The sequence below is a fragment of the Branchiostoma belcheri genome, unplaced genomic scaffold (assembly GCF_001625305.1).
Source record: "Branchiostoma belcheri isolate BF01 breed outbred unplaced genomic scaffold, Haploidv18h27 scaffold11, whole genome shotgun sequence".
In the NCBI taxonomy this organism is placed as follows: Eukaryota; Metazoa; Chordata; class Leptocardii; order Amphioxiformes; family Branchiostomatidae; genus Branchiostoma; species Branchiostoma belcheri.
This window is the reverse complement of record NW_017802491.1, coordinates 853,407-917,233: the sequence shown is the minus strand read 5'-3', so window position 1 is coordinate 917,233 and position 63,827 is coordinate 853,407. Positions and strand designations below refer to the sequence as shown.

Below are 63,827 nucleotides of genomic sequence, written 5' to 3'. Positions count from 1 at the left end.
AGCTTCCTTCCCCTGCCTGGTACGGCATGGCATCGCCGTTCTCCATGGAGGAAGAAGTTCTCCAGCTTCCAAATTCCATCTCCGTGTCGCTGAACTCCATTTCTTCATCGCTGTCGCGTATCGTCAGACGTGACAGGCAGATCAACTCACGCAGGTCCTTCACACTTCGAGCCATCTTTTATCTTATCTTCGAAATTAGCACACAAATACTGAAATAGTTCAATTTGTTTCAAATTCAAGCTTGGATATGATTAAAGGTCTTGCAAAAGCTACTTCTTCAAATTCCTGATCCTATAGAGTCCACAAGCAGTTCAGAAAAAAAATCACCAACTGTCTATACTCTCTTGAGACTTTTAATTATTGTTGTAGTCAAATTTTTCATGTTTTACAAAAAGACTGCTTGCTGGGTCAGATTTGCTAAGCAAAGGAAGAATCCAGTTGATTGGGGTCTTGTTTGTTAGCAGTGGTTGCAATTCCTTTTCTCGACAATAGCACACATGATAAGCATTTCAGGGATAGAGATTGGAATAAATTAGGAAGCCAAGTCTTTTCATACAGAAAAGTAGGAAGAATCACACAGCAAGGAATCAGGGTAGGAGGGGGATTTCTTCTTCTTCATCTGCCCGGCGCTCTACCGGTTCAGGTTGATTTCCAGTCGCAGGCGGATGTCGAAAGCGAGGAAGAGCGTTGTGAGGAACACCGGGAGGCGGAAGCGGCATTTCCAGGCAAAGTTGAAGAGGACGGCAAGGGTGTGGGATAGCGTACGGGCGAAGACGTCGTACGGAGGGAACATCGGAGCGGTGGGGACGGCTACAATCTGGGTAAGGTTTAACACACGATCAGCAACAATTCTGTGAACAGAGAACACAATTTATTACTAGAACTGACGCTGGTAGTGGTATAGGTCAATTTGTGCTATGTCTAGAACAAACATACATGTCAATTTTGAGTTGGGTTGTCAATGGGAATTTTGTATGAACAGAAAGCCACAAACTATACCTCCATGCTCAAACGACAAACTTTATTGCTGAAAAAAGTGAATTCGAATGTACGGGTTGGCCATCTGAAACACCATCATGCCTTCCATGGGGTACTAGTATTTCTATTTCTCTATCATATTCATAATGCTAATTGCTATATTGTACCTAGTTACTACCAAGTACCAACACTACCATAAAGGCATGTAAAATAAATAGACATTTCTGGCCTCAACATTGTAACACTGTTCCTAGAATAGAAATTCTAAATCGTCAATGTCTGCCTGAACTTCCTAAGCAGACGAAATGAAAAATGGTTATGATGTGTAAATGATTTTGATCGTCTAGATGAGTACATTGTAGTTATGTCTTTAGAGTGCTGGCAGCACAGTTTTCGTTGCTTGGCAACACCACAGCCTCACTAATCCCTTGGGAAATAAACCTGAAAGCTTGAGACGCCAACGAGTGTCCAGGTTCTGTAAAACAAATTACAGCAGCTACTGAAATGTATATCCGATGCGTCTGTTTAACAATTTTTTTTTTGGAGGGGGGGGGGGCTTGGACTTGGAGATAACCTACATTCAGACGGGTGTCATTTTTTGCTGCCTACGTAAAAATCAAACGTCCAAACATATATATACATATATCAGTTGCGTTTGGTAGTTTGTATTTTTGATTGCTCGCTTGCTTAACACCCCAAACGTTTCCAGATCGCGATGTAACTTCCAGTAGGTCTATGGGAAAGTTGGCAGTTACTAGTAGTTGAATTTTTTTTCACAAACTAAAAAGATTAGGTTTTAGACACTGCGTTCATCTAGTATCATAACTATCGACAGTTAGGATAAAGTGTGATAAATTCTACAACGTGTAGTTTACGAAAAACACGTAAGAAAGGTGTACTCACCTACATCACAACGAAAACAGCCGGAAAACGTAACAGGATCAAACCGAACAAACAAACGTCTCTAGACTCGTCTGTTCAGCCGCCATGTTCATGACGTCATTGTGTACTCTCCCGACATTGGACCGCACAGAAGCGCCGCACTGCGATTAGTACCCAAAGTGCAGCATTGTTATGTTCCAGCGAGGCTATCAATCAATCTGTTACATGAATGAACGATAAATTATATATGCAGAACAATTTTATGCAGAACAATTTTTTTAATCCAACACATTTTTAGGGAAAATAGCTACGATAGTCACAGGCAAAGGTGATGAAAAGTTTTCCCCTGCACTGCATGTGGGCATAATATAATTTTTGCAGATAGGTGTCGTATTGCACTATATTGTTCCCCAAGCGAAATCGATATAAACAGAACCCTGCACACCAAACGTGACAACAATCACGTCCGTGTAACTAAAAAAAAGTTGGTCACCATCGAAACTGTGACGCACCGGTCTGCACCCGGCACTAACAGGCTTTTGTCAAAAGTGAAAGTAGTTTTAACTTGCCACTCAGGAGTAGTCAAGGCTCCCTGCTGAGTTGAGCACCAACGCGCCGCCGCTCTACTAGTACTCTGCGTTGAAACTGCTGCTATAGTCTGAGATTGTGTTTGACTAATTGAAGAATGGCAGGTAAGACTGTTAGGTGAATTAATCCTTCCATTGAAAAAAAAAACACCTGCATATCATAATATGGCATATATAAACAGTACATGTTTAGACAGGGGGGTTTTAGTTATGTTATGGTCGACCTCTATATGATCAGTTTTGAGGATTAAATGTCTGTATCGTAGTGAGTAATCGCATTAGTAAAGACAGCATGTTAAAACACTGGTCTCCAAGAACATATGGCTTGTGGTGTGTGGCGTCGCGTCCACGGATAAGTACACGTACAGCAGAACGCCCAAAGCTCTACATAACTTTACGGTAACTGGTCCCGGGGCCCCATTGTCTTCTGTGTTGACATCCGAGTATCAATGTCAGCGTTCGAAGTTCAAGGCTCAACTCACAGTCACCCCCCCCCCCCACGACAGAGCTATCCCGCGGCAAAAACGTTAGTTAGCCTAGTACGGAAGCACCCCTGCCTCGGGAGGATGCTCACAGTGGGCTCAACTGATCCTCCCGCAAATCTGCTTGGCCCGGATTCGTAACGCGCGTATTTATTTATTTATTTATTTATTTATTTGGCTTACAAAGAAGCCAGGGTGTCCCAACTAGTCAGAGACTATTATTAAGGGACACCCTGGGGAGTAGGAAGAAACGTTATACATACATAAAATACATATTACAATCCAAATACAATAACAATAATATGTGCTTACATTTATGAAATACATATTGTTTGAGTGGTAGAGTCCAAGTATTTACAAAGTTGCCGACTCGGGGATAATATGTACAACTGTTAAGTCGGGAGGTGGCACAAATGTGATGTGTAGTTAAATAGAATATGGATCCCCGAAGGATTTCCATGCTTTAGCTTTAAAAGAAGACAGTGTTGGGGCCGATTGAATGTCAACTGAGAGGGAGTTCCATAAGAGGGTGGCTCTGTGGAGGAAGGCATTCTGTGTTCTGGAGCTTTTGGGGATTTGTACACAAAGATTATTTCCATTTCTGAGGGGGTATCTGGAGTGTATGGCGGATGTCCTGGTAACAGGTAATAAACTAGCTAGGTGGGGCGGGCAGTGACCATTCTTCAATTTGTACAGAGTGGTTACTGCGTGAACCTTACGACGGTAAGTAAGTGTAGGGAGGGCAAACTGAGAATAGAGAGATTTGTGAGAGGGATAAGGAATCCCGTGGTGTCCACTTATCACTCTGGCTGACCGGTATTGGACCGATTCGATGGTCTTTTGATCACGCATGGTGAGACCACCCCAGACGATATCAGCGTATTCTAGAACTGGTCTGACAATGATTTTGTACAGTTGTAGTAGTATGGTCTTGGGCACCTTTTTCCGAAGGGCGCAGAGCATTCCAGCAGTACGTCTTGCCTTGTTTGTCATGGCTTCGACGTGTGCAGACCAGGTGAGTTTACTGGTTAGGGTCACACCCAGGTGTTTGTGACTGTGGACAATCTGTAAGGTGGTACCGGCTAAGATGACCGGGGGGATCCTTTGTGGGAGGGGGCGGGTAGTGAGAAACATAACTTTACATTTGTCCCTATTAGCCTCTAGTTTCCAGTGTTGTAGCCACTCGGAAACTGTAGCCAGATCTGTGTTCAGTGAGTCTACAACTGTGTTGATGGAACGGTGAGCTACAGTAAGAGAGGTGTCATCTGCGAACAGATTCGCCTCACATGTTGTACATCTAGAAGGTAAGTCATTAATGTATAAGATAAAGAGTGTTGGGCCTAAGATAGAACCCTGGGTGACGCCAGCAAGGGGTGTCTTCCAGTCGGATGTTGCGCCGTTGACAACCACCCGCTGACGTCTATCTGTAAGGTAGCTGCAAAACCACTCTAGGAGGGACCCACGGATTCCGTAACCTGCTAGTTTGGCCAGAAGACCATGGTGCCAGACTTTGTCAAAAGCCTTTTGCAGATCCAGAAAGACGCAACCAACCACCTCTCCCTTGTCCATAGCTTTTGTCCATTCGTCCACAAGTCGGACCAGTTGGAGAGTAGTGTTGTCGTACGCTCGAAATCCGCTTTGGTGTTTTGTCAGCATTGGGCGAATGTGGTCATTTAAACGTTTGTTTACAAGGTTTTCCAATACTTTGGGGATACTGTTCAGAAGTGATATTGGCCTGTAGTTGTTGAGGGCATGACGACTACCTCCTTTGTGGATAGGTGTCACGTTTGCTTCCTTCCATCTGGAGGGGACTTGCCCGAGTGAGAGCGCGTATACGTAGTTTCACTCAAGACTTGACTGTTTTTGAAACAGGACGTTTAAAAGGAAACAGAAAAAAATGAAACCTAAGAGGAAGAAAACAGAAGGGCCGCCCTACAAAAACAACCTGTCGAACCTCTTTTATAACTCTTAAGATATATGGTGAGACCGATCGCGAGGACGGTTTACAAGCGTTGAAGCTTAGCAACAACTAAAGGGCCCACGTACTTAATGTATGTACATGGAGGAAATCTTTCTCAGCAATGTAATTCTGTTTTTGTTGTTGCTATCTCAAATCTCCAACCGGATGAGATCGATAGGTTAACGTTATTTGTCACCATTTTCGTGGCTGCTTATTTTTAGCATTACGCGAGAGAGCATGCGAAACGCAGATCTAGAGAATGGCAAAAAATGGCAACAAAATAGCCCCTGATCATGCGATGATTGCCTGTTTGGATATTGTTGTTCTTGCCCTGTTTGGACACACCTGGAGTACGTGGCGTAACGAACGTATTGGTACTGAACCGGAAGGTACGAAGTAAAGGTTCCGCACACAGGATAAACAGTGGTGGCAAATGATGGATCCACTGTCACGCGCGGGCGGATCGACGTTTAACGCTTCAACGTTAACAAATGGTCGACACTAGTACTGGAAAGAACTTTACGTTCTCAATCCTTGGCATTGAATTCACACCTTTGTAGCTAGCGCAGGAGGGTGGGAGCCACCTGGTACGTGTGCAGTAAAAAAGGGATGTTCCATGACTCAATTTTCGTTTAGACTGTCATGAAATATTCTCCACGTATCAAACTCCAGCAAACATAGAAAAAGCATTTAAATATTCACAGCAATTCAGCTTATACTACATGTAGACTAGGTCCCGCCAAAGCACTCCATTGCTTATATCTAGTTGGTCACGTACGCAGTACAGCCCAACCTGTAGACCTTCAGTTTTCAAAATGGGTTGGGGTGTGTCATCCAAAAAGAAAAAACAAAAGAAAAAGAGCCAAGATAGATATGTGACATATTGCACAGTGCCATACTCTCCTAGATAGTTCGCTGATGTACAAGAAAAGCATTTTCATCGGCGAGTGTTGTCGGCCCTTCTAAATTCGGAACGGTTGTACAGATCCTCTGGGGATGTGTATTAATTTTAAACCTCCTTGGTTTTGAGAACCTTGCGCATGGATTTAAATTTGCCAACCCCTTGCCTGAATGTACATGTGTATGGCCAGAATCGCCTCCATCCTTTCGGATTAAGCCAGCTTAAAGCCAGATTTAAGCCGGACCAATCCGGATTCGTGTAGCATTCAGTACGTGAAGATCGATCTAGGGATGATGACGTCATACTCCGGGTACGTGGGGTCACTGTTATTTTCATCCTTGGGACCGTGTGCAAAAGCAGCCTGCCGTACTCAGGCGAAAATACACGTACACGAACAACTAAAATTATTCAAAACTTCTGTTCTAACATATTTCTTCTATAATAGCGTCTCGTCTGTCTTTTAAAAGCTTTCTTTGTTTAAAATTAAGATAATTTATGATGGCCGCGTTGGAACCAATCTATGCAACCTGGTCGAAGCAGGAGGTGAAAGTGCTGATGTCCCTGTACGGGAGCCGGGAGATGCAGAACAAGCTCCGCGACACGTACCGTAACCAGGTGGTTTATGAAGACCTGGCCGCCTCGCTGGCAGCGCGCGGGTACTACAAGACAGCCGCCCAGTGCAGGAGCAAAATCAAGAACATGAAAGCCAAATATAGGAGAGCGAAGGCGTATAATGAACATGACAAGACAAGCGGGGATAGTACCCGCGCGTCTTGCCCTTTCTATAAGGAGCTGGACGCCATCCTTCAGGGTCAACCGTTATCTCCATCTCTGAGACATGAGGAGGAAGCGGACGCGATAGTCTTGGGCAGCAAAGGACCAGGTGGGGAGGGGGAATGTTGACGACTCCGAGTGTAATACAATCATGCCCGTTTCTCCCTCACCGAAACCAGTATATTATATATGCAATCCAGCAAGTAATCCGGATTGAATCCGGCTTGTTGCAATCCGGATATAATCCGTCTCAAGCCATCTTTTTCTGCCGCATTCGCCACCCTTGGAAGGGACATTTTTGCATTGGCCAACGCCCCAGGGACAGTGCTTACCAAGCGCTGTCTGTCTATCCTGGAACCGTTTTGCCATCCTTTCTGTTTCCCTTGTACCTTTTTGGCACCAAAGAGGCTATTAATTGATATTACTTTTTAACTATGTCTACCTTTGCAGCAGACACCCTTTGGTGTTACATTACATAATGCTGGTCACCATGTATATGAATGTTCAAGTTGTTCATGTTGGGGTAGACCATCCTCATGTACAGGTGAAGGTAAACATTTTGCATTTCAAATGTTACCTTTCTTGTACCTTTTTGTTATATTCTTCCTAATGACCACTTCTCATTATCAGGTACAGGCTTGGCAACAGTGACCTTGAAGGTTAAAAACGACCTTGACCCAGGGTTCCAGCCGTACGAGGCTTGTGTATCTGTCCCACCGCGGAGCTCCGTGTATACTCTGCTGCTCCAGGCATCAGCTAACGACCCCAACTTCACGTGAGTTTCTGTAAAATGAATATCATCCAACACGGATCTCTCTGAAGAATGAAACAGTAGTAGTACCCCATTATAATCCCAACACCATCATACTAATTTCCAAGATGTGGTTCTTGTATCTTGAGAATGCAAGTTCAGATAATTGAAAATAAGATGTGAAGCTTAACTAAACTAATATCTGTATACTTTTACATTGTACATGCAGAGGTTTCAAACCCGAGGTTAATGTATGAAGCTCCCACAACCAAAAAAAAAGAAACTAGATTGGTGCAACTTAAAGAATAGGGGGTGAACTACTTTTTTAGGACTCTCTGTGCTCCCGTCCAATCTGCAAAGTAGAATGGGTAAAACTTAAGGGGGTGAAGTCTGCCATCTCTGATTGCATTGTACCAAAGTGACCCATCCAGGTTCCAAGAATTTCCCTCTGTTTTCATGTTGACTTCTTGCTGAATTTTCATTTTGGAACTACAAGGACATGAATTGGTGTGATCTTTCCCCTGGCTAGATTCCAGGCAGAGTACTATGGATCTCTTTCATCCCACATGATTACATCCATCAACGGTGTGGCAGCCAGCGAGGAAGACAGGACCTTCTGGCGCTTTGAGAACAAGAAGAAAGTCAAGTTTGACCGTGGTAAGACAGAAGGCTGCAGTTCAACAATTATAAATCTTTTGCACCTCACTGTACAACAGAATCACTCAAACATGATAATCTGCACATGGATTTGTTCTTCTACAAAGCATATACATTGTACTAGTAGAATTTGCATTAGCACACTAAATAGCAACATACATGTAGTTGATAAAAACTTATACAATATAAAATGACCTAATAGTATACATTGTACATCAGTTCAGTTCTTTAGTGCCAATGGTAAATGTATCTTTAAGGATTACATTGTATTCTCATTTCACAGAAGAAAGTAAGGTGTTATTACCAGTACTACTTGAGGAGCCACAGTAATCAAATACACTGTATTACTGGTAGTTATACACACATTAGTTATACACATACTTTACATATCTCCAAACAAAGAGCCCCCCCCCCCCAACATGTAAACAAGTACTCCACAGTGACTGTTATGTATCATGTTTGTACATGATGTATATGTGTTGTCTACGTACTTTTAGGTTATTCCATAAAAATGCAGCAGTCAACCTCCTTTGATTCGTTCCCTGTGCCTCTCCCTGGCAGGTGTGGACCTGATTGGTGTGTTTAATGATGATGTCATCGTTTTCCGCTTCAAACACTGCGACCCGCCCAGCCCAGACGACCCGCCATCCGACTGTGACGACTAGAGGGTCTCCTCCAGCAGTTTTACAGATTCATGAGATTCTCTGTGAATACAGAAAATATGATACAATGTTTGAGATACATTATGTGGATACAATGTTACATTACATGTATGTAGACAAAGGGATGAGTTCAAGGAGGATTAAGCAAAGAAAGAAATACAGCAGGAGTTGGCCACACAAAATCTAGAGAACAAAGTGGCCTTACTAGATACATTTTGTACATGTACAAGTATAATTATAGCAAGAATCAGACACTGGAGCTAAACTTATTCTTTATTTCAGGCACCAAAGGCGCATATCCTTACATAACATTAAAAACAGAGAGACATACAAATGTATATACAGAGATAAATGGGTAAAAAACAGTGAGATAAGGTAGACTAAGAGTGAAAAGGAATTGGAGCAAGAAAAGTTGGGAACAACTTCCCCCCAGGTAACTTTTAAGAAAGAGAAGGATAAAAAAGACCAAAGCCAACTGGGAAGACAAAGAGGATGAAGACTAGGAAGAGACCATGTACAATCCAGGGATAGAAATGACAAAATATTAAATTTCAGACTCATATCTGATAAAGATGGTTTCTGATAAAGATGATTATTACCTTACTTTTAGTCCCTTTTAAAAGTTTGTACATTGCGATATATAATAAGGTCATTAAATATTCAATCCATTGTTTCATAATACAACCTGTAACTAGCTTTTTGTTAATCGGATACACATGCATTTATTGTGTTTGCTTCATACCAGAAAGAACCTTACAACATCTCGGCTAAATGTTCATTTGGATCCAAGTACCAAATTTCATTGTTACTGTCAGCTGTGTCCTGGAACCATCATCTCCTTCCTCCTTCATACACTAAAGGTTGGCCCTCCATGCCTTCTCGAACATCTGGAACAAACAAACAAATAACATGGCAATAAGGGTAAACAAATCAATAGCACACATCCCTGTATAAAAAAACTCACTTCCCTAGAATATACAACATAGTCATCTTACTCTTAGTATACCGGTATCTTATGATAGTATCTCTGGACATCAGTGTAACTGTAGCCTAGTCCATTCAACTACAGGCACATGTACTTTGAACTACACTAGCTCGCCATAATATAACATGCTGCATTGTAGGCAAGCACAATGACAATGACACAGCCATTGGTCTTCCTTGCTTTATATTCCTATTGTCACAGCTACTTTGAAATGCAGCTGTAATTTTACCATCGGAAGACCATGAAATACATTCCCTATACACAGGTACTAGCATGACAAACAGTCCCTTACATTCCATATGACTGCCCCTCTCCCTGCCATATGTCTGTTCTGTTCTGACTGGTGACCAGCGATGACTGGACAGAGTTGGGGAGCTGTGCGGTCTGTACAGAGCTGAGGATGATGGGATATCCGCAGACCTTCCTGTGGGAACTGTTTCCTGCCTCCTGCTGGTGAAGTGGTTCAGTATGCCATACAGTAGTGGGCTGGGGAGGGGGATACAAGACAGTCTTAATTTAAATGCAAATCAAATGTACATGGATGTACATGTGTAAATGTAAGACAGTGTAAGTGTGTGAATATTTCTGTATGGATTCATGTCTGGACTATAGGTCTGTGCATGTACTAGTATGGGTTTGTGTGTGTATGGGTTTGTGTGTGTATGGGTGTGTGTGTGCATGGATTTGTGCATGAATGGGTTTGTGTATGGTTTGGTGCATACATGTACCAGTACATTTGTGTGTGTATGGATTTGTGTGTACATGCATATGGGTGTGAACATACATGGGTGCTAGTTCTTGGGTCAAACAAAAACATGTACATAATGGAACCAAAGAAGGCAGTATTTTAAGTGTAGACAGATCATCAAACACAGGAATAAGTAACACTTACACAGAGGCAGTGTCTGGGTCCTCCCTGATGTTCAGCTCTGCAGCCAGGAAGTCTCGGCTGAGGGGAGTCCTGGGCTGGCCTGTCTCTGCAGGGAAACAACACTGGTCATCAGGAGTGAAGTTTAGAAGGAGTGCAATGGCACTGTATGATTAGACTATCACCCCAGTACTAGGTAAGATGACTGAAGTTCCACAATAAGCTAAGGCTTTGGGATAACTTCAAGTTGGTTCATGCTACTGTAAGGTTCAGACTTGACCACAACTTGAGAAAGACTGATTCATGGAAACATGGGTTCTAGATTTTTAATAATAATAGATCTTAACAGTATTTCACACCATTGTTTACACAAAAATCATGTCACTGAATACGATAAACAATGACCATATGTACCTGGTACTGGTAACAGTGTACTGGTAAAAGTAGTTGTTTTAAACATAGGTTGATCAATAGAAGCATGGAAGATCAGAGAGTAGGACTCAGGACTGTACACATTATACATGTAAGTTATTTACTAGTATATGGCAAGAAATTGTAAGAGTCTCAAGAAATCTGAACATTGCAATTGGCCAAATGTTGAGGTTACCAGCATATTTGCATTTATCATTTTTTATGTTCTCTTCATTTTAGATCTAAGAAGATCTTCTCCAGACCTGCCAGCAGTACAGACTGTGTGTAGTTGTACTTGTTGAACTCCAGGTATTCCCGGATCAGTTCGTTGATCAGCATGTTCTCATGGTTCAGACGAGGCTTCTCCTCAAGCGGGTCCTGCATGGACTTGAAGATTTCTGCTCGAACTCGTGCCTGTAGCTGTCCCATCACTCCACGGGCCTCTAGGGACTCCTTCAGCACTTCAGGGCACAGTAACAAGTAAGTACTGACACGGGGTTTAGTTCATGTGCAACACTTTTCATGTGCAAATTTTTTACAAACAAAATATAATTTGCATAAAATATTGTGATATAATTTTTAATCACTGTGTGGCCACATTAAGATCATGTATAACAAAACTTGTTAGTCTCTTAACGTTTTAAATTTAGTTAAGTTAGTGTTTAAAACTTTCTAAATTTGCAAATGAACAGAAAAGGCCAAGAAAAATAGTTACAGCCCTTCAAAAACTACACATCGCCCCCCTCCCCACATCACTCACTTTTTACACGACAGTTGTGGCAGCCATTAACTGGTTCAATCAACATGATTACAAAACAGTAACGAACTTCATATTGTTCTAGATTCTTGTAGTTGGGAGAAATGGAAAACAGCGAGTGAAAACTGGACGGCTAACGTTACCGTTTTTCAGCTCGTCCACCGTCGCTCTGCTTGTGGCTGCCATGTTTCAATCGCCCGCCCATGTGTGACGTCACGAACTCGCGCCACCTAGCGATTCTTACGATATTCGCAGAAAGTTAAAGACTAACTTTTCTTGCGCAAATGAAATTGGAAAATAATCATTACATTCTGTGTTTTTTTCCCTAGGTTTCTTTCTAATGTCTACGATATTAAGTTATAAAACAAATTGGCCTCCTTTTTAAGACTGAAGAACTTTATTGTACAGGATGCTCAAATCTGCATACGCGAAACCATCTGTTGCGACAAAGAGGTGTCAGGTATCTCTTTGATGTCAATAATCGGCAGGAAGAAGGTGGTGGGACCAAATGTATTCCCCAAACCGTAAAATTTAATGGCAATGTGTTTCGCATTTTGTTCGATTGTTTGCATTTCCTGGAACGCAAGTCGTAAAGTTCTGTATTCTCCACCAATCAGAACTCGGGAAATTGTTTATTTTCTCTGACGTCACCGATAAGAAATGATTTCAACCAATCAGCGGGCAGCAACATCGTGCGCGAAGCCCTCGCCTGTCAGGCTGTCACTTTTCAAAGAACTGACAGAGTGACGGTGCCAACAACTTGAAGGCCGTGTTTTTCTTGAAATTTCTACCCAAATTTCCAACTGTTAGGGCTTACTCTTGTAACTTACGTCTTCCTGACGCCACCGAGGATACAGGGTAAGGATTTATTTGTGGAATCGTTCGTTTTGGGCCGTAGTTTGATGAGAAAGTTTTTGACAAATTTTGGGGAGCAGCCAGCTAGCGGGACCAAAATCTGTCACAGAGTGCATAAGAAGCCACCTATCTATGAACCGTAACCTTGACATATCTCTACGGGGAAAACCAACCAATTGCAGAAATGTATAGCTTTTCAAGCCGACTTCTAGTCAGTGTTTTTGTTTTCTATTTCTTTCACACCAACTATATGCGTGCCACAGATGGTTTGGGGAGGGGGGCTGGAGGGGGATGCGACATTTGCATATTCTCATGTGTGAGCTAAGTGATTTATGAAGCTTTGCATTTTTTAACGCCATTGTGATATTTGCAATGAGTTTCTTTCAGTACAATTGTTTGCTCCTTTTTTAGGAAAAGCAAATTATAGAGGAAACGGAAAGTGATGCGTGGAGGCGTGGAGAAAACATCTTGCGGGGTTTATTTTGATTTCGTGTGTTCCATCTGGAGTTAATTTGTGCCCCAAAAGTGGTGGTTAGTTTCAAATTACAGTCTGGAATCCAATGAGTAGTATCCAAGTGAGAAACTTTTCGGCTTGAAATACATATGCATGTACTATCCATTTTAGTATTTTTACTAAATTTTTAGAGGAGAATACTTTGCCTGCACTAGTAGTATTCTCCTAGCTTGCAAGTGTTTTTTTGTGCAATTTTCATTCCCAAACATTTTGCAGAAAATGCCAAGAATTTATGAGTACATTCTAGCATATTGTGTCACCTCAGCGATTGGATGGTATTTTGAACTGTTTTCCATACACAATCATTGTATTTCTCATATCTGGCCATGTGAATATTATGTTGGAGAAAAGTCTCAGTTTTTCATGTTTTGTCACCTGTTTCTGCCACCTGCAGTTTTCAGCCATGACCAGCTACAGGAAGTATAGCACCATGGACGTGGTGGACCCCAACGAGCTGATCATTTGTCCCTATGACAAAGTACACCTGGTCCGAGCATCAAGAATGCCATATCATCTTATGAAGTGTCGCAGGGTAAGTAGAACTGTTTGCTGGGTCCACTTGGGCCAGCTTCTTGCCTCTATTACAAAGTAAACTAGTGCTACACACTTTTACTTCTAGCAACTGAGAAAAAATGTTTTTATTCTTATCTTATTGGCAGAATTATACCAGCAATGACATGCGGACCTGTCCCTTCAACGCGCGCCACGTTGTGACAATAGGAGAACATCGCCACCACATTTTGAACTGCCCTGACAGGAAAGTACTGGAGGATCATGCTAGCCATGGTATGTCCTATGTCTGTTTCGCATTACATTGTACCAGTAAACTGCCACTGTCTCTAGTCTATACCCAGTAGTAACTCACTAGTTAATTATCAAAAGCTGCGTAAGACTTGACTGTAAGGCTCAACTATGCCCTTAACAACTTATTGTTTTTCTAGCCACAGTATGGGTACCCCCCTACAGCTGGGTGGTGCCCCTGCCTATTGAGGAGCAGGGTCTCTGTAATTCATATCTTTCACTACCAGCAAATTTCACAAAACCAAGCAAACACCTCTTACACATCTTACAGATTCTGTGATGATATGTGTGAATTTGACTCCCCTACAGCTCAGAGTATGGATGATGGAGAGGAAGGGTCATACTTTAAAGGCTGCACAGCTGTCCCCGCCTACAACTCCTGGGAGGCTCCTCCTGCTGAGGAGGACTGGGAAGGGGGTGAGTCTTAAGGCAAGGTCAAGTGCCTGTGTTACTTAAAGTGAAGTTGTTGTTTTTAAGGGGCTATCATTATCAAGTCTTTTGAGATTATGTAGTCAAAACTAAAATGGCCAATTAGATTCTGCATGCAATTGAAGGTAGTTCCTAAATTCTATCCTTTAAAGTTCAATATACTACTACATGTACAGATAAAAAAGGCAAGGAACATCGTTTTCCAGGGGCAGAAATAAGGATGCTGCCAGCGTGACGATGCCATATACAGATTCAAACAAGCAGTTCAACTTGTACTTTGACTTAGTGACCCAAGCATTAAGGATCCTGTCTATATTGACCACCTTGTCTGATGTGACCATGTCCTTGATTGGTCAACATAAACAGACTCGACAACACCTGTAAAGTTGTGCTAACCATTTGATGATGTGTTTCACCTCTAAACCCCAGAGGCAGAACACCACAACACAGCAGCAGCAGCCCAGGCCCAGCAGGAGCAGGAGGGAGATCAGGAAGTCACTGCCAAGGACCTCGCCCTGTAAGTCTGACATCTCTTCCTCAAGCACACAAACCTACCCACACACCTACCCAGTCAGCACTGCAAACTTTTGTTTATTTATATGCAATTGTGCTATCCACTCTCCATTTCATGACATGGCATCTGGGGGAGAGACCAGTAAACAGGTAAAACCCCTTTAAAAACAAAAGTACATAAATGCAGCTACCGGTACCGGTACATAGTTTGCCAAAGGGTATTTCAAGACTTGAATAGACTGTTTAGAATCAGTTTTACATGTTACGCAGATTTTATGTTTTGATTCCTTGTGTTTCTTTACTTTCTTTAGGATGACTCCTGCTCAGAAGAAAAACTACAAGAGGAAGCTTAGGAAGGAGCAGGAGAGGAAAGCAGCAGAGAGGTGAGACAATTTGTAAATATTTGTCACTAATAATTGTAAGTTCATCTGTTATGTATCTGTACTATATGTTTATTAGGAAGAATTGCTATAATTCTATTTGAATTGTATGAAAGCTATTGGAGTAATAAAGCATCTAACTTATTGTAAGACAAACATCATTGCCTATATCGTGCACAGTGTAGCGTGTTGCATCTCAGTACTAGTTTGACATTTGCCAGCGCCACAATGTTGTCAGTTCAAATCCTTCATGTTATTCCAGCTAATCATCTAATACTAGATATACATGTGTAACCAAGAGACTGCTTGTGAATTGATCATATTTTACAGTGTAAAACTGCCAGTCTAGTAACTATTGTTATGCTGTACATTCTCACAGTGCAGCACTGGTGAATGGGGCAGCTGGTGCCAACTCCACCAAACTGCGAATCCCACAGAACTTTGGTGCTGCTGCCTGCCTCCTTCCGCAGCAGCCTACAGTCCAGCAAGGCATCCAGCCTGCACAGCCAAGTCAGTGGACCTTTGGATTATCTGTGTGTGTGTGTGTGTGCGTGTCACTGTTTTTGTTTGTATCTGTGTGTTTGTTAGTGTACCACTGTGTGTGTGCATGTGTGAATGTGTCTGCATGTGTGAGTGAGTTGTGTGCATGTGTGTATGTGTGTGTATGAAATTAATCATTCTCAGTCACTGACAAAAGCTTATAGATGTGATCTGAACTGTCTGACACCTGACAGAATCTGATGTATGTGTATTTTGTATTACATATTCAACCTCCAACTTTGTATTCTTCTTCAAGTGCGAAGTGACTGGTGTTAACCTTTTTTTTTGTCTGTTGTTTTTCCAGATAACCTGACGTACTCCCTGAACATGGGCGGGGTCGGGCGGGGTCTGCTGATGAGTCAGAGGTCAGCAGGGCCTCCACCAATCAAAAGGCCAGGTGGGTGATCCCATGACTTTGGATACCATAGTCATGACCTTGACAAAACAGCTTGAATCCTGTCAACATGCCAGTTTGGCATGGAAATCTGAAGGCTCAAAATCTTAAGTTTCCAAAAAATAGATAATTTGTTATAGGATGTTCATGTTTCTGTTTTTACAAGTGATCACCACTGCACAAGCACCACCCATCCATACTGACCACTTTTTGGTAGATTGACCCTGGAATAGCTAGCTTCCTATCTATACTGTACCCGCCTAGAAATAGTGTGTTTTTTATGGAAGATGTTTGACTGTGTTTTTGTTTTTCTCAGGGCCAAGGATTGCTGCCAACATCTTTGGGGATTCCGCAGCTGCACCAGCTCCACAACATCAGGCGATGAGCAACGGTTACAACAGCACAACCATGCAAAACCAGAGCCTTACCAACGGCCATGGTACCCCAACTGTAGAAGCAGCAGTGTCACACACCCAGGGTTTTACCAATGGTCACAGCATCACCCCAGCCACAGCACAGATGCCACAGAACCAGGCAGTTACCAACGGCCACAGTAACGGGGTGTCCGCTGCTGCCATGGCTCCCCCCAGCACCCGTCCGCTGTCCGACGCTGAGCTGCTGATGTGCCTGGGGCGTGGGAGGGGCCTGTCCGGGTACAGGCAGATGCTTCAGCCAACTGTGGGACAGGCTGTAGCCAGGAGCAGCTCCAATGGTAACGCAGGCTTTATTATTTTGTTTCGTCAAGTAGGTAGATCACAATGACATATTTTTTGCTACCTGCAACCTCAGTTGTTTATCAGCTACATTCCTACTGAATCCTACAGGTGAGAAGTAACTCAAGTGTCCTCAAGACAACATCTTTGCCAGACAGATTGATGTTTGAATTTCCTTTTAAGGGAAAAAAAACCTCCTAGATTTAGATGTACTTAACATAAGGGCTGGTAATATTTATGGCTCCCTTACTTTTCGGCATCAGGCCCTAAGTCGTTTCTTCATATAATCATAGCATAAGTTACGAGTTCTAAACAAAATTGATGTCCTTTTTCACGCTTGCAGGAAGCATTCCAGAACTGGAAGGCCTGACAAACGGCAACAGCAGTCCTTGCGGTGCAGCCGTTGCCTCCTCCCTCCCCCCTCCCCCTCCCTGCTTTGACTCCCCCTCTTCTTCTGCCTCCGACTCCCAGACTGAAGTGTCTGACGAGGTGATGAGTTATTAGTTTTTTTTTTAAGTACAGATATCAGCACACAAGTAGTTTAGTTTTTGTGCATTTCCAGCATGGGTAAAGAGGTGAAGTCTACCATCTCCTTTTGTTGTTGATGGATAAAAAAAGCATGTTTCCTGTAGTCTGTAAGTGATTCCAAAAAGCAGGTCTTTCATTTTTCCTGTACTATGGAGACTATGATAACAATAGACTATTGTTCCTTTACAGAAGGTAGGTGATTCTAAGAAGAAGAGGCTTTACAAGCTTCAGAAGAAGTTGGCTCAGATCGCAGCTCTGGAGGCTAACACTGGTCAGGGGAGGCAGCTGAGCGAGAAGGAGGTACGTTTGTCAATGAACAATTTGTCAGTGGTTGATACAGTTTCTAAACCATACGGTCACCATTACAGGTGATACCAGACATTTGTTTGCAGACTTCTCAGTTAGGCCCCCTTCCCAGTCAATAAAAGTTGAGAACTACTACAGTACTAGGGAGTATTACCAGTCTGTGTAGAAACTCTAACACAAGAAAATAGCTACTCGATCAATACGATAGATTTTGAAAACTGACGGTTTAAGTACCTTTATACTCACTGACGAAAAGCAGCGGAGACTACTTGAAACATCTGACAGTTTTCAGAACCTCAGTTGCTTGCGTAACAATTTCCTTGCATATTTTATGACGTGAATGTCTAACCTTCATGGACACATGTATAAGTTGTTGTTTCCTCCCTACAGAAGGCGAAGGTCCAGACAAAGGCAGCTCTGCAGGCAGAGCTGATGGAGCTGGAGTGGCAGCTGCACGACCTGGGGCTGGGGTGAGCTCAACTTTGGTCCTTGTTTTGTAGCACTAGGATCTGCCTGTGCTTGATTTTCTTCAAAAGCTGTATAATTTTGAGCTGGTATCTGTCTTGTACCACCCACAGTATAATGCACCAGCTTCTGTATCTGTATAGCTGATCTAACCACTCTCAGTGTAGCGAATTTGGTAAAAAATTCCAATTTCTTTGAGTTTAATTCTCTTTTGAAATTTACCAACTTAGATGAAATTTCAAGCTATAAGCGTCTGTATCTGTATAGCTGGTATAACTGCTTTTGGTGTAAAACCACAGCTGAAAATGTACTCTTTGTTGATTTACCTAAGCACTTCTTCCCATGGTCTTTTTTATAGGGAGAAGTGAGTTAAGAAGGGAGAGGACAGCTGTGGCCAAAGAGACTGGTATGAAAGTGAGATGGTTCCTGGAGACACAAAGACTCCCGGTGACTGAACTATTATTTACAGAGGTTCAGTTTGTTTGGATGTTACTTTCACCTTAGTACAAGTGGAGGAGGATGTAGAGGGACGTGTGAAGAAGCCTCAAGAAATAGATTTGTTTGTTGGTAAAGTTTGTTGTTCTTGTTTTTAACCATATTCAGTATTTCATCAGCGCACACCAATTTCTTTCTGTGGATCGCAATACATTTTTGCAGGGAAAATGATAAGAAGGAAACACCCATGCAAAGATAACGTGTTAAAGTGCATTTACTTGGCTTCTTTTGGGTTGAAACGACCACACATTTTTGTTGCTGTTTTTCTCATAATCTCATCTTGAATCTCAGAAAAGGAAAGAAATCTGGTGTAGCTTTTTAATTGTGTTCTTTGTGCTCTGTATCTACATGCACACCAAACTACATACTTGCAAAGATGTGAACATGTATGTGTGTGTGTAAGACCATTATAACTAAACATCCAAATCATTGACCAGATTTTGTACTGAGATAAAGTGAAGATCTCTTGTTTATTAAGGAAACAGACACTTGGAGATGGATTGAGATGATAACATTCCATGATAACATTGTAAGCACCTCAACTTTTTCTGGAAAAAAGGAACAAAGCCAAGATTGGTAGTTTGTATTTCCCAAAATACCAACACACATAAAAAAAAAGTTCTGTTAACGATTGGTTCTCATTATATAACATTTTTTTTACTGATGTCCAATTCCAAACCCACCCACATACAACGTATGATAAGATAAAAAGTTCAGGTACTAGTAGACAGTTTTGGGAAATACCATGGTACTTGATCAATTTTGCAAGCCTCAACTTACCCTGGGAAACAAACTCGAGAGGCTGTGTGCAGAGAGCTTGCGCACTTGCAGGAAAACAACTGAGGCAAGCGAATCTATGGGCCTGGCAGATAGTGGGAGGGGGGTCCGAGTTGGGGACAGGGTATCACTCTTGACACGCTGCCTCACAGAGTTCTCAGGGTAGGTTCAACTGGATTACCTCTTCATGTTGGAAACAGGGTCATTGTGTACTTTTGTACTGCAAGTTATGAGTCTTGCTATGTTACTCTCTTGTTTTGTAAATAAACATCGGGAAAACCTATCTATAGTACTGTTTGTATTTCTCTCTAGATAGCTTGAATTATAATGTTGTCTTGCCGACTAAATAAGGTAGCCAAAGATTTCATTATACAACATGTACATTATATTATGTTCAATCAGTATGAGGTAGAATCGGCAAACATCTAAAATGTTATGAGGTAGTAACAATTTTCACTTCAAGTGGTATCTACTCTTAGGTTGCTCTTAAAACCTGAGAAAAAAGTAGTCTCCAACAAACTAGCAATGTAACGTAATTTGCAGACTTCTGAGAGTTGCGCCCCGAAAAAAATTAATGCAGCCGCCTCAGGAGTCTGCTAAGGAATGTAGGTCCAGGGAGAACAATTTGTCAGGGGAGTTTCACAGCCACCAGAGTTCATTGTTGACTATTTTTGCCAAATTTTATGGAAAGGCCTGGCAGATCTTGGCTTCGCAGTGGCTATAGGCACAGACAATGACAACTTTCCATCCACAGTTGCTACATAGGGCAAATGTATGACAATAACAAGGCAATAGCATTGGTTGTGACTTCCTTTGCTGGGTGCAGTTGTGGGACTGAATGATGGCAGGCGGACATGTCCCAAATGTCTAAGAAAGCCACGTTAAGCCCTGCCATGATTTCCTTAAGCCTTCTCCACATGTCGTAAGCTAGCCAGTCACTGCTCATTAAGACCTTAGACAGGTAGAGTTGGTCTCTCACATTTGGGCTTTTGAAGATGACCAATGTCTGTGGAGCGCGTCTGTGCAGCTTCTCGATTGCTGCTCGGATGGCCCACAGGCGGGCCTCAAACTGCTCCAAAGGGTCGTCCGTGAAGTGGGCCCAGAGTGACAGCAGGACAACTGCATTTTCACCTGGATGGATGGTGTTTAGCTTGTAAACAATTGTGCGCAGGTTTGCCAGCTCCACCTGACTCCCTGTGGGGAATGAATATATGTGTGATGAAGGTTGGACACATAATAAGAGATCTAAATTATAGTGACGTACATGAAGGATGTCACTGTGACGTCTTACCTGCGCGAACCGGGAAGTGGTGGAAGCGGAACTGCAGCACCACCTTCTTGTCCAGTTTTTGGCAAACCGCGATTGGGCCAGTCCACACGTACAGCCTCAGGGACTCCGGGTACCGACCTTCCACCTGTAGATGTAGCAAGCACAACAGCTGGTATCAGGTAAAGTCTTCTACGTTTTGTGCTGTTCTATGCTGTTGCTCTGTAGTGTTTTATTTTGAGAGTAGGTCAAGATTTTATTATTCTGGATTGGTAATAGGCAATAGTTTTATATGTAAAGTTGACATGTTTTTTACGTGTTTGGGTAAAGAAGGGCACTTGTAACCTTGATCTGAATGTGCACAATGAAGATTGACTAAGGACAGGTGTGGAAACTTAGATCTGAACAAACACCTCTTCCTTGTAGTCCTGACAGCGGTAGTGGTCCCTGGCTCCCAGCAGTGTCTCCAGCTCCCCCGCCAGCTGCCTGACGGTGGAGTCACCCTGCAGTAGGACCGTCCTGTTCCGCAGACATGTCTCCACATAAGGCCTGGTCAGCCAGCTGGCAGCCCGGCAGGCTGTGGAGTACCACACGTCCTGGTAGAAGTACCCCTCAGACTGTGAGACCGGGAGGTTCGGGCCACACGGCGGCAGGCCTGGTGGTGGTCCGTGTTGGTGGAGGAACGTCTGTGGTACATCTGGGGACATGGTATGTTAAAATGTTCTTACAATTTCAATTTTAAGGTATCATACTGCAAACCATAAAGTTCAGCTTGGTACTTGGTACTAGTAAGGATTTACAAGTCATCAATTTTGAAAAAAATTCTTCTCAACATTTTTCTCTAACACACTACAGGGATGCATGGCCACTACATGTTGGAAGTTAAGTCCAAATGCCTGAAATGTCTAATAAAAAATTAAATCTATGGATGAATTGAATGGCTTGCTTCATGTATAGTGGGCTTAGGTTTGATGAACAGTGACATTGGTAACCTACGTACAATTATCCCGGAACTGTGAAGCCTGGTCACACCCCAGGAGTTCCATGCGCAGCCGAGGCAGATCTGAAGCTGCAGCAAAGATCCTGAAGAACCTGGTGACTACTGGAGGGGCGAGCGCCTCCTCTGTAATACTGATGCCATCCTCAGTCCCATCAAATGTCTGGAGAAAAATAGACCCATATTCATCATACATGTATTACGAACCTGCTAGTTGTTAGCCTTGCAGGTCTTCACATCATCTGGAGCATACAACTTGTTTTATTCATTTGTGGATTTTACCACAGTGGTAAAATCCACAAATCAATATATATATATAAAACACAAGTTGTATGCATGAAGTTGACATTTCAATCTTTATCATGTAAAAAGCAAAGTCACTTTGCTTTTTACATGATAAAGATTGAAATGTCAACGTTACTTCACCCCACAGTGCTATTTTGATGAACCCATATAAGATGGTAGCCTCCTTCGCAGTCTTGTTGGGCGTCGGCGTTATTTTTTCTCTGAGCGACGCGAGTAATATGTGGCCGCGAGGGACGATTTGCAGGGTAATAAGATGGTACATCACATAGCATAATCATACACTTTGTGATGTACATGTACATGTTGTTTGTACATCTTGAATGGGTCCATCAAAATAGCACTGTAGGCTGAAGTTTACATTTTAATCTTAATCATGTAAAAAGCAGAGTTGTAAAATTATGGTGAAGCCTTATACCATTACTCCCTGCCCATCTGCCCATGACTTTATAATATGCTAATATATCAACACGTCAAACACTATATATGGTGTAACGTTACCTAATAATATCAATGAAGGTCATGAGACCCATTGATCAGGAGCTTTGGCCAGTTTCGTGATGTTCTGTACCTACCTCACTACCCTTGGTCCATGTCTGACCGTCATCAGACACCATTAGGTGATAGGCTGGCACCATCCCTCCCCACAAGCCCTGAGTCTGGATACCCGTGATCACCTGGAATGACAAATGTTACAGGGGTCAGATTCGCAGTATATCTATGATCCACGATACATGAGTAAGTTGGTATAGATGAAGGACCAATCATCAGGCAATACCATCATTCCTCAATACAGGTGGAAGAGAGGAAAACGTCACAATACGTTGTATTGAGTTCGTAGCGTAGCAAATGACTTAGACCAATGCTGCAAGCTATGTACATTAATGTTGATGTTCGTGGGATGAAATTCGGCGGCACGCTGTCTCCCTCATTCTCTCCTTTCTCGTTGAATATCCTGGTATCTGATGGCTGACATTTGGAAACTTCTTTCATCTCACCTGTTACACAACCTCAAGGACTTACCTTTGGCACCTTGAGGTCTATCTGCAGCCACTGAGAAGTGTTCTTACTGGCGGGTTCCCATGCCCGCTGGCCGTGCAGGCGCGCACGGTGCGCCTCATACCCGGGCACCGCCGAGGAGGCGGACAGCTGGGCGTCTCGGATAGACCCGCTAGTCAAGCCGAGAGGTTTGGCGCAGCTGACCAGTTCTGTTCGTGGGACAAATGATACAAATCGTTCATCTGGCTGAAACGAGGTGGCTTTATGAAAAGATTGATTTGTTTGCGCTAATCCAGAATGGAATTACTTTGACAAATACTGTAATCTCTTAAAATACAGTAAGAAAGTTTTGTTTCTTACCTTTTTGTACAACAATTACTTCATTCATTCCGTCCTCTGCAGCTATCTCAACTTGAAAATACTGTCTGCAGGAAAAAGGAATTAATGATACTATAGTTTGTCTCCAGGATAGGAATACAAAAGGAAGATTACGAGAACTATTGTACCACATGTATCTATGGAAAACTGTCAGCAATTTATACAATTACAATAGATGGGAAATGAGATGGGTAAAGAAATCATTGGCAAGATATTTTAAATAGACTGTATTTACGCAGATTAATTTGAAGTAGAAATAAACTGTTGTACCCTTTTCTGAAGTACAACCACTCCTCCTCATTGAGAAGTTTGCCGTTGGCCTCGTCATATTTGTCCTTGCTGGCCAAGTCTGAGACCACGAACGCGAGCTGTTCGCAGCCGACGTTCTTCTTTTTCGGTCTCCTGCACCAGAAGGAAACGTTCGCCTTGGGTTTGGTGTATGAACAGTAGTCTTCTTCATTATCAAACCCGTCTTCGTAGCTACTGTAACATTTCTGTTCGTCTAGAACTTCCTTGTGGTCGTAGAACGTCCCGTTGAAGAGATATCCTGTGTTTGGGGTCTCTCGTACTTTCCTGAGTCCCTGTAACGCCTCCCGTGGGTGCACTAGCGTCACCGATAAGAACGCACGTCCCGTCCAGCCCAGCAGGAAGCTGATACTGTAGGTGCCGTTCTGGTGGTCTACAATCTTTCCTGCGGTGCTGGCGTTCAGTTTCGGAGAGAAGAGCTTCGCCTGGAAGAAGTCCCCACCGCACGTGCGAGGAGAACCCGTCCTGTTCCTGGTCGTTAGCTTTAAGTGCAGGAGAGAGCCGAGCACGTGTCTGTCCTGCTTGTTTAGTATGGTGTAGGTGGTAACGGCTGAGTCCAATGGTTGGCAGGGCCGGTTGGACCCATAGTGGTTTCCGTTTGCGCGCGGATTCAGGTTGTGAATGGTGGGGTTGGTTTGAGAAGTCAGATGCCGTGAGAAGGACTGTCGGTAGTCGTTCTTGCGAAGCATTTGATTCTGAAAGCAGTACAAGATGAAAGTCAATTTAATAGTGGCCTTTATGTTAACAAAGTGCTAGTAGTGTCGTGAAGTTTTATATTTACTATATTAACGATTTGCAATTTGAGCTGAGTAGTGAACAGAATCTTAAGAATAACTTAAAGATAAATTTAGTCAATAAATGGAACTGTACCGGTGGCCGTCCATCAACATTATCAGTAATATCAATATGGAAACGGCTACGTATATATTTTTGCATTTCTAGGTGTTAATCTTGTCATAAAAGTATATAACGTTACGTATGTTCTGCTATATCATCAGTCTATACCCCTGAGGTCATCATTCGATGTATTGTCTGCACGACCTGTGAACGTATTATGTGTAAATGATTTACAAGACTTGTTATTACGGTGCACAAAAACAAATGAGTGCAAATGTTGAGTCCAAACATTGCATGCTCTCACCACTTCTTCATAGTGTAAACGTTATCAACGTGCACGTATGATAAAATTGGCAACCCTGCTTAAAGTAAGACAGGCCAGTCTGCTGTATTACGTCAGGGCCTACATTCTAATTACATGAAATTGCCACATTGATGTCGTGAACGAACGCACCTGTATGCTGGTGACACAGGCGCTGAAGGTGTAGCAGGTTAAGACGAACAGTCCTGCCAGGAATAACGTGAATATCTTCCACCTCCTGTTCTTGCACTCGGCCATTTTTCTGCGGATTACGTACGTTGCCCCTTGCATACCCCTATGCGTACCCCGCCCCTTTAATGGCCCTGTCGTGTCCGTCGTGCGACGGGCTTACCACAACAACTCCAGTCCATTCGTGGGACGTCGTGGCTGTGAGGTGACGTAGAAGGTTGTCTCAGACGACCGATTGTGTCAGGGACACGCTGAAAAACCTACGACAAAACAAAATAGTTGGACGGGACGTGTGCTCCGATCAGGATACCCACAGACTGCACCCGCACAACCGGTTGTATCGGCCAGAATTACAGCGCGAGACCTTAAAACGCCCGAGGGTTGAAACTTTAAAAACGCACAGTACAGGTAGGCCGTTCCTGATCGAACACGCCGAACTCACTGTTCTATTTCGAACACCTATATCAAAATCAGAACCGAAAGAACCACCGCTCCCAGAATGGTGGTTTTCCCGTCAGAAAGGTGAGTGACATTTGGAGTTTTTAAATATCTGCGACATGGGCGGGAGTTTCAGTCTATTTGCCGTGTTGCGGTTCGTAAGGTGTCCGCTCCGTGTTAACTTAAAGGTGAACACACAGTGAGTTCATGAGAAATCTGCCATCTGTCATATCATTCATACCCGGGTCGCGATAACTTTCGATAACGAATTTGAACAAGTTGATATTGGAACGAGCTCTGTCTGTCGATATGGTAAATGTCACATGTTAGTATCAGACTGGAGACGTGTTTGAAAGTTTTTTTTTATCATGAATGTACCGACGAAAATTAATCTATTCATTTTATAACGTTGAAGATGAGGAAAGTACTTCATGAAATCTTTCCCAGACCGGCACTACGTATGACGCAAACATCATGGTCCCAACCATCCTTCTTAGCTGCTCCATCCCTTTTGCTCCCACCTGTGTGAGTCATTACATCCTCTATTCATTGATAGAGTACCGTGATGGTTAAGGACTTGGCGACGGATCAAAAAAGCTTTCAACTCCAGCGGCATCGGACCTCCTGGAATCTACACATGCACATGAAGAGACCGACTGAGACTGGCGTCTTTACGCAATGATGTGATTATGTGACTGCAGGCCGATGCTCAAGCTTCCTGTGAAGGCTCGTTACGTTTAGGCCTGGGAGTCAATCTAAGCGGTTTGTGTATCAGTAGTATGTCGTATGAAAGAGTAGACCTATTACGTCGGAATCTCTGAATTAAGAAGAAAGACCTACGAACTTTAGAATCATGTATTGGACGATAAGATAACCCGCGAAGATAATTACACACCTGAGCTCATTTACCTGCCTGACGTCGTTAATGCGGTACATCAATTAAAATATATCTGGATTGAGAAGATCGACAGAGAGGAGAATTAAGAACGACGTAGGCACAAAAGGAGGATTGGGGTACCCTACGTGACGTGCGTCAAAAGGGGCTGACATAAATAACATGAGGCTTTCCACTAAGCCTTCATAATCCCATAAGTCAGCATGCGTACGCACCGGGAATAGCTGGTCTCTAATGGAGCTATCATGTATGATTGGAGACTTAGTGGAGTTCTCTAGCTTCATCCCGCTCTTTTGTGGCTTTTACAGTCGTGCGTCTCCCAAGATAAGAAATGCGGTTCCCCAGCATTAACTCTGCTAATGTGTAATTTGCATGTACTTTAAGAGGTTGTACTCGTTTAGTTCGCGATGCAGTTAAGAACCCCCTATTATGTCGGAATCTCTTAAGAAGAAAGACGTAAGAAATTACCACATCACAGTAATTTTTACCTAGCCGTGTTGGTCTGATAACAGGACTTAATATGTGTTGCCACACATCTAATGATAAGAAAACTTCATATTTGGCAGAAGACGAACGGGCAGCTATTCAACTGACGCTTCTTTAAATGTCTAAAGGCCACCACTTCGTCATTTCCCGCAGTGGGTTAATTTGTGTGATCGTGGAGCAGAAACAAACATGGTGCACCTCAATCTGACCGACATTCTTCAACGTCCTCCGTACACTATCAGTACCTGGAACATGTGGATGATTCTATTAGTTCCAATGGCTGTAGAATGGCAGTGTCAATGCGTCATTTCTCCCTTAAAATGCCACCCGAGCCAGGGAAAAGGCATAACGACCTATCTGGCGTGGCTTAATTGTCGCAAACTCCGACTTTAATGTCATTAAGTCTGATGCCTTATATCACCAGGAGACGTTTCTTCAGTCTTTGCGACATCACACTTCATGGACAGTCACACTATTATTGAGACTTTGACATTAGATAAGCTGCTACATGGAGTTTGTATGGGTTGTTTTAACGTATTTTTACAGTATGCCATTTTTAGAATCTCTACTATATGTTTATAGTTGTGAAGGACATACTTCAAGTATTTGTGTTTTCCTAACTTTTGTCTATAATCTGGTAGTGGAGACAAGTGTCAAGACGTCTGTCGGCACCTTGGCGTATGTATACCCCCAAACTTACAAGACTTCCTTTTGGGACAGAAGCACTTACCAGGACACAATGCATAAGTAAAGGTACACCTCCCCTCTCACTGATACCCGTGACTGCCCAAAGAAAGCCAACATGTTTCTATTTCCTTTGTAGCAAAGAGGATCGAATTGACATGAAGCATGACAAAGATTGGCTTTTTCAAGATTTATTTTATAGCAGTCTTCATACAAGCAAGCCTTTAGCATCCAGTTTACGTGTTTGACCCCAAATATGAACGTTGCTTTTATATAAATATGTAATTTATGTATTTAAACTTTTGATTTGTTTACAAAACAGAAACTTTGCAGATAACATTAACATTCAATTTTCTTGATTTTACGTCGTGTGAATGACACACCCTGATCCGTTTCCACAAATTTCATGTATTAATATTGTTCAATCCTCTAATAAGAAATCTTGCTGTTGTTTTTTTTATTTCTATACCTTAAAATGTCGCAGCGTTGAATACTGTGGCCAGTATCTTAACCACATTCTCCTAAAACAAGACTTGAATAGACTTGGTCTTAACTATGGCGCAGCAATAGACTTATGTATGCAATGGAACTTAAGATTTCAATAGGAATAGAACACTGATAAGATCACTCTCGTTAGCATGCAAAAATATCAACATTGATAAACAATATTTACATTGTAGTCTCCGCAATAAGTCAAGAACATCCCTTGTTAAATTCGGTTAGTTAATTCAGTGGTGATAACTGCTTCTTTTGAAAAATTCAAATGCCAATCAGTCTTTACATCAGATATGTCGTTGATTGTTTCGGTTTCCAGTGCATTTAAAGCCAGACATTTGTTCTACATCTATAAGAAATCAATAATCCGTGGATAGTGGACGATAAAATTAAAAAGGTATTGCATGAATGCAAACTTACTATACTAGTATATACACAGTGTCATGCTTTGTACCTTTACCTAGCACATCAAAGGTGTCAATAGCATTGTACAGCCGTACAATGTATGTGTTAATGAATTATTAACAAGTGATCTCAAACCAGCCCGACATCGGGCTCAGTAAAGTCAGTCTAATTAACAAAATCTCATGACCTCCTTTTCCCGATTACAAAGGCCAATACCAGTATTGTACAGCCGTACAATCTACGCAAGATACGCCTTAGTCACAAGTTATGTGTTGACCAACCTTCTCATTCAAACTTTTTCGAGAGTCATCTGCGTGAACCTGTACAAAACATGGTCTAGTCTCAATTAATGGTGAACAATACTATTGTACAGCCGAACAAAGGTTCATCACAAGTGGTCTTGAATCCATTCTGATCTAGACTTGGGTCTCAGCTGTATGGGCCTGACCAAAATACTCGTTACCCTCATCGCAGTTGCAATAGTGCAGTGTGTTACGCGCTGGAGCCGCGGCGACCCTGGCCTCGCGAGCGGCCTTGGCACGCCTGTTCTTCCGCTGCTGTGCCGCCGCGATCTTGCCCCGCCCCTTCTCCCCCATCATGGCGGAGGTAGCGCTGACGAACACGCCTGCCGTGAAGCTGAGCATCAGGTACATGATCGTGAAGCCGGACGCGAAGAGGAACAGCGGTCCCACCAACTCGCTCGGCGTGGCGAGCACGTCATAGCTCACCTCTCCCCAAGGCAGGAACGTCAGGCCGACTGTGGCGGCGGACAGGGACCGGAAGGTCTCCACGTACGGGCAAAACAGGAGATAGCCTGTGAAGACAAAAAATGGGAGAGAGTGACCAAGTGTCCGCTAGCAACGGATCGAATGCTGGCATGTACATGTATGTATATCTCATCCGGTAGTAGGAATACAATGCAGCCGGAAAAAATCTGAAGGTGACACTGTTGCGTAAAGCTAAGAATAGAATGAAAAAGAAAATGTGTTGTCTTGTCATGCTTTATTTGTAGTGATACGTATAGACCACCAACTCACCTAGCATACTGAAGCCCGTGACGGTGAGGACAAAGATGGCCAGGCTGCCCAGCAGCTGCATGCGGATGTTGATGAGGGTATCTGGAAAAGGGACAAATACAAATAAGACATAGGTGCCCACCGAGGCCCACTGACATCATTGCGGCCGCTAAGAATACGTGACTGCCAGCGCCCTATCAGTACTAACCTAGATATGTGCGAACCCGGGCGCTGACCCTCAACAGGCTGCAGATTTTCACCAGGTTCAGCCAGATCACCATGGCGACGGCGGCGATGAACTGGTCAGTCCAGAAGGCCACATCGGTCAGGTCCACGAAACTGCGTTGTTCTGAAAATGAAAATAATTAGCCAGGTCAAGATATTATTTAAAAGATTGCCTCTTCAAACAACATTCCAATAATAATTAAAGCAGAAATATGTATAGAATGTAGACGGCAAACTACGCACCCTTATGCAGTTCTTGGCTGATGAGTGACTTTGCTTTGCCCGCGAACGCGTCCTTCGACGCCATCGCCCCGATGACGTAGAGTGACGTCGCGACCGACGCGACTTCCACGATGGTCCAGACCTGGAGGATGAAGGACCTTCCTTCCTTACGTGCGTTCTTCACCAGCCGGATGATGACGTACAGGAGGCAGGCGACGAACACTGCCTTGGCCACGAAAAGAATGGTGGGGGCCATGCCCTGCGCGGTCAGCGGGAATGTGGACACTTTGAGGGTCGCGATGGCACCCGCTGACGGCGGGAACTCAAAAAGCAGGGACACCGTGCTGAACAGGTTGGCGTTGACGTGGTACAGGGTCAGGTCCAGCACGAGAGTAGCCGTGTACGGGTCGATCCACCGGTTTGCCTTCAGGATCCTCAGCGCTTGCATCATCTCTGCTTCCATCTCGCCGAGGTTGACGCGGTAGCCGGGTCCGCCGTACGAGCCCATCGTCCCGTGGAGAACGTGACTGAATGTCGCGGGCGTCGACTCCGGGAAGGACGCGGCTGCCTCACCTGATATCCCGCTGACGTATGGCATCACGCACGTCTTGTTGGAGTGGAGAGCCGGCAGTGGAACGTCGCACCTGCCTGAGAAAGAAAAAGCTAAATTACTAACAAAACTAAACTTATACTTCTTTTGATTTCTAATTCATAGATTATTGCACCCATTGACTGAAAAGAAAGTGTTAATTGGTTTTCAGACGTGTTGGTTGTACCTGTGCGAGCCCTGATCTGCCCGAGGCGGACCGGTCCCACACGGTAGGCAGGCATGCCGCTGATGAACATACTGTCCCTCCAGTCCAGCGCGTCGCCGTTGTACTGCTGTGTCGGGTACAGCTTACGCGCGAAGGCACCTTCAAGCCAGGGCAGCACATCCTTCTGTGTCTTGACCTGGAACAAAAGTGATTCGTTGGTGCAGAAAATGCTTTCTGAAGAAAACATGAAAAAAGTCTGCCTTAGAAAGTTATCAAGGCTATATGAAGATGTAGAGGAGACTCCATTAGAGCCAATACGGGGAAGGAAATACACGCGATCTTACCAAGTTGGTGCCGTTGGAGAACCCAGCTTTGAGCCCTTGGTTGATGGTAGGAGCGGAAGGACTCCACACCTCGTGGACCATCAGGATGGCAGCAGTGATGATGATGATACCCAAAATGCAGTGCCTGCCGTTGTTGGTCAGCTGCAGCCAGTGCTTTCCGTCAGCGCGCTGCTGCTTCAGCTGCTCTGTCTCCTCCAGCTCTGACCAGGCGGTCAGCGGCTCGTCGGGGAGGGTCTCTGCAAAAGAATGTGATCAAAACGTTAAACAAACCTGTGACACTTTATCTCTTTATTTTTTTCTTTGCGCGTGACGCCACCGCCGCCATGCTGGTTGGCTGATCCTGGAAGAGTCAGACTTGTGTCAGTGTAGGAGAGTCACACCTTGAGCATGTAGCTAGTAAGGGCGAGACGACCTAAGAGGAATGTGACCATTCAGACCCTACCACACCTATCAATAAGAGTTGGGGGTACATGTCCATCCAGTGTGCAAGAGGGCAAGCTACTAGTGGGAATGGGTACATATTACAATGTGTAATACTTGCCATCGACAGGCTGACGTTTTCCTGCCTCAACGTCCTCATCCTTGTCCTTGTCGTCGGTGTCGCTCTTCTTCGCGCGACAAGCACAGAGGATTGAGGTCCCGAAGGCCAAGATAATAGCCTTCAGCAAAATTAGAAACAAACAAATAAAACAAACAAACTTAATGAAACTAAGACCATTGAAAGTCTCTAAGATAAGGTGTGCTTAGAGCAAACTAAAGTATATAACTAAAGTAATAATATTGAACAAAAACACAGTTCTCCCTGTGTTTGGTGTTTGTGATAACAAAGATAAACAAGAGTTCCGAGATCTCATACCTCCATGAAATATGGGCTTGATATGTAAATGTAAATTTCTTCTTTAATTACGCAAATGACCTCTGCATTAACATAATATATGCATCGGGATGTTAACTTTTGATTAACTTAAAGATGTCCCAAGTATGGCATTCCCATCATTCACCATTGAGAAATCATAGATTTTTTGCATTAATTATGCAAATTAGTTAATCATTTGCATAATTAGTATCTGTTGATGTTCCATCTGCCATAGGTTACATACATTACATGTATGAAAGTTCTATAATGTAAAACACTGTAATTATAGAATTTCCTCCTTAATTATGCCAATTAAGTCCTCATTTGCATAATTTGCATTTAATCATGTACAACTCTCTGTCAGATACCTACACACTAAAAATGATGAAAATACGTTGTTCCAATCTGGAGTTATTGGCTTTTAAAGTTTTTACCAGAAACTAACCTGCAGTTCCAGAATAAGCTGCTAGGGGGACCAAACTTACGCCACTTATTCCTGACAGGATAAGCTATCTGTCACCAAAAATTCAAGACCATAGCTTGTTCAGGACAAAAGATACCAAAACCGGAAGTTCTGCTGCAGTACCAAGGTCAGCCACCAGGAGGCCCATACTTGACCTTGACCTTTGTCTTTCCAAGACTTACCAGCATACCAAATATCATGGTAATCCCTAAAGGCGTTCTGAAGTTATGCTGACTACAAAGTTGCGGAAACACAGACAGACACACACACAGACACACATACAGACAGATGCCGCCAAAAACAATACCTCCATTTTTCATGGAGGTAAAAAGTAGTGATTAAGCATGTTCACCTCTGCTGGTTGGACCACCACCATGGACTGTAGGAAAGACAGTCCGAACGATGTGAGCCACTGGATGGACTTGTCCCTGCCCCACTCCAGACTGTACAGCAGCAGGAAGAACCCCGAGGCCAGGGTGGTCAGGACCAGCAGCGCCCAGCCCACGTACACGGACCAGTAGGGCAGCTGCAGGCCGGAAGACTTTGGCACGCCCTGGTGTGAAACAAGACGTGATAAAGTTTATATTAATGTATACATGGCCACTTCTTCAGCATGTGTCCTTTCCGATCGCCCAGTCTTGGAGAACACGATGGGTGTCTAGTTAAAGAAAGAATCTCTTCCTTCTTCCATCTATATGTATCTTTCCATCTATGTATGTTTGTGTGTATGTATGTATGTATAGTTCTATCTATCACACATTTCAATGGCATGTTTGCCGATCAGACAGTGAGATTGGGACTTCACCTTTGGGCGGCAGCGGCGGAAAATCTGCACAATGATGAAGTTGACGGGGAACACCTGGAGCGTGGTCCAGAGGCTCACCAACAGCGTCTCCGCAGTCAACTGTGCAAAAAATGCAAATACTATAACCACCTACCATATTCGGATCTTCGGGGCTCGCCATTGAGCTTCACCTAGTTGAGAACTTGGGAGGATACCGACATCCAACAACACTGATTTGAAATGTTAGTTACGTCATGCGTCTGTGTTCACGTGTTCCGACCAATATTTTCAGACTCGAAGATTCAGTCAACATTCGCTATGCTTGAATTCACGTACACGTACCTCGACGGATCCGATGGTGAGCACGACGCTGGATGCCCCCTGCCCGGCCCCCCTGAACCACATGGCGCTGGTAATCATCTTACAGAACAGGAGGCAAAGGCAGCACGACAGGCGCTACAATATTGGGAAATACAATAATTAATTTACATGACTAATAGTATACAACTATATATATAAGGTGCAGTGATGATAATAGTATAATTGAAGCCCCCAAGCAGTGTTGGGGTAAGATTTGTCAGGTGCAAAATAAATGGCATGACACCGGCCCCACCTGCACGCGGGAGAAGTAGCTCTTGGGACGGGACGTCACCACAGAGAGCCAGACGTGCCCGTCCTTGAACTTCTCCCTCAGCTTGAGGCTGAAGCGCTGACCCAGGGAGACGTCCGTCTCCGCTGTGGGGGGCAGGGTCCTCTTGAGACAGCCGTCTCCGTGCTCCACCCCCAGCCAGTCGTTACACACGAACTGGATTCTGCGGAAAACAATACAAAGGGTCTCTTAGCAGCCAAAGTGCCGGTGACAATCGCCCAAATTATGGTTGACAGATTAGATTTTTACGGACGTCGACACGGCGTGTCGGTAGCTACTTTCAAAACCTCTTCATGATAGAGGCGACAAGCATGTACAATTTATTACATGGACAAGAAAGATAATACCGACACAAATCAATGCAGAATGTCTCTCGCATACATCAAGCCGGATGTACCTACGATCATTTTTTGGCGACAATATATCACCTTACGTCGTATGTTTCAGAAGAGACAGGTTCAATACTTCATGGAAAGAAGCAATGCTCTTTGTGCCTCACCAGGGATGAAGAAGTAAATAAATAAAGAGGTACTTCTTGTTTGTCTGCAGGTCTGTGACCTCCACCCTCTCCAGGAACCAGGAGGCATGGCGACCCTCCCCCGAGTTGTCGTGCCACACCGTCAGGCTGGTCAGACCGCCCAGCTTCTGCGGGGTCGTCAGGAGGAACGTGTTCACGCCTCCGGTTTGGAGGGTCTGCAGAACAGAATGTGATGTAATGAATTTTACACGTCATTCATGAAAAGCCTAGATTTAACAAGTCGTTCGTTGTATTATATATATAGCCAGCTGCCGCCGCGCCGCGTACCTGCGAAGCTGGTCTACAGGTGTGTTACGCCGAAAGGCGCGCGCGCGGTATACCGTACCGGCTATACAGTACAGGTGCAAGGTCTGCAAAATGAATGCGATGTAATCAATATTACACATCATTCATTGAGTTAGGACATCCTATATGATAGAAATGGAGTATTGGTTTTACATGTTTACATGAAATCATGTAAACCATAGCAATTCTCGGGAAAAGACCGTTGTTTAGCTTTCGGAAGAGAGAGACACAGGGAGAAAGAGAAAGAAAGGGGAGAGAGGGGGGGCACAGAGATCTAGAGAGAAAGATAGGTGTTACTAACCATGTCGTCCTGCTGAAACGACCTCGGGCCCGTGCTGCCCTTATCTCCTGTCAGGACGAAGACGACCTTGGATCTAGTCCCGGCTCCCCAGTCGTGCCCGGTGTCCACCCGCACTAGGAACCGGCTGCGATGGCGTCGGCGGTTGCCGTGCGCGTTCTTGATACTCCACTGAGAAAACAGAGACATCGGTCTTAGATCAAGCACGCTAGGATGTCAATTACTACCATGACGTCTCGTCTTTAAGGATGGAGAGACTAAACTTAGTTCGTGTGGCCTGTTTTGGATACATGCTGAAGATATATCAGAACATGTAGCCATAGAATTTTCTATACTAGGGTCAAAGCTCATAAAGAGCACGTGCACACACTTTTACTCAGTCTATAGAAAACTGACATCAAAGACAAAGGACCAATTTTCCAAGGGAGCAAAAGATGATAAAAAAGGAGTAAGGCATGATGAAGCGATGAATAAACTGATTGCAGATATAGAATGGTACTTCTATATATATGATAAAAGAGCAAAAGAATCTGTGACAATCAATGCAGACACCACACCTTCTGCTCGTCTGCCTTGTCCTTCCTGCGAGCGGGATATATCATGACGAAGTACATCCCCATCACCACCACCATGGTGGTCCACACGGCGTAGTTGTTGACCAGGTCCTGGAACTTGGAGAAGACGGTCTTGAAGTTGATCCTGTTGGGTTCGGTCCCCCGGAGGTACCGAACCCCGTCAGGTGGTTACACAGGCAGACCGTGTGGGCCAGGGTGGAGGCGGGGCTCACCTGGAAAATAGTGTTAATAGTCGCAACGATATCTTCAGTTTACAAGGTATACCTTCAGGAGTTTTCTAACTTCCTCCATGCACCCAAAATGGTGGAAAGACAAGATCTTGAAAGACACTGGTGTTCGTTTAAAGGCTGCAGAGTCTAGGGCCATCATCATCCGTCGTCCCTGTCGGGAAGGGTATTGCTGCACTACCGTACTCCACAGTGATCTGTCCGCCATGGTTAGGGCCATGGACCGTGTAACATAGAGGAACGTACCGGAAGGAAACAAAGGACCAGATCTTGGCCTAGGTACGTAGGTAGGTGGGAAGGTACTAGAACTTTTAAAAAGCCCAAAGTGGATGGAAGGTTTACATTTCCAGGAAAGGTACACTTTCGTTTCATGCCAGTTGTTTTCCTTACCCGACAGCCGTCTCTCTTCCATGAGCCCAGCTCTGCGTCTATCCCGGGATCCCAGAACACGCAGTCCAGCCGCGTGATATCCACCGATAGGGGCATCCCTCAGGTGGACAGCCTGGACAGATAAGGAAACGGGATACAACGGGTATAGCCGTGAAAAATCACCTGGTGCAACATTCACACATTCTATCCTGTAGGATTCTTAATGAAAAATCTGCACCCGGGGGTAAAAATATCAGTAATTGCTGCAATTCGTATTATCATGATATGTAACTTTTGGGTAAACTCATCAACATTTCCTGCACCGACACATAAGATGCAATATATGTTTTCAAAACCCCGGCTCGCATTAGTGTCACATATTTTACACGTACAGTTGTCATTTTCACAACTCGTTCCCATTGCAGCATTCACAGAATCCATGACGCCACTTACCGTCCACCCGTAGCCCTATGGTGTACTCCTCTGTACCATTGTCCACTGCCGTGTCCGGCTGCAGTACCGTGTAGGTGATGTGGACATCGCCGTGGGGCGGAACAGTCTTAGCGATGAAGTCATCCCAGCTGAACTCCTTCCTGTACGTTAAGGGATAGATCTTTTATTATAAATTATAGGCACGTGGCCAGTATCGTTTTAATATCTTATGTATAAGCTGTCACTTTTGTATCTAATATAACATAATGAGCTACGTAGCAAGACATGGCATCATTCAAAATGGTATACATTCCAGGCGACTTCACATATTCGGCGATTTCACAAAAGCATTGAAAGATGTCCATTGAGTATTACAAATTTTGAAGGATTTCAACTGTCAATCAGTGATATCCAACGTCTTACAATGATACATGATCTCCTCATCATGCTTTAATGATCTGAATCGTTTTTAGTGTCGCACATCAGCTGACAAAAGATCTCCATCCTCTGAAATGTAGCCTGGGAGCCATATATCCTCCGTAGTTTCCGCCTTCTCCCTAAAGTCGCTGGCTACCGGCGGAAACTACGGAGGATGGCACCCAGGCTAATGAAAATGGGACCTTACTTGAACTCATAGTCCGTCTCGTTGGGAAAGTCTCCCAACTTCCCGTACATGACGGCGCCCGGGTAAGGGGCCACCAGACTGACCAACACTCCGTACGTCTGGTTCCTCCTAGTGCTGAAGGTCCGGAACACCATGGTGTCGTTAGGGAACGGGGAGTACTTCACCAGGCGTGGGGCGGGGAACATGTCAGGGGCGTTCTTCAACACCACAGTGATGTCCTCCGACAGGTCCTGCAGTAAAGCATAATGACTACTATTATTACCTCCATCCAAGTGCTTTTTCATTTCTTCTATTTGTTGAAAGATTGCCTTGTGGACGGAATAATTCGGGCACATGTTTTATGTAAGACATCACTGAAATTACCGGGACGCGCATCCAGCCGCGCGAAGCCATCCGCGTTCACTTCCCGATCGTAAGCGCCCATGGTGTCCGGCATTAGTGCGCCTACCGTTGGCATTATCTGCAGTACTAGTTGTTCGTTCATTCTGTTTAAACATGATGTCTCGATTGGAGGTTATTTGGGATACTTGTATACGTAGGTTGCGGAGATGTATATGTGATGGTGATTCATATTTCTAGACCTTACATACGTTTTCCTGTCTGACAAAAGGTACTTGTTTCAATCATGTTCAAAGAACGCCACCTTGACTTTGAGGGTTCCTCTCCCCGGTTGCTTCAGCTCGATGTCCACGACCGACGACTTGATGTCCCATGCGGACTCATCCCACACATACGGGTTCCGGTCATATCCAACGACCTAGAATAAATCAAACCCCATATTATTATCAAAACAACAGGCTAGTTAGGATTTCCCGAATTTTGTTCACTGTGTCAAAATGATCACACAAACATAATTACAGCAGTCACACAAACATAATTACAGCAGATGATCGTCAAGGTCAATTGATGAGCATCCATTCTTCCTTCCCCTTAACACATTACTTCAAAATATAAAATGATCTTATGTCAAAGGATAAACTATTTTTCAATGCAAGAATAATAGTTTAACCATTACCACAATGCCGCATACCGACATATGCTCTTATAATGACACCTTTTACATAATAATTGTAATTGTAGCAGTCACACACAAAATAACAAGCATCTGCATTATTTTACAGTGAGGACATCTTTCTAAAGCATATGAAAACTACAAGTTCATTACGCAGTTCAAAATACTTGCCTTCATGGCTGCATCTTCAGCAACCCCTCCTTTGTTCAGGGCGTGTGGACCCGGGAACGTCACTCCTCCTGCATGTGCAGAGACAGCTGCCCCTCCCAGTCGTCCTCCTGAAGTCTTCTCAAGGACCATCTGGACAGCTTTGGAGCCGAGCTCCACGCGCCCAGCACCGCCTTTGCTGTCCAGTAGAGCATCGGCGATGCTGTCCAGGTTCCTCTGCAATTCCCGGGTCACTTCTCGTTGCTGCGTGCAAAACACAACATGACTTAGTTAGGACGTTACGGAATAAGAAAACAAAAAGCAAGAACATCAAGGCACTCTAGAAAGACAAGCATCAGAAAACAGATTTTTTTCATAGTTGAATACTCATCTGTAGAAAAAAAAAGAAAATGATCAGAATGTTCATGACAACAATCTGGTCATCAAAATCTAAGATATCAGGTTGTTGGATATCTATGTATGTTGCCTCTAAAGAGAGACTTACATATGCCCACTGCCGCTCCTGTTTCTCTCGGAGTTTCTTCTTCATCTTCTGGCGGAACTCCTCCCGTTTACGCGGAGGAAGCCTGCGCAGAGCTGCGACGTCCTCCTCATCATCTGAAACTGCCTCCACTCCTCCCGACTTCATCAGGGATGCCACGGTGTCCACCACAGCTGGAGGAAAACACAAACATGTCAGTGCCTCCTCCTCTTTTTTAACGTTTCAACGTTTCATTCCTTTAAGCTTTACTTGCGTTGCAGGGCACACTAGATATAGGCAAGAGTGTCGGAAAAAAAGAAAGTCGGGGATACCTGCAGCCGTGGGAGCGAGTTCCTCCATACTGGCTCCTCCAAGTGCATTTCGCTTGATGGAGTCTGCCATGGCTCCCACCACGTAACCTCCCTCAGCCTGTTCAACAATGACAATATCTATGGTTAATGGAATGTAAGTAATGACAATACAGGCATGGCTATTTTTTTCATGTGAGAAGTTGAGTAGGGAAGTGCACCAAACCTACAGAGATCGCGGGGAAGAGTCCAGAACTAGCTGATGATGATGACATCTGCAAAGTGTTGAAAATTCAAAAGTTAATTTCTATCGGATGAACCGGAGGAATAAGGATGACATTGGTGATTACCTGCGCATCTAACGGCAGTGTCCCACACAGGGCGATGACGTCCCTTGTTATCATTGCCATTGTCTCTGTGGAATCTTCAGCTGAAGATGCGCGAGACAGTCTAGCCAGGGCTGCCATGGCGTCGGTGCAGGTTGTCGAGTCGACCTGAACAAACGAAAAAGCAGCCGAGACGTTTTAGAGTCTCCCAGACAACAAGAGAACACTCGCGGAGTGCAAAGAAACAAAACAGCCAAGTATGTTGCAAATGATGCGAACAAAGTCTGTACATGTACATGTAGGTTAGAAAGGACCAAGTCTGAAACTAAACAAAACTGGTCGATTTTCTCGACGTTCTGTGTCTCACCTTTCTGTCCTCAGTGGAAGAACCTTTGTTGCCCTTATACGGAATGAGCTGATCCAGTATGCTCCCAGGATCGTCCTTGTCGTACTGCAGGTCAGCGATGGTGTTAATGGTTCTGGCTTGCAGGGGGCTGCTCTCAGTTGGTTCCAGTGGCTCCTGCAGATAGACGAAGACTTTTAGAAGTGGTTTTGTTCTGATTATTATCTACCCTAATTGATAATAAGTTGCAAACTATCAAAAGCCAATAGAACTTCCTTTGCAAACATAGTAGATGACTTTACTTACGTGTGAAACGAAGGTCACAATTGGTGTAGTGAGCCGACTCGTGGTGGTCTCATCTGAGTCTGAAAGAGAAACTCAACATCTTCAATCCCATTGTCTGCATGGGTGCACCTTACAAAGTAGTTCCTTTACTATGACAAAAATCAGTTACAGAACTACCTAATTTCTGCCAGAGGCTGGATATTTGGATGCTTGATACTTTGTTTTCGTAACAGTTGCACGTTTGCTTAAGATGCAATTTTAATCATTGCATCGTTGTGAGAAAGAAAAAAACATAACGACGAAATCATAATTTACCCATGGCATCGCCCTTTGTTGTAGTGGCCTTAAGGAAAGTACTGGTGGTGGAAGGAGCAGCAGACGGCGTGGACGTTTCAGTGCTGACAGTAGAAGTAGTCGCCGGGGTGGTGTACTCTGCCGCGGTTGTAGCCGTCGTGCTCTTCACCTTTGTAGTAGGGCTTGCAGGTGTAGTGGTTGGCACTACCTCTGCAGTAAGGTGTATTTGTACATGTCGTTAGACAATGCGGTACATTAAGTAAGGAAAAGTTAAGGAACAATCCAAATATAACAACAAAATAACCTGGCCCTTGGCTACACACGCAAGTTGTTGCTTAGCTAATACTAGTATGGCGCTCTAACATGACGTAATTGGTTATAGTTATAATGGTTGCCGACACCATGTTGGTGGTTGCATAGATCCAAGATGGCGGTGGAAAGTATGTTAGTCATATGGCCTGGTGCACACTGAATATGTGAAGCTCTAGAGCAGGTACATTGTCACAGAACGTTTCTCACATATTAACTTCGTAAGAGCCTTGAAGCGTCTGCCATTCGGTGGGCGTAACGAAGTCAAGTGAGTTCAAACACTACTATAATGATAAAGAAATCATTCTGTTATCATGTGTGTTATCATGTAGAATATTGAGGTTCGGCAGCGTTACCTGTGCATGTTGTTCCGTTCCCTGTAAACCCGTCCTGGCACACACAGTAGTACGACCCTAGTTGGTTCACGCAGAAGGCGTTCTCTGGACAGGTGTGCTCACCGGAACATTCATCCACATCTGGAGACAGGACGGAAAGGAACAAAGGTCAATGTTATACTTCCGGATGTCTCTTAAGCTTAATAAATGGCATTTAACTTATTTTTCATACAAGAAGATACAGGATGTCGCATATTAGGCTATTCTTGTATGTGGTCGTCGTGTAAACTGCTGCTTCATTGGCAAAAAAATCTGAATTAACCCAGTAATTGAACGTATCACGTTTCATGGCAATCTGGGGACGTGTACAGATAGTGTAGACATAAGACGTCTGGCGATTATTGTTTCTCTTATCAGTTACAAAGATGAAGTTACTTTTAATTAGAGACATTGCTGTAAGTGCCGTAACTTCGTGTTGGTTTCTCACCTTCACATCCTGCTCCCATGTTGAAGCCTGGGAAACATTTGCAGTCATGGCTTCCGTTCAAGTTGACGCATTCAGCTGTACTTCCGCAAATTCCTGGGTTCACTTCGCACTCGTTTACATCTGTGGAAACAGTTCAATTAAAAAGGTCTAGACATGTTGCATGCGTGCCTTTGTTGTGTTATTGCCTGCTGATATTTTTCAGTTACTGTGTACTTTTTTCCTGTTGCACTTTTCTCATAGTTGGTGTTGATCTGTATTCTTGGCGGTGTATGTCATATATGCACCATCCATTGACAGTAAGGTAGTATTATCATTAGATATTACTCGTTCCCTGGACATACTACATGTATACATGTAGGGTGCAAGATCAAGGGTCTAAACACAAATAAGATTAACCCTTCTGTCATATCAATGAGTAATCCAGGCTATCTTGGTTGGTGCGGGCTCTCTTCGGGACTCTAGTAGTTTTCGCCCTGCGCAGCTCAACTGGCAGCAAAATCTACCGGAGAACCTAGTTGAGTCGGGCGGCGAAGAGCTCCTGCGGCCCCGAAGAGAGACCGACCTAACCGCGATAGACTGCACACCAGGCAGGTCAATGAGAAAAACGTTGGTATCACTCACCGTCACAAGCCAGACCATCCGGGTTCAGTGTGTAGCCGTGCTGACAGGAACACAGGGATCCACCGGGAGTTTTGGTGCAGGTCTGCTCACATCCACCATTAGAACGCGCGCACGCGTCTATGTCTGTCGTCAACAAGAATGCAATTAGCTTGGCAGGCATGTACAATGTAGACATCATACGGTCTAATACGTGCGCAATGTAACTCTCATGATACATATGAAAAGGCTAACTTGTGGCAAAGAAACAGACTGTACTGACCCATGGTGCTTTACTTAGGAGGATAAGTTACAAATCTTGGGTACATCTAGATTTCCGTAATTAGATAACTGAATTAACTCCAACCGCCTCTCACCTTCACAGCCATGCTTGTCTGTCTTCAACACGTAGCCCTGTCGGCAGGAACAGTTGTAACTTCCATGGAGGTTGGTGCAGTTGTGGGCACACCCACCATTGCCTGTTGCACATTCGTCAGTGTCTGTAAAGGGTACAGCAGCAAATGCAACCAGTAGGTTAAGCGCTGACATTATAATATTTTGTTCCCTTTACACAGGAGTCTAGAAAATACCAGACTGACAGAGTGTAAGCCTATTAGTAAGGAGATAATTACAGAGCAACAGTTTCTTACCTTCACAGCCATGAACGTCCGCCATCAATGTGAAGCCCCGTGGACAGATACACCTGTAGCTGTTCCGAGTGTGGATACAGGCATGGGCACATCCAACGTTTCCTGTTGCACATGCATCATTGCCTACAGACAGTACAGTGCACAGTTAAGACATGTACTTTATCTAGTATAAAACGTTTAAGTATCTGGTACATCCCTTTTTATCCCGGCTAGTTTTTTATCCAGCATAAAGGCAGGAACATTCTGTGGAAACAAATGATCTAGTATCTTTGTGATAATAAAGTACTTTGTTAAATCTAAGTTTTTATTATACAAAGATTTATTTGATAGATAAACAATGCCAGATACTTACCAGCTGAGCCTGCGCACACGGTGTACACGATCCTGTCTCCGCTCTCGTCTGAACGAATGGCTGCAGAAATGTTGTACAGACTCCGATGACTCTCGCGTATCCCACGTTGGCAGTAGCTGGTGTCACAGTTCAGAAAGCCGAAACTCCTGCCCCATGTAGCCCAGGCTGAGAAAGCCCGGTTCGCCACCGCAGCTACACGCCAGGCCGGACCACAGCTGAGCACGTTGTTGATGTACGGGTCAGATTTGTACTCAGTCACGCACCTGGAAACACAACATTGTGCACTATATTACGCCACGCGTCACTAAATTCCTCATGCCAGGGATAATCAATTCAGGATGCTCCCATGCTGGTCCTTCTTTGATGGCTGTTACCATTCCTTGGTATAAAGGACTTTTTCTTAAGATTTTGACATACAATTACATGTTTATCCTCCTAAGAAGTAACTCTGAAGAGTTCCTGGTGTCTGTGATAACTGCTCTTAAAATAACACTATATATAGATAGGGTCGAGAATTAAAACAGGACAACTTGTACAGTATTAAGCATTTCAATCTTGAATATTCCCCATGGGATCGATCACAGATGCAGACTTTGAAAATTTGACTAGTAGAGGTGCATGCCCTCACAAATGTCATGATTTACCGCCATCACGCATTATGACTGTTCTATATGTCACAGATCCTACCGGATACGGCCGGGGTTGCTGTAGCTCCCACCCTCGACTGCCCCGATCTCTCCACAGCCCGTTGGCCTCAGTCCGTACTGTCCGCAGAGTTTCCGGTAATCTTTGCACCAATCTGAACTGGCAGACCGACCGTCAGCCGGCAGCTTCGCCTCGATGACGAAGAAGTCGACTTCTCTATACGTCTGGTATGCAGTGCGAAGGACCTCAAAGGCGTGTTCTCCTGATTTGAGATAAAACAAATCAAATGGAATTCAAGTTTGGTATGAGACGAATGCTGAGTTAGTAACAGTTGACGCATGCACGCCCGTGTTCAGTATAACAGGGAGGACCTGTTTAAATAATGATCCCCATAAACCTTTAGTGTCTCAATTATTCACGACGTTCTAATTACCGTATGTTCAATGATTCTGGAAAAGGAGACGCAGAGCTGAAAATGTCATCAGTAGATTGTAATGACTGTTACATTGTAGATTTGTGGCTTTCTGGAATAACATGTGGACTAGTCTGAAACTGGAAAACCGTTATCATCGAATGACAACAAACTTATATTAAAACATTCTGTTAGTATGTCAATGATATACCTTTATTTCAAGTGTGTTAGATACAACACAAAGTTGGAGAAACGGAGACGTGAACATTTCACTGTGTGTGTCAACATAGCGTTAAGAACATTAACATATGGTTTCTGACATAATTCTCCTGTGTGTACGTGAACTGTTACAAAGGGACAGGTTCTATACCGCTGTGCTGTGTCTGTGGAAAGACAAAACTCAACATCAGTAGATGTTTCTACAAAAGACGTACGCAAACTGTACATGTCTTACGTGTGCATGTTGGAACAGGACCACTCCAAGTTCGGTCCGCCCGGCACCTCACACTAGATGCTCCGTCCAGCTCGTACCCCAGGTTACAGGTGAACGTCACCACGTCATTGTAGGAGTTCGCTTCCCCTGGGCTTAGCGCTCCATTATCTGGCGGCATCAGCGTTGGACACTGGGTAGCTAAAATGACAAACAAATGTCGATTAGGCTCATTTTGAAGGTTACATCTGCTGTGATGAAACATGCATGTGGTGGAGAATTGGGAAGATGAGATACTCTGTTGTTTCAGTATCTTTTTAATTTCAAAGTTAACCACTCTTCTGAGACGGTAAAGTCAATGCTACAACACAGGCCGGGCACACAGGCATACAACAATGGATGTTCAGAAAAAGTTCGAATAGGACAGCCATATATCAATAATCCATCTTTTCCCCGTGAACAATGGCAGAATATTGATGATATTTAGGAACGCGTATTTGATGTGGTCAAGTCAAAGGAAGACAACAGTATTCTAACGCATTTTGTAAACGATTTACGAAAATACTTATAGTTACCAGCTGAGCCTGCGCACACGGTGTACACGATCCTGTTTCCGCTCCCATCTGAACCAAAGGCTGCTTCTGTGTTGTACAGACCGTAATGACTCTCGCGTATCCCACGTTGGCAGCGGCTGGTGTCACAGTTCCGAAAGCCGAAACTCCTGTCCCGTGTAGCCCCGGCGGAGAAAGCCAAGTTGGCCACCTCAGCTACACGCTCGGCCGGGGGACAGCCGAGCACGTTGTTGATGTACGGGTCAGAGTTGTACTCAGACACGCACCTGAAAACACACCATTGTGCACTATATTACGCCACGTGTCACTAAATTCCTCATGCCAGGGATCATCAATTCAGGATACTCCAATGCCGATCCTTCTTTGTTGGCTGTTACCGTTCCCTGGTATAAAGGACTTTTTCTTAAAGTTTTGACATACAAAAGTCTTACATGTTTATCCTTCCTAATTAGTAACTCTGAAGAGTTTCTGGTGTCTGTGTAGGCTGCACGTCTTAAAATAACACTAAATATAGATAGGATAGAGAATTAATACAGGACATATATGCATTTCAATCTAGAATATTCCCCATGGGATCGATCACAGATGCAGACTTTGAAAATTTGACTTGTAGAGGCTGCATGCCCTCACAAATGACATGATTTACGTATATCGCCATCACGCATTATGACTGTTCTATATGTCACAGATCCTACCGGATACGGCCCTTGCTGTAGGTCCCACCCTCGACGAGCCCGTTCTCTCCACAGCCCGTTGGTCTCAGTCCGTACTGTCCGCAGAGTTTGTGATAGTCTCTACACCAATCTGAACTGGGAGACAGACCGTTAGCCGGCAGCCTCGCCTTGATGGCGAAGAAGTCGACTCCTTCATACGTCTGGTTTGCGGTGCGAAGGACCTCAAAGGCGTGTATTCCTGATGGGATAAAAATCCAGAATATGATCAGGATCGGGATGAAATTAATGCCTTCATTTTACGTGGTTACGAACTTAAGGCCACACCGTCTTAATTTTATGGATGACATCCACGCGCGCATTGATTTTCGCCTGTTGTCATAAAAAAAAGATCACGTCCCCCGAGGCTCTGGCCTGGCTCTATGCCTGGGTAGTCCATGGTAGTTATCGACAATACGGAGCCGGTGGTACCTCTAGAGGATGGCACCCGGGCTACCGAAGCTCCACAACTCAAGAAGTTAGTACATACGTACAGTATAGATTCATAAATTCCGCAAAAATTTAAGTCAGCGAATGCCGGCTTGTTGCATACGTGGCTTTGTACTGCCGCAAATTCACAATACCAGCTTTGTATTCCTGTGGTTTAGTAGCATTTTTATTTTGGGCCGGAATATTTTTATTCGTCCGTGCGCACTAGTTTGGGGGTCTTCAGAGGATGTCATCCATAAAATTAAGTCGGTGTGGCCTAATATGAAAAAAATGAAATTTAATAAGGCGATCGCGCGAAGTTTTCTGTGTGTACGAATGAAAGCACGCGTGTTCGAGGACCTGCTGAAATCATTTATGTATTCTTATGTATTCGAAATCTTATAGTGAAGCTTATACAAACTATAAAGAAAACTACCCTCTTTATAGAGCCACAGAAACTAAACCCAAGAAATCTCGATTTTGTCACACACTATCAGAAATAGGGTGAGTAATTTTCTCGTAACAATATTGTGTCTTCTCTGAGTGTATGCACTTTTAAGTAGCCTTCGGACGATTTAACGGTGCACACCCCAGTTCTTGTGATAGTCCGTTGTAAAAAAGTGACGAAGGGGTTTTGAGGGCCCAAGTTTGATGTGACATTTCTCATAAACTGCCACGAAGTATCATTAAACATTAACATGGTTGAAGAGTGTAAGAAATGGTGATTTTGGGGTGAAAATTTCTTTTGGCTCCGAACCTTAATTCCGGGTATCCTTGCGCGCCAAGTGTAATCCGCCCGTTTGACCTAGTTTTCGCTCTGCGCCTTCGTAGGGGTGGATTTGCAACCCCTCACGCCGTGGACTGTTTAGAAAATTACAGTACTAGAATTTTCTTTATAATTTACTCGGGTATAGTCAAGGCTTGGGTCTTTCTGCCAGCATCAGTCATTTCTGCCGGAAAATTTTTTTCTATAGGATTATCCAACGCGAAAATTCGCAATTTTGGGCATTAATTTTGGAGTGAAAATAATGTTTTTCCGTTGATTTTATTACCAAACTTAAAAAGGTTGAAGAAACCAAACTCAGCTGGTCTTGTAGCTGAAGAGATATCCTTTCGTCCCATATACAGTTATTCTCCTTCCGAATTATTCCACGCCAGACACGGTCGCTAGATTTGAGGGTGTGCAGCTTCGAATAGAGACGCCAAATAAACTGGGGTGTGCCCCCTTAAGCAACGTATTAATATGCCTATATGGCTAATAATGTCACTTACCTTGTTCCTGGGGCGCCTGGGACAACGTTACACAAGCACAGCAGATGGTGACCACAAACGTAAGTTTGAGCAATCCCATATTTTCCCCGTTTGGTCCGAACGAAATATCCCAGATAAAAATGGAAACGACAAGGGGGCACCTAGAGTGTGCCCCCAGCGTTACCGTACAGCTTTCTACAGACTTTCGTAGTTTATAGTTGTCCCGGAGGTTTAAAAAAAAAACACTTCGTAAAAAGCTCAACACAACTGTAGGCAACTGTTTTCTTTCTCTCTCACCCAGGCGCTTTTCCCTGCGTGAGAAGCATGACCACAGTTGACTGCGTTTGACTCGTGATACGGATTCGCTGCCGACAGAAATTAATATTTGGGAGATGACATATACAGACTGTGTCCATTGCAAAAATGGGTAGAAATTGCTATGAGAAAGTCTAGGACATTTATCCAAGTTAAGACACAAAATATTGACAACAGGATGTATAGATGTGGATGTATACATGGAAGTGATTCAAACCTGAATGGACGAACTTTAGTTTAATGTCCTGGAAAGAATTATTTTTTTATCACCCCTCATATGTTGTTGTGTTCCAATAACGCAATAAGGTAGCATAGAGACACCTGTAACACAGGGAGGTCAAAAGTATTAGAGTTAAGTGATTGAGTTTGAAATATTGATGATGGCAGATGGTGGCAATAATGCTCGATGATTACCTTTAATGACATCTGTTAATTTCTTCTACACAATGCATGGTGCTATGGATACATACCGAATACCTATACAGAGGGGGGGAGGGATACATGGGGGAAGATAGTACACCGATCTGAACAACAGTACATTTCGAAAATATTTAAACTGTAATTTCCAACACAACAAATGAACATACAAATCTTTTCTCATACTATACAAATAGGTTTGAACTGGAATTTTCAACACCTTACTCACATTTTCGACTGTTCAACTCCAGTCTTTCTCACCCTCCCGAGCCACGTACACCTGCTCGGGAGGGTGAGAAAGACTGGAGTTGAACAGTCCTAAATGTCGGTAAGTCCAATTTTTTGGTCAGGGTTGAAATTTACAGTTCAAACCTGTGTCAGAGTGACTTCTATCAACACACGTAAACATTCAAGCCATGAACAGTACATGTTGTTTTATCCGCATTACATGTTACATTGGAATTGAGATATACTGGAATTGTCATACCCTTAAAACCTGAATTCTCACATTATTTTAGTAGTTTATAAAATTACAGGTAAAAAGCAAAATTGATATACATCATGAGATCATAATTAACCTGTTTATTATTGTACCGTAACAGAAGTTAGTATAAGAAATTCTATTGATGTTTTTACCTATCCTACATTTTGTATCAGCCGTGTGTTGCTATAATACAGACTTGGTTGAAAAAATAACAAAACATTACACTTCATAACCACTTCATAAACGTTCGCGATGCTGAAATGTGACAAGTAGTAGGTAATTTTCACGATAGTATATAACAGTTTTATATATGTAAAATACCGAGGTTGCCATGACCATATGTCAATATGACCATATGTGAATTGCTATTTGACCATGACCATATGTCAATTGCTATTTGAATGAATTTATACAAATCCTTGTATGGAATGTGATAGGCTTCTGTATTGTATACGCATATGAGAATATTGGGACATACAATCAAAAAGTTGTATTCGTCTTGTATTATTGTTGTATGGAGAAGAGTGCACCCCTCCCCCTCTCCCTCCACATTCTCATGTAGCCAAATATCCCTATCTTGACCAGGGTGGAGACAAGTGCGTGCAACAAAACAGCGCATGTGTTTCAGCACGCAGTAATGAAATTTAAATATTGATGACAATAACAACAGACAACAATACCTGCTGATCACTGTTAAGACGACATAATTATGGCTACTTATTTGAAAACACGGCACGCACGCAAACTCGTACACGGGACAAAAACATGCTATACGTTGCAGAATTTTACGAAGAAACTTTGAACACGCGTACGGCCGCATTCTTCTTTAGAACATCGTTATATCTCAAAGATGAAAGAAAAACAGCTATCTTTAGTTTTTATTATTATTGGTGTGTGTGTGTGTGTGTGTGTGTGTGTGTGTGTGTGTGTGTGTGTGTGTGTGTGTGTGTGTGTGTGTGTGTGTGTGTGTGAGTGAGTGAGTGAGTGAGTGAGTGAGTGAGTGAGTGAGTGAGTGAGTGAGTGAGTGAGTGAGTGAGTGAGTGTATGATGTTATTGTAGATAATAATAGTGTACTGCGTTATTTGGGAATAAACATTGCGATACGCAGAAGCACGAATAACACAGCCCGGGTCTTAAAAGTAAATAATATGGCACGTTTAAATTCAATATCAATGAACGGAAGGGGCATCGAATAATTTCTTCATCCTCCTTTTTCCTAAAAAGGGATGGCCTGGTCTCGGGACCTCGCTTTCCAGTACGCATTTTCTGTGTGTTACCGTTATCTATTCCTGTCTCCATGTATCGTGTCCTCTTGGACATGTTTTCAGAGTATTACCTTTAGCCATTCGTGTCACCATGGCGACGAAAGACGCCTGCCACACGTGCACCGCGGGCTAAAATAAGTGATGGCATCTGAAATATTAATGACATTACCACCGCGGCACAATACATGGGGTTACCTTGATGTGATGAGTACCTTAAGTTCCAAACGAGCTTCACAATATGACAAGATATTGAAGCGTCTCCACGACGACGCCATGACGCACGTGGCTCTTCGAATTCTTTGTGTCGTCGCTACACACGAGCTCCCTGTAACACGACTATATACTCATCAGTACTCTCTGTGACACTTTGTGAATTGTTACAGTGTTTCGTCAAGTGTATCGAGAAGTGTTTCATAAAATGTGTTTTTATTTAATTTTGCAAACTGATATTGCACTTCGTTGTAACGAAATGGGCAACAGTGAAATATCCTCATGCATGTTGTTTTATCAGAAAACGAAAAAAAAGGTTATTGGTCCAGTCTCCAAAACATACACCAACACTATAGCCCCGCTTTGGTCAAAACCCAGAAATGTAGACCAAAAGCGGTAAAACGTCAAAATTCTAAAAGACATGTGGCACCTCTTAACTGTCAAATTATGATGGATACCTATTTCGTATTCTACCCCAAGGACATAAGAGCCCATCTTTGTAGCCAACATGACTAACTCTATACATACCAATTATGGTAAGGTTAATTTTCCGTCAGTCCCGAGGGGTTTCCCACATATAAGTCAACTACGCGTGTACGCCGACCAGCCTAACTGTGCAACGGCAACTGTTTTCTCGCGATAATTAGCGAGAGGTGACTAAGGGCGGAACTCCTAAGATCAGACAGGTGACAACAGGGCCAGGTTTATTTATCTATTTATTAGTACGGCTTACAACAGCCAGGGTTGCCCAACTAGTCGTGAACTATTATTGCCAGTTGCGGACACATCGTCTTTACATGAATGTTCCATCTTTTACGTGGACATACACGTAGTGCCTGTGTGTACAATGAAACTTTTGATTATTGACAGCCTCTCAACACTTCGACGCGATGCAGGACAAGTTGTTTGGCTACTCAACTGCCATTTCCCATAGCTTTCCTGCAAACACGTGTTGAACATCCTCTCTTTAATAAACCCTTCAGGTTTACAGTCAGCTAAACTCGATCGAGACACGCTTTCATTTCAAGCACCATCACGCCCTCACGGAGTACTTCAGTGATCATTATGAAACAGTCACGGCCTTTGGTTATACGGCGCGTAGGAGACTTATGGTCTGTCGCCGCTAACTTTAATTTGAAGCGTGTAGAGTCACGACTCTGCCTCGGCGTGACGCGCACGACAACTTATTACTGCCATCAATCAACGTACGGCTGATATCTCGTTAGTCTGGCGTCTTCGCTTTATGAAGATTCACGTTTTTCTTCATTTATTATCACGGGTGTCTTTTATTGTAGTTCACGGTAAAGAGTAAACAGATTTGTCATTGTAATATTGAAGGAAAAGTGTAGTATGCCGTTATCATCCTTTACTGTGACGGTATTTCGTCTAGTTCAGATGTCTATGGTAATCATTATTTTGTCTTAAAGACTAGCAATAGATGTAGCAATTTTTTTCAAACGCATTTGTCTTTTGGTTTCTCTTAACGATGCATACTTACTCAAGTGGGGAGACAATAACAATCGGGTTAATGGCACACTGAAGGGAGCGATTGTTACAGCAACAACTTCAGTTCTTCACGGTTCGGTCTACTGATTCTTGTACTTCTGACTCTGACGACCGTTACAGTCAGGACAATAACGTAAAACAAACGAAATTGGATGATATTACAGGAAGAGGTTCCCGTCTATTGATCCCACACATTTTGACTGTTTCCTAATGGCCGGGATGTCCGACAATCGACATTTTCGTCGGCGGGAGTCAATAAACTCCACAGGTAATGCCGTTCCTGATGTAATGGGTGCTTTTACTTCTGGCGGATGGCATTAAACAACCCCGTAACGGCTCCATCCGGCCCATTAACTTAATGCTGTTTTATGTGCTGCTAATCGGGAAGATGGATGCCAGTCAGGCTGACGAAGGCAGCAGCGAATTTCAAGGAATTGGTGGTTGACAAGTTCCGCGCTGAAGACACGTTTAAGAAATAAGCACTAGTAACTCGTTAGAAAGCAAGCCAAGAAATCAATAGAAGCGATAAGCTGAACTCATGTATCAAGCAAGCACGAAAGAGAACTTCAAGAACTTAAGAAGTAAGAGAGAATCCACTTTCAATCAGACAGACATCCTAACTAATGAGTTGGAACTTTTAATCTATTGCTCCCGTTTCTTCTTAAAGCTTCGACGTACGACATGATCATTGTGAAACACCACCACCACCCATGTCAGTGTGTTTGACAAAAGCTAAAGCGACAGTGTGGAATTCAAACCCTTCATCTTGCGGCCAACTTGCGGATTACTCTCCACTGCCCCTGACCAAGGCACACCACACTACCCATCCCACCGTGAAGTCGTAAGTTCCTTACAGTCAGCGATGATATTTATCACCAAAGTGGACACGTAGGCAGCTTTTATAACCGAACCCTCGGGCTTAAACCTCACTTCAGCCAGGCCAAATAAAACACGGAAGCAGCAATCATTTAGAGGTCACTGGGAAGGGCGATGGAATATAAGGCAGCTCAAGAAAACCTGCCGCTCCGTTGGCTTCATACCTTGTGAATAAATTGTTCTGTCTTCCGCAATGCAGCAAACAAATTGTAGTCTGATCGCATGAGGTAAACACTTAAACATAACCTGGAAGAGTAACCACTCATGTACTAAAGACCACTTTGTCATTATGGCCAATATTGAGCAGCCCCCCAGATCATTTCTCCTAATAGCCTGATCGTCAAGAATCCTGTCTAAATGTGGCCACCTGTCCACAGTGACCAAGACGTTTCTTGAGTGCACGCTACATAGATAAACGGCTAGGTTTGACTGCGTCTTGCGCTTCTTGGTTCTACCACCTCAACCCGTTCATTAGACTTCACTACACCAATTTCCATTTTAATCATTGGACTTGGAGACGCATTATCTTGTAAGGTACCTTGTATCTTCAGCGGCTTCGAAAGGTACAGTGTTTTGCTTTTAAAAGGGACACATAAGCTCTTTCAGGCGGCAAACTGATAAAACACAATTTAAGTTTCAAGGTTGATGATGAATGCAACGCATTTCGTAACGCCACAGCGGCAATAGACCTGATCCATGCGCGCACACGTGTCTACATCTCCAAGGGCAGAGCTGAGATCACAAAGACGCCCAAACAAATTTCTCCGCTGTCAGACTTGCGGATTTGCCGCGCCCGGAGAGAAAGTCTCCTCTGAAGGTCGTGGAGAGAATAAGGAGTAATCGCGTTTTACCGCCACATTACCGGGTCGCTATCGCGGAAGGGCACCTTCAGTTCCGGGATTACCCCCCGAGCTCCTGGGGGCACCGATGGGGGGACTGCGGGAAGATTTTCGTCATGACTTTCTTGTGGCTGAAGTGCGGATAGAATCGCAGTAATGGGCAAGAAGTGCCGAACTTGAAATCCTTTGTTGTATTAATCATCCTGATCGGTGCAGTGCTCTGTGTTGAATCGCAGTACTAGTTGAATTCCGTCTTTAAAATGACTAACTGAAACTTGATTGCATAACTGTACACGTGTGAGGCCTAAGGGCTACAGAAAGTGAGGCGGGCGCCGCCCTATGCAGCATCTTGTGCAGGAAGAGCTTTAATAAGGACATTAAATCATTGGCTGCGTATCGGATAGCAACCTAACAATGGCAATATACAACCTAATCAGCGCAGAAATCTGTATGTGTGTGCATTGTTAGTTGTGATTCATCGCTTATATCGGGTTCCTTTGTTCTGAATGTCGCACAGGTTTATCACTGTTAACACGCTTGTCGCTGGGGTTATTGGAGCCGGTGAAAGACAACGTCTTGTATGGATCGTATCTGACACCGCTTCCATTCATCCTGTCGTGTTGGTTTACGGAAACCTTGGGCTGTAGTTGGCTTCGGCAACCCCTGACTGGTAGCGTAACCTCCCGCAGGAACGTGTTATAGTAATGTTACTTGGCAATCTATTTTCTTCTCAAACAGTCTTTAACTGCACTGGTACCTTAGATTGGGAAATATATACGCGCTTCAGCCAGCTTCTAAACGATCGCCGCTGCCTTAACCTCTTCATCAACGTCTTCCTGATTTCTTCAAGGAACTTGAGGGCGGTTACTTTTAGAGACGAAGATGCAGACGATTATCGTGTCTGCTGATTGGTCAAACTGCATGTCACGTGCTAGCTATGTAATGCCAATGTGCCCGAGTTATCAACGCCAGACACTCAACTCAGCGTCTGTCCAACTCCTCTGTTCTTCAGGAGAGGAAATCATGGAGTGAGCGTCAGGACTGAAGACAAGGATCATCTTCATAAACGCCAGGTACAATTTGTTTGTAAAATGGAGAGTCTAGAGTAACACTGTTTAAACAGCAAGTTTATCTAGGGTTGCGTCTTAACTATTTCTCCAAGCGGTTGCATATCGAGATTTATGTCCAAGTCAAAAGTTGGGAGTTTTATTTGATTGCTTTCCCTGCTATGTTTGTTTTGTTTGCCTGTGAACATCAATTTATGTAGAAGCTGGTTCCTTTTTTGGTAAGGATGTACCTCTGCAGTAGTATGATGTCATGTTATATGTGCAGGTAAAGTAGTGATCGTCTTATCTATCACATTGGTGCGTGAAGCTGTTTTGTACACCACAGTCTACCTTTAATAGGCACGGGTGTCATTCGTGATATGTAGTTTGAAGGATTGTTTCATCGTAAAGCTGCTTTGTACAACACAGTCTACCTTGGGCATGGATGTCCTTCGTGAAATGTAGTTTACCTAGCTAAGAAGGACTGTTTCATTACTGCACTGTCACCACTGCTCTCAGTACGGCTGGCTATAGGGCTGTACAGTCATGCCGCCGTGGATAAACAAATGTCCCTTGTACCTCTTGTTTGAAAGTGATTTGTGGCAGTATGGTTTTCATTGCTCGGCCCGGTCCTGCCCTGAAGCCTTCATAGATAACGTATTTTCTTTGGAGGAGGTTGAAACATATATCAGCATGGGTTGAAACGTTGTCCCAACATCCTTTTGCAACAGTTGCAGGTACAAAAGGAATTCAAGTTTCTTGACGAGGAAAGCATGTGCTACTCAAAGTCAAAGATGCTGAGATGTGAAGCTAATAGATGCACCTTAGTTATTTCTGACCTGACGTACGCCTTTCATAGAAGCGCCTAGTCTACTCATCCATCGTGACTCATCTAATGCTTACTCCGCCTTTTCTTTCTTTTCGCACCATGCCGGTTGCATCATATCACGTCTCTCTCAGTTATGATATGACGAATCGAACCTGTAGATCCATATAAAGCACTTGACCGCGTGGCTGTACATCAGGAGTTATCTTCGGCTTGGCTCCACAAGTCTGCTTCTGAAGCAGCCCAGACGTTACACATACATCACCGCAGCCATGTACTCGGCTCGGCTGTCTGAGATGGATGTACTAACCCATAGGGGACTTCCAAGGCGAGAGAACGGGCGACCCGGAATGTCCAAAAGTGGCGGCAAAGCTTTCTCCTGCCATTTATCACAACGGTGGAAGTAAAGCTGTTTACTCTATTACGATCTATCCTATATATATATAACGGTGGCCGCCTTCTGTTGAATCTAGTTTGAGCATATTCAGGACTATTCCATGCATCAGTACTACACTTTTACTATACAAAGTTAGCACTCAGTACGACTGTGTAAGATAAATGTGCGAACCCATTGGGGACTGCCATGGCAGGAGAAAGGGGCGACCCTGGCTTCCAGGAGCGGCGGCAGAGCTTTCTCGTACCGCGTAAAGCCTTTTGACATGCCCCGGTATATCGTAGGCGGGAATGTGAAATGTAGTTGATATTACAGGACATCAGTACTATACACTATTACTATATATACTTTGCACTCAGTCTGTCTGAGATGAATGATGTGTCAACCCATTGGGGAATGCCATGGCAGCAGAAGGGGCGACCCTGGCTTCCAGGAGCGGCGGCAGAACTGTCTTGTGCTGTTTATCACAACAGTTCGTTGCGTAAAGCCATTTGCCATGCATGCCCCGGTCTATCGTAGGCGGGAATGTGAAATGTATCTGATATACAGGATATCAGTACTACGCTATTACTACATATATATACTTTGCACTCAGTCTGTCGGAGTTGAATAATGTGCGAAGTTGCCGACCCATTGGGGACTGCCATGGCGAGAGAAGAGGTGACCTCGACCTGCCGGTGGGGCGTCAGAGCTTTCCGTGCCATTTATCACAAGAGCGGCGTGTAAAGATGTTTGCTATCCCGCAGTCTATCTGAGACGTGGGTGTCATTCTAAAATGTAGTTTGTGTACATTCAGGACTGCTATGTCAATATTACACTTTTACTTTAATCGCATATACTTTGCTAACCCATTGTGGACTGCCATGGCAAGGGAAGGGGTGATTCGGGCTTTCCAGAGCGGCAACAGAGTTTTCTCTATCACAACATTGGCACGCGTAAAGCAGTTTAGTGTACCAAAGTCTATCTTAGGCACGGAGGTATTTTGTGAAATGTAGCTATAGTTTTACTCAAGCAGGATTGTTGCAGCATTTCCTCACCATTCCCCCTGCTCTCAGTGCGGCTGGCTATAGCTATAGGGTTGGACTATCCGTGCCCCCCATAAACGAATGACTCTTGTTTGCATGAAAGCCATTTGCTGCAGTACGATTTTCATTGCTCAGCCCCGGCTCTACCCTTAAGCCTTCATAGATAACGCATTTTCTTCGGAGAAGGTTGGACGCGCGGCTTGAGTTATTTATCACTGCCAGCGGCAGGCTCGGTAACTACAGCTCAGTCGTTAAACGGAAATCTAACTTACAGCACTATAGAGTTACAGTGGATTAAGATCCATGGACTAATAACAAAACTCCTAAAATGATTTATGGGAATATGGATTTCTCGACTTTACCCACCACTCCGCCCCTTAAGTCTTTGCAGATATCGTCTTTTCTTGGGAGAAGGTCAGGAGGATGTCTCAGGCTATTCGTCACTGCCAACTCGAGTAACTACAGTTCTGCTCTTGAGAGTTAAGAAACCAACAGATAAGCAGATCAAGACGACACTGTAGATATTAAAGTTAGTCACCGTAGAGGATGGTTGCACAAAATTCCCACAGATGGCAGTAAAAGCGTAAATATAGTCAAACTGCACAAGTTTTACCCAAAATGTATCTTAGTGAGATTTCCCTATCATAACTTATAAGAATATTTCAGTGCACCAATAGTTGCCTACCGTAGAGATTTGCATTTCTAATAGCTTTACCAAGCAGCTAATAGCTCTTTGACAGACATCCTTATGTTTTACAGCCTATAATAAGCTACTGACCTATCCACCTTAGAATGCTTTAACTCCTACTAACATAGACGATGCCCAAAGAAATTTACGATTTGTCGGCACCGACGGCGCCACTCCGGACCTCAGGAGACCCGAAACCCCGAGAACCACCCGTCCTCTGGCGTAATCAAGCCGCCTCTTCCCCTGGGCAACGCTCAGGTCGTATAAAGTAGATTTATGATTGTTCCATATGCAGTGGCCCATCGGGAAGCTCCCAGTGCCCTATCGGGATCCTGCGATGGTAAACAGAGTTACATAGCGGCAATAAAGCACGCCGTTACGCACGTCGTTCTAAGGCAGGACCGGTGTAAGTTGTAGTAACAATTTCTATGGGCTTGTGGCAACGGAACAGATTTATGAAGACTCTAAGCAGGGCTCCACGCCAAAGCTTCAAGTGTCATCTTGGGACTGGTCATGGCACGCAAGGCGACCTGACGTGGACAACACTCACATACTGCAACAAAAGCTTTTTACTGTTGACATGTCACTGTCGTCGGTTCTCGTTAAACAGTCACGACTACATAATAGAATGACCATGTTAAAACGTTCAGGCTTTCAAACGGCTTTAACTGTTATTTAATTTATTCAAGGGCAAAAAAATCAACATATAAGTACACATGTGTGGTCATCAACATGCCAATCATATCTTCAAAGCCTGCTTGAGGGAGATTTATTGTCACGGCTTGTATCAGGTGTGATAAAACTACCGAAACGACCTGTCACGAAAATAATCTGTTACGGCAAGCTAGACTTAGGATCGTGCTCTTCTGTGTATGTAGTCGCTAAGCGTGCCTTCGTGATGTTTGATCAGATTTACGGCAGTTGTGAGAACTACTAACTGAAACCTGATGGTCAGTGGACTGGGCTACATTTGGGCGAATGCCAAGGACAGGTCGACCGGTCATCGACTGGGAGTAACTGTCGACTGTGCTGTAGATCAGACTCAAGTGACTGGAAACAAAAGAGAGAGAGCAAACAATCAGTGTCTGAGGGTACTTGGAGCAGTGGAGTGACTGAGAATTGTTTGCGTCTTAAAGAGGGAAGAAAAAGAAAGAAAATCAGCGAAATAATAAGAAGAACACCAAGCTCAGATGAGATACAAAGGTTGGCCTTAATCGCAGACATTGTGAACAAAGTATCATATAGCACGAGCAAACTTAGCCAAGGCAAACGTAGCACTGTCTACATCATATGGCGTTGCCACAATCTAAATCCCCCTGTTCATCTAAATCAACCTAGCAGTAACGCACGCCCCGGACGTTTTGACAAGCTGAGCACGTCCCGTCGTCAGGAGGAAGTAATCAGCCCCGCTGTGGGTCGTTGCCCGGCCTGATTGGGTAATACAGGACCCCGCTAAGCACGGCTGGGACAAATACTGCGTGAAACGCGCGGGAACAGCGGGCCACAGCGCGCCGCTGATGAGCCTGGGCCGGCGGATAGCCGCCATCATTCGCGATGCAGGCTCTTAATGAATCACCCCCGGTCCTGTAGGTCCAACCTAATCATCGTGTTCCAATTCCGGAGGGTAGCTCGAGAATTGGCGCGCATTTTTCGTGCCCTTATTAGATGATTTACTCGCTCCGACAGCAACTCAAAACCGCAGTTATTCAACGGAAAAGTTTCTTAATCCAGTGAGGTAGCCAGGTTCAGCTCCTTAGAGTCACTATGATGTAGAAACGTTGAGCAAATAACCAAGAACGTTGTAGTCCCACTACCTGTTTCTTATCTAGAGAAAGCAGAAGCGAGTACTTAAGCGAGATCCCCAATCCTTCGTTGGGGGCGGATGAGATACACGTTTAGGGGAGGGCAACTTGTAAAGGTGCGTATGCACCTGTTTTGCCTTCCCTTTCACTTTATGGAAACCCCAATAAACAAATAAGCAAAGCATTGTTATTGACATTTGCGCGCCTTCCTTTCGAAGTTACATTAACGTAACAACATTTCAGCACTAAGGACAGGACCATGGTGGTTTTAGTAGGGGTTGTTTGACGCTTCTATTTGTATTACCAGAGCTCTGAAACACCAATTACTGCAGTTCATACCTTAGATTTATCACGTAAAAGCCATACTGATTATGAATGAGTTCTTTTTTGGGTCTAATCTTCCCCGTCAACAGCTGTAACATCCCATTTGAAGTGCTGCAAGTAGCGCGCCCATCGTGACTTTAGAGCAGTTACTAGTTACTAGTGTTTTGGGATTAGTGCCGAGGACCTTTCGTTACAAAAGTGATACCACTAACAACTATGCCATTACGTCGGTAAAGGTTAGGCATCCGGTTTATAAGATACGCCAAAAAACAGTTACTCAAGCAACTGGATATGGTTTTATCAAAATTTTACCAAAATCATATCCAGTTGCTTGAGTAACTGTTTTTTTACGTAACTGGGACATTAGTCAGCTAGTACCATGAATGCCCTCCTCATATCCCTGCCAATCCATGACGGATTTAAGATCTCCATTTTGCAAACCAACAGCCCCTCAATCTTGTCTATCATGGTAAGAAAATGGCGACCCCACCCACTTCCGTAGTCTGGTTGCCAGAGGGTAATCTTTACCACCATCAATCATGGCGAGACGCAGGCACGTAAAGAATTGGAGAGAAAATTAGATGACTACTAGATGGTCTATTAGACTTGTTAGAGTCCCTGGAAAACCACTATTACCGCTCCTTCGATTCGGCTCCTTTTATCGCACAAATTAATCACTTGGGCAGCAAATTAGGGTCCCGGAAATAGGAAGGCTATAGATTTTTTTCGCAATCACGTAGTCTAACAAAGATCGCACACATTTGCGCTTGCAAATTAAAGTAACAGGTTAAGATTTGCAAACTTTTGAGTAGAGCTTTACAGACATTGATCGTGACTATAACTGCAACAGATTGCCCGTATAGTTGGATGTCTTACATTTTTACAGTGAAATATTCATATTTAACCACAACTGTAACATCCAGAGGAAGTGCGATGATCATTTTATCTACAATCAATTACAAAATATTGTGTATCAACTATAGGACAGAACTTCAAGGCTTCTAAATTTACTTTTTTTTTTAAGTTGAACATAACAGAGTTGCATAATTCATTAGAAACTGCGACTTTGAGGTCCTGAAGGCTCGGGGAAAATACGAGACGAGCCTTCCTCTGGCGGCTATGGAATTCTCATCAGCACCTAATCCTCATAAAAGCCCCTGGATAGAATCCACATCGTTTGTCATTTCAGATAATGGGAGGAGACGTGGTTCCTACGAGCACTACGTCATCATTGCACTACGTGTGTGGGCTCTCCATAAGTGGTCCAGCGATTAGTATCCATTGTTTTTGCACTAGACGGTTGAGAGTTCGAATCTTCTCTGTTGTTCGCGAATTTTTCAAAATGTTTTAAATATTCTGGTGTGGACGGGAGGTTCCGCCGTGCTTGTCTGGTGGTTAGCTGGTGTTCGGGAGTAGGTCAGCAGTACTGGGGGGGGGGGCATATTTGACTCAAATTTAACTCAAATTCGATTTGATTAGTATAGAAAGATGGGCTGCTCTTGAACTTCAGCCAAGGTTCTGAATGTACGACAGGGCCGGGGCTTTAGGCGCGCGGGTTTCCAGGTGATTTATTGGGGCAGTAATGCCTGGTGCCCGCGCTGCCCCGCGCCTCGGTCCTGCAGGGGCAGTCTGGCGCACACACGTACAGTCACCTATCAATCATCCTGACGTCATAGGTCCACCCGTGACGTAGCATCGTGCCACTGAGAGACGATAGAGACGGGGTGGGTGTACCGGTGATGGTGGAATCACAAAGGAGATGCGATGACTTATGATATGTGCAAATGTGATACGTATGTAATGTGAAATGTATATGTGCATTAATGACTGACTAGCACATGCTTTTCTAGAACAAGAAACTGTTTTTATGATAAGTGAATTTTAGTGTACATAATTGGTTATGTTTGTATTACTTTTTATGCAGCATCTAAAAACTACTTTGAAATTCAACAAAATTTAGACTAATTATGATACGATATGTAATTCTGCCGGTTGAATAAAGATTAATTAATTAATTAATTCATTCATTCATTCAAAGTAGGTTCAAATAGCTAGTTTCCATTGTTTACAAGATAGAGAACACAATGATGATTAACGTGCCACCTGTTCGGACCTAGTCCAAAACTAAAACAATACATCTCTCCATCATAGTAAATCGTGTATCTCTGATGGATATAGTAATTTTTTGCAACATGTCCCAATAAGACCAGTCATTTTCAAATCAGAAGAGCGGTATAGCCCATACAGATAGGTTAGTCTGAAATTGGATGATGTATTGTTTCTTATCTACCACGTAAATTGATATTGTCCGGGCATCATTCGATAATAATGATGGCGCCGGCTATAATATACCTGACTTCGCCCCTGTCACCCCGGCATGCCCCTGTATCATAGCCTTAAGCTTGCTGCTGCGGTAAAACTGTATACAGGGGGTTTCTTCTCATTAGGTGGAACAACCTTAGGCCGTTTAACTACGATATATTATCGCTCAAATCATCAGCTCTTATGCCCAACTCTAACTTCGAATTTCTGTGCCGTTGTTTACCATGATAGAACTAAGTCTACGTTGGGAATTCCTTCCTTTTGCCTTCAGTAGTAAGAATGCCTTTGCTATTCTAGTTAAGATTACTCACGTACCAGAAAGTTTTTACTGACTCAGCATCTAAAGAAAGAAGTTCTAAGGCCAATGACAAATGAAGCTGTCGCTGTTTTTATACACTTGTGGGCTTCCTTAGCTTCTGGCGTTCCTTGAAGGCGACTGCACCTAACCCCGGCGCAATGCATCACCTAAGAACAAAGTGGAGACATGTCCAAAGGCGCTGTAAATGTGCTGATGATGTAAGCAGTAGGTTGCCGCGATCTTTAACTCGTTCCTTGAGGCGATTGTAGTGTCTATGAAACCCGCCTCTGCCATTTTAGCTGGGTGCAAAGATACAAGATACGCTCACATAGGAAATCGGTCTGTTTCTCTATAGTAAGCACGGCTAAAAGTGTGATTGCTTTCAGGGTTTGACGTCTAGATCTCTTCCAAATCACTCCCTGTGGCGGAGGAAGTTCCTACCACCGCCAATGTCGGGGTGGCTTGTTACGGTAATGGAGGGATAGCTTACTATCACATTAAAAATATCAGTCACCAAACAGAATAAAATCCTTGATAAATTCCACAGTTTTAATTTACACCTTGAGTTGGCAAACGATACGAATGTTTCCATGTAAACACGTTTTGGCATGATATTACCTTATTATATTACTATGGTTATTTTCATCTCACAGCACACCAACATTGACCAATACAACAAGTAAAACATCAGTATACGTCCGAAATGAGGAATAGCGGTAAAACATGCTTGTCTTTTTACAGCATTGCTGTCAATATTTTTGGAAATATATATTTCGCTTCGCCTTGGGTAATTAGAGGTGCGTTGTTGACCCTGATACGAGTTAAGTGCAAGCCGGAAGCCGACGTTGCCCCACGGTCCTCCACATAAATGGAAGGAGACGTGATCTTAATGAGAATCTATGTTTAGAGCTGCACGAAGTAATCATGTGTCAGAAAGAGTCAGTATTACGTAGTCCGTGAATTTCAGGAGTCGTTTTAGGGACGAGTATGTTGTGAGATTAGTTCTTTAGGCCCAACAAATCACTGGTGATCATTTAAAGATATTTGAAAAACCTTGGAGATCACCGGAAGACAATAGGAGAACCTTAAAGGTGCAAAATATTCGAAAAACAGTGGGTCACTGAAAGATCTTGAAGATTGCTGGGAGGCCATTGGAAAAGTCATGTTGGGCACTGAGTGCTAACTGAAAGATTATTGACACATGTAAAATTGTCGAGAACGCTCAGTAGTCTCTGAACGGTCTTGCCTGTGTATAATGAGTGTGTCATGCAGCTTGTACCAGCCACCCCCTCCCCCCAGAGTATAGCAATAGCGTCTTTCACAATATAACATCACATCTACTATATACCTGTATCACATTGGATATAGAAGTACTGCAAGTACTTCAGCACTACAAGTACAGACGTTATAATATACTAAGAATTCCGACAAAAGCCAGAGAAACACAAGCAGCAGGAAGGTTGTTTAATGTCGCTTTTTCGTTTATTTTCCAGAAGACACGCAAGTAGGAGTGGGCACTGACTGTCTGTTCTTCACCATCGTCAGCCACGAAGGAGATTTTTTTCAATTTCCTTAAAGAAACCCTGGAGCAATGATGGGCGACTTCAAATGATTCCTAAGACGGCGAGGAGTACTGGGAGGTTGACATTTATTACAAACGACGCTCTGGAGCACGAGTCTTAAAGCAACAATGTCTCAGACTGTGCCGCAAGGAGCGGGTCTGTGAGAAGGAGCTCTGTCAATGCGTCTTTAGTGAGGTTTACTGCTCCTAAGACGCCTCTATAGGTCTTCAAAAAAAGGCAAGAAT

General features: G+C 43.8%; 4 protein-coding genes and 2 pseudogenes across 6 annotated transcripts; 2 read left to right on the top strand and 4 right to left on the bottom strand.

Annotated features, from left to right (window-relative positions):
• The window catches only part of LOC109483568, a 4,092-nt pseudogene extending 2,061 nt beyond the window's left edge, over positions 1-2,031 (bottom strand).
• A 3,824-nt stretch (positions 2,032-5,855) lies between these two features.
• On the top strand, positions 5,856-8,875 carry LOC109483979. Its single transcript, XM_019787140.1, has 4 exons — positions 5,856-6,673; positions 7,195-7,339; positions 7,845-7,972; positions 8,534-8,875. The coding sequence occupies exons 1-4, from the start codon at positions 6,286-6,288 to the stop codon at positions 8,635-8,637; spliced, it is 765 nt and encodes a 254-aa protein (XP_019642699.1). The 5' UTR covers positions 5,856-6,285; the 3' UTR covers positions 8,638-8,875.
• Positions 8,575-11,867, bottom strand: LOC109483827 (lisH domain-containing protein FOPNL-like). Its single transcript, XM_019786980.1, has 6 exons — positions 11,799-11,867; positions 11,162-11,359; positions 10,512-10,596; positions 9,912-10,105; positions 9,428-9,521; positions 8,575-8,676 (listed from the first exon to the last, which is right to left on the bottom strand). The coding sequence occupies exons 1-5, from the start codon at positions 11,839-11,841 to the stop codon at positions 9,466-9,468; spliced, it is 576 nt and encodes a 191-aa protein (XP_019642539.1). The 5' UTR covers positions 11,842-11,867; the 3' UTR covers positions 8,575-8,676; positions 9,428-9,465.
• A 505-nt stretch (positions 11,868-12,372) lies between these two features.
• Positions 12,373-18,756, top strand: LOC109483542. Of its 2 annotated transcripts, none has more exons than XM_019786587.1 (13): positions 12,373-12,513; positions 13,419-13,556; positions 13,684-13,810; positions 14,135-14,242; positions 14,684-14,771; positions 15,079-15,150; positions 15,527-15,657; positions 15,992-16,084; positions 16,398-16,793; positions 17,138-17,283; positions 17,515-17,622; positions 18,019-18,098; positions 18,452-18,756. In XM_019786587.1, exons 2-13 carry the CDS (start codon positions 13,428-13,430, stop codon positions 18,459-18,461), a joined length of 1,488 nt encoding a protein of 495 aa, XP_019642146.1. In that variant the 5' UTR covers positions 12,373-12,513; positions 13,419-13,427; the 3' UTR covers positions 18,462-18,756. The 2 variants fall into 2 exon arrangements, with proteins under 2 accessions (XP_019642146.1, XP_019642140.1); XM_019786581.1 differs by having other exon boundaries at positions 17,512-17,622.
• Positions 18,757-19,816: 1,060 nt separating this feature from the next.
• Positions 19,817-25,298, bottom strand: LOC109483359. 2 transcript variants are annotated; one of them, XM_019786360.1, is made up of 9 exons: positions 24,907-25,298; positions 23,580-24,310; positions 23,292-23,356; positions 22,956-23,140; positions 22,508-22,609; positions 21,633-21,792; positions 21,046-21,329; positions 20,657-20,780; positions 19,817-20,559 (listed from the first exon to the last, which is right to left on the bottom strand). In XM_019786360.1, exons 1-9 carry the CDS (start codon positions 25,042-25,044, stop codon positions 20,123-20,125), a joined length of 2,226 nt encoding a protein of 741 aa, XP_019641919.1. In that variant the 5' UTR covers positions 25,045-25,298; the 3' UTR covers positions 19,817-20,122. The 2 variants fall into 2 exon arrangements, with proteins under 2 accessions (XP_019641919.1, XP_019641927.1); XM_019786368.1 differs by having other exon boundaries at positions 25,106-25,298.
• Positions 25,299-28,761: 3,463 nt separating this feature from the next.
• On the bottom strand, positions 28,762-37,180 carry LOC109483351 (annotated as a pseudogene).
• Between the last annotated feature and the right edge of the window lie 26,647 nt (positions 37,181-63,827).

Coding starts and splice junctions, on each gene's coding strand:
- LOC109483542 (XM_019786581.1), top strand. CDS start 13,428: ATGACCAGCTACAGGAAGTATAGCACCATGGACGTGGTGGACCCCAAC. Junction 14,243..14,683: donor TGAGGAGGACTGGGAAGGGG/GTGAGTCTTAAG, acceptor TCTAAACCCCAG/AGGCAGAACACCACAACACA. Junction 17,284..17,511: donor AGACTGAAGTGTCTGACGAG/GTGATGAGTTAT, acceptor GTTCCTTTACAG/AAGGTAGGTGATTCTAAGAA.
- LOC109483359 (XM_019786360.1), bottom strand. CDS start 25,044: ATGCAAGGGGCAACGTACGTAATCCGCAGAAAAATGGCCGAGTGCAAG. Junction 23,357..23,579: donor TGGTTGTACTTCAGAAAAGG/GTACAACAGTTT, acceptor TTTTTCCTGCAG/ACAGTATTTTCAAGTTGAGA. Junction 21,330..21,632: donor TTCACAGTTCCGGGATAATT/GTACGTAGGTTA, acceptor CCATGTCCCCAG/ATGTACCACAGACGTTCCTC.
- LOC109483827 (XM_019786980.1), bottom strand. CDS start 11,841: ATGGCAGCCACAAGCAGAGCGACGGTGGACGAGCTGAAAAACG. Junction 11,360..11,798: donor GGTGGACGAGCTGAAAAACG/GTAACGTTAGCC, acceptor TGTGCCCTGAAG/TGCTGAAGGAGTCCCTAGAG. Junction 10,597..11,161: donor ACAGTCTGTACTGCTGGCAG/GTCTGGAGAAGA, acceptor GTTTCCCTGCAG/AGACAGGCCAGCCCAGGACT.
- LOC109483979 (XM_019787140.1), top strand. CDS start 6,286: ATGATGGCCGCGTTGGAACCAATCTATGCAACCTGGTCGAAGCAGGAG. Junction 6,674..7,194: donor CTTGGGCAGCAAAGGACCAG/GTGGGGAGGGGG, acceptor TCTCATTATCAG/GTACAGGCTTGGCAACAGTG. Junction 7,340..7,844: donor GCTAACGACCCCAACTTCAC/GTGAGTTTCTGT, acceptor TCCCCTGGCTAG/ATTCCAGGCAGAGTACTATG.